Here is a 72089-nt window from a genome sequence, read left to right as displayed (position 1 = left end):
CCTACCTTGACCTTGTACTGAATGACCTTAAGTTCCTTGACCTTATGTCCAACTTTTTGTAAAGAAGGATGCCTCCTTCTTAAAAAACTCTGCAGGATGTATCTGCGCTTTCTGCCAGGTCTGCCGTGATCTCTCTGGTTCCCTCATCTGGTAGCAGGCCCCTGTTGTTCCTAGCAGCACTTCTCTACATTTGAAACTTCAAGTCCTTAGTAACATCCAGTGGAGGCGATTAGAGCAGGCTTGGCAGAAGAGTCTAAGATGACTGTGGGCAATTTTGGTCTAGTAGAAACATCTGAGCAGACTTAGAACTTCCTAGTCTGGTTCCCTTCTAACATTCATGCCAACGGGAACTAGAGAATAAAAATCTTGTTGGTCATCCAGTCTGCAGCAATTGAATAGAATGAATACACATGTGTCCAAATAGACTCACTTGCTCCTCAAACATATATTAATTCTCAAAAATGATAGTGTTTATTAGATCAATGCTAAGCAGAAAAGTGGTTCATGAAGCAAAACCGAATCTGCACGGACTCCTGAATTATGCAGGCAGATTCCTGTTTTTTTTCTTCCTCCATCTTGCTAAAGAAGTGCATGAGAAGTCTGAGTCCATTACACTGAAGGCTACACAAATACCCAGAAGAAAGTTTGAAATGACCAGTTTTTGGTATGTTAGGACAGGTCATATTCCTAGTCAGGACGCCCACCCCCTTCCTCCTCTTTGTTTAAGTTTAAGGGAAGCATCATTCAGGTTGGAGTGGGGAGATGGGAAGACAGTGTTGCCTCTTTCAGTAGCTTTGTGTTGCTCTTGTAGCGTAGGGAAGCTTAGTCATTGTTTGCTTGTGAAGTATTTGTAGACAGATATTTGAAATATAAATAGCATATGGTCATTTTGATGGCATGAATTAATATATGTATATTTTAAAGTGCAAGCTGATATTTAAAATCAATATAGTAGAGAGAGACTCTTTTTTCCTTTATATATGAGCTTCTCAGTGAAGGCTAGAGGATATTAGTACCATGCAAATCCTTAACAACCTGAATTTCATATTTCATATATATATATAGTTATATGTATAATATATATTTAATAGATTGGAGTGGGTCATTATCTGGCCTAATAGCAACTTAATTTTTTTAATAGCAACTTAGTTTTAAGAGTCATCACTTTGTGCACCTACACTAAAAATAGTACAATTCTGTTAGTGTTGAGTTTCTTAAACATTGTATGTGTCTTTGAAATAAGAGACAGGGAAGAAGACTTGAACTTCAAGAATATATTAGACAAAAATCAGACATTCACTTTTAGAAGTAAACTCTGAAAATGTTCATAAACTGCAGATGAAACTGAGGGCCAGAAAGTTTAGATTCAGTGACTCCACTGTACATCGTTAAAAAACAGTTCTGGTGGGAAAAGAACAGCCGGGAAACGACAGCCTTTCTGTGCGCCCAGATCAGTCAGTGTAGGAGAGATGAGGGGGAAAAAAACCAAAACAGGGGGAGCAAAAATTCACTGGCTGAAGTCTTACACAGATATGAATGCTTCTAAGGGATGTGACCACAAGTTAAACCATGTCACCCTGAAGGGTAGGTTTGGAGCAGTTGAGTGGCCTGTCCAGTGTCACTCAGTTTTTTGGTGGCAGTCATAGGATTAGAATTCAGGTCTTCAGAATCTTCACCCTAGAATTCAGGTCTTTTAATTGCTGATTTCAAGATTTCTGTGGAGGTGGTTTAGAAGCAATCTTGAGGGTGAGGGAAAGGTTGAGCCTTTAGCAATGGGACCCACTTTAATTAGCACATCTGGAACTTTAATTGCTTTAATTATTAAGCCTCTAAGATTTCACTTAAATGGGCTTTTGTGATTTAAAAAATGCTTGAAAACCTCTGTACTATTGTATGTTTCCATTTATAGACTTCAAACAGTTTATTTGACTTGTATTATTAATATGGCCACTGTCTTTGTAGTTATTCTTGCTTTGTTCAACAATACCCAAAATAATTAGACTTGTAGACTTCAGTGGATGATATGGTGTATTTCTTTATAAATATAAGTTATATTGCCAGGAATTGAGGCAAAAACCAAAACTCCTGATTAATTCACCTCTTTATTCTAACAAAAATCTATTAAAATGTTTAAGACTGAATAGTTTAACTTCTCATTAAACCCATGGATAATTTTCTTTTAGTCTTTTTAGATTTCTTTAGTTTAGACACCAGGTTTTCCGTCTTTTTAAAAGAGCTTTTTAAATTAAGGATGCGGGGTAATTTGTAGACATGAGGCAAAATTCAGATGTTATGAATTGAGCATGAGTGCAAAATCCATAAAGTTTACAAAACGGTCATTGAACACAACGTGCTTGGGATTCCCTACATTTGACAAAGGAGCTATTTGGCTCCTTCAGTATGGTTCCCTGTGGCTCAGCAATTATGAGTGATTTTTCTGTCATCATGCATAGAAGATAGAGCCCTGTAAGAGAACTGGAAACCAGAGGCAGTAGAATATAACATGGGAGTGTATGGGAATTCATGTTCAGCAAAGCCTTGAGCTTCTAGTTTTATTTTTAGGACTCAAGTTCTCATAATCATGCTCCTAGATTATAAAAGACTACAAAAGAAGAGGACAGGGAGAAAAGGGGAAAAAAAAGATATGACTCATTTGTTTTCATTGTGTCTATGAAGGCAGAAGGTCTGCTTTTTATCAGTAAATCTTTTATTAATAAAAGAAGAGCCTCTAGATTTTAAAATGCCATGAGATCTAAAATTAGAACTTTCTAAATAGTGGTTATCAGTGTATTTTCAGCTTTAAAGTGAAAAAGATAATATATTTATCAAATTCCAAAATGTCTAAATAGAGACATGTATCCATTTCTAAGGACATTTGCATAGCCTACTTAAATGATCAGTTTTTTTTTTTTAAGATTTTATTTATTTATTTGACAGAGAGAGATACAGCAAGAGAGGGAACACAAGCAGGGGGGAGTGGGAGAGGGAGAAGCAGGCTTCCTGCGGAGCAGGGAGCCCGATGTGGGGCTCGATCCCAGGACCCTGGGACCATGACCTGAGCCGAAGGCAGACGCTTAACGACTGAGCCACCCAGGCGCCCTAAATGATCAGTTTTATATAATAACACCAAACCTGAAATAGGAAGATCCTAACAACTGATTATAACACCTAGTCACTAGAGTTTGATTTTTTGTGTTATTGAGTAAAATAATGTGTAATTAGTACTACATATAGAATTTCTTATGGAAATACTTATGGAATACTCATGGAATTTTAGGCTTAAGTTTATTCAGCTTAAGAAAAGGTTTTGCAGTTTTACTTGGTGTATGTTTATGTGCCACACATTCTGTTAAAATATTTCTACTTGTTCTTCTTTCTAAGGCAACTTTTTTTGGTAGTGGTGGGGAGAGGGTCAGGAGATTTCTTAATGCAAAATTTACCATGGAAATCTTGTGGGACTTTACATGATTGAAGACAGGATCTTCACTTTGACAGTTTAATGCATTTTACATTATGATGGCATTGCATGCTTCACAGTTCCTGAAAAAGAGCTTACATTAGGTCTCAAAGTGGCCTCTTTTTCTCCTGGTATTTCCTGATCATTTCTTTTGCTCACTTCAGGTCCCAGAGGAGGCCCATTTGTGGAGGAGAGATAATTTTGCCACTTGGGAAGGATTCATATGGTTCTCTGCCTTGAGTAAAATTAGTTACTTAAGAAAGTATCCTTCACTGAAAGTGTTTTGTCCAGCCCTGACTACATCTTGGTTCATGACTTCTTGTGTAAATTCTATGTGTAACTGATTCTGCCATTTTCCTGATGTCACGATTAAGGAAATGGATGCTGACACCAGGTTTCAACCTGCTCATCTCTTCCACCTACGTAGTTCCCCTTCGTGTCAAAGAACAAAGAGATATACTATGTATGCATGGTACACATCTCTTTTTACTAAGGTCCCCAGACAATCTAAATTCTAGCCTGGACTCCTCTATTTATTTGTTGTAAAATTTTGGATAAATAGTCCAATATCTGAGTTCAGTGTCCTTATCCTATAAGAGAGAAATCACAGTATCACTTACTAAGTTCTTGCTGTGTATCTTGATTTATTTCAGTTCTTCAGTTGAGTAGTATTTACCTGGGAAGTAAATATTATTAGTCCCTTAGTACCAATGAGGAAATAAGGCCTAGAGAAGTTAGTTGAATTGCCCACTGTCTTATAGCTGGTGAAGGACTTAGGTTACTTTTGAGCGCAGTTAATGTCTGATTTCAAGAGTAATGTTCTTTCCACTATGCTAGAAGCTGCTAGAAAATGCAACTGCTATGCCAGGTATTATTATGTAAAGTGCAGTGGGGGTAATCTAAATTGCAGAGAGCTATAAAAATTTTATTATTATTTGCTAATTGACTCATAGTGTTGTTATTAATAATACCACTCTGACAGGACTAAGCCTCCAGCATATTTTGGTGTCAGGTTCCAGCCTCCTTGAATAGCACAGATAGCCTTGTCTGAGAGGAACTCTGTGTAATGTTACTAAATTTATTCAGGATTTTGGCAAATGTAACAGGATGGAGAACAGCAGACATTGATGTATTTGACTTTGGCTGATAACCTCTTCTGGGACAGATTAGGGTAAACAGCGCTTTTTGGGTCCAAGTCAAATTATCTGTTTGATAACTCGTGAGGAGAGGTGAACATAGTCTGAGGCAGTCCTTTAACATTCTGGAGAAATTACTTTAAACTGATGGATAAATGTTCCCAGGAAGTTGGGGAATCCTAGTTATGATGTGAAAAGAAAAGCTATGCAGTAACAACCTTCACGTACTGCCAAAATGCTAAGTCCATTTAGGAGAGCTGAAGGCCAAACCGATTATATTTTAAAGGTTATTATAATAGAGTATGATAGAATTAGAATATTTGGCTATTGATCATCTCACTGCTGCTCCAAATCCTGCATATTTCACATGTTATTCCTTACTGCTCAATAGCACGTGGAGCGGGAATTAAGTTGGTTGTGATAACTTCTGATTTTTTGACCCGGGATAGCAAAGTCCATCATAATTTGCCTGGATTGCCTCTGCAGCTGTCTGTGTCAGAACCCTGAAGAATTTGCACTGGTGTGATAAGAGGAGGTTGGAACATAGTGACCCAGCAGCTGCTTCCTCCCCTGGGATTTAGGATGCTGGGCTCTAACCAGACTCCCTACTTGGGGAGGAGGAGCTGATGGACAGGGGTTCAGAAAGACAGAACATGATTGCCAAGCTCAAATTTCTGCTCTTTTAGTATACATACCCTGGTAGTGGCAGTCCTTTCTTCTGAACTCCAGAAGTACAGTTGTACACAACCCAGGAGAGTGACTGTTATTTTGTGTTTCTTATCTTTGTTCTCCCAATGAGATTTCAACTAACAGGGGGGTCATTTATTTCCCTCTTCTTTGTTTCTCACGATGCTTAGTGCTGCGAGTATGTAATGCATGTTTTAAAATCTTGATAGTTTAATTAGTTACATAACACTTTTTTTCATAAATTATGTTTGGTCACATTTGGAGATATATTTTCAGTTCTGTATATGATGCCAGCAATATTTGAAAAACCTGAAAAAATATTGGGGAAAGAGATTTCCTTGTAAAAACCTTTACAAATATAATTTATAACTTGAAAGTGCCCATCTTAAATCAAACTCAGCCAAACAATGACAGCTAGTTGATTTCCCTATTTAAACTAATAGATAAGAACACAATTTATATTATATGAATGAGGGATTCTGAAGAAAATTGAGTATACTTGAAAATAGATGATTGTTTAAATATTTTTAAAGGTGGCTTTCAAAACTACAAAACTAATAAATTCCTTGTAATAAGGAAAAAAATGTCCAAGCAATAGAGAAGTGCAATTACAAAGAGGAAATCCTTCTCCATACTCTTCCCCCATGTGGTAGACAGTTATGGCCCCAAGACCTTCACTCTCTGGTGTCACGCCAGTGATTACGTTACCCTACTTGGCAAAAGAGACTGCAGATGCAGTCGAAGTCCCTAATCATTTAAGATATGGGGAGTACCCTGGATTATCCATGAGGGCCCAGTTTAATCATATGAGCCCTTAATAGCAGAGCTTTCTTCTGGTTGAAGGCAGAAGAAGTCAGGTGGCTTCACAATGAGGAAGGTCATGTACAAGGAGGACCAGAAAGAGATCTCTAGGATCTAAGGCTAGTCCCCAGCTATCAGCCAGCAAAGAAACAGGAGCCTCAATCTTAACAAGTGCAAGGGACTGAACCTGCCAATAATTTGAATGAGATTGGAAGTGGACTCATCTCTGGAGTCTCCAGAAAAGAGCACAGCCATGCCAACACCTTGATTAGAGCCTTGTGGTATTCTAAGCTGCAGAACCAGGGGACTTACACAGTAATTGGACCTTTGATCTACAGAACTGTGAGATAATAAAGTGGGTGTTGTTTTAAGCTATTTTAAATATATAGTAATTTGTCACTGCAGCAATGGGAAATGAATACACCGCATGTCCATTTGCAGTGAGTTAATCATTTGATGTGATCCTTAAGACTGTTGAATGTATTGAAACATTTCTGACTGAAAGTTTTACTAGCACAATTAACCTTTATCATTATGAAGAAAGTCTTGCCTAGCAAAGCTAGCCGCCTTCTATGATAATGTTGAATGTGACAATTTCCAATTCTGGATTCATGACTCCACATTTTTAACTAGTTCCATCAATGAGAGGTTATACTATTGCAAAACTTTTAACAGTCAGATGAGAACCTGTCTCATTTATGATTGTCTGCCTTGGATGTCTAGTATACAGTGTACTCCTGTTTTTATAAATGAGCATCTTGAGTTATTTTATTTGTATTTGTGGATGTTTTCTGGCTTCCACAGTGATAGAAACTTTCACTTAAGGACATGAGTTCTTGATCAGGGACAGAGGGACCAACATTGGACTCTTTCTGTTGAGGACTCCAGTGGCAGTGTAAAATTTCATACAGTTGACTCCAGCTTTATGCTCAAATGCAGGCTTTATTGAGTAATACCAAAGTCGATGACTAACAATAAAGGTTTTTTTTTTTTTTTATGAGGTTGGGGGTAGGGAATAAAAATAAAGGTGAGCTTACTACACAGTAATTCTTGAAGTTTGCTTTCAGCCTTCCCTTTGATTCGAGTGTACAGAGCAAGCTTCTGTGTTAAATTTAGGCAGCATTTCTGTAGTCCTTTAACTAAAGTGGCTGTTGACCTGTTTGTTCATCCACCCATGTTTTGCTACAGGGTTTATCACTACGGGTTAGCACCCAGTGACTGATGGCCTGGACTCCGGACTCCATTTGACTTAATTGCAAGAGTAGCTGTAGCGGAAATTTAGTTAGCGGAAAGATACTGTCTAGGGCTGAGATTCAGCAAATATATCAAAATACTCCTCTATCTTAACAGCATTTTTAACTTTTTATTTTATCCTTGTAAATATATCTGAGCATAGGGGCGCCTGAGTGGCTCAGTTGGTTAAGCGACTGCCTTTGGCTCAGGTCATGATCCTGGAGTCACGGGATCGAGTCCCACGTTGGGCTCCCTGCTCAGCAGGGAGTCTGCTTCTCCCCCTGACCCTCTTCCCTCTCGTGCTATCTCTCATTCTCTCTCTCTCAAATAAATAAATAAAATCTTAAAAAAAAAATATATATATATATATCTGAGCATAAAGGGCAGAGTAGGGTAGAAATGCCAAGTTCTAAGGGTAACACAGAGATATCTGGGCCAATCTAGTGAACTGATGAGACAAGGTTGTTCGTATGCGGGTTCAGGAGCTTCTGGAAGAGAACGCATGCTGGGGGAGGAAGGACTAAAGAGTTATGACTTTGACCCAATAAAGGGTTTTGCACCCAATTCCAATATTGGTGGTGGTATTTTCCACCAACAACAAACAATTCTTTGACACCAGCTGAGTGTCCTCCAATTCAACTCAATTCTAATGCTGTCTGCCCAGAGGTATCATCAGATTCCACAAGTTAAGGGCTCAGCCTTATGAGTTTGCCACCGACCCTTTCAGAGGCTGAAAGGTTATTATTACCTGTCCTCTGACCAACTGACTATAGATCAGAGGTTCCAATATCCCTCTCTTTATGTTCAATTAATTTGCTAGGGTTGCTCACAACACTTAGAGAAACGTTCTACTTACTAGATTACTGGTTCATAATAAAAAGATATAACTCAGGAACAGCCAGATGGGAGAGATGAATAGGGCAAGGTATAGGGAAGGTCACTGAGCTCCTACATCCTCCCCAAGTGTACCATTCCCACAACACTTCCATGTGTTCATCAACCTGGAAGCTCTCCAAGACCTCTTCATTTGGGTTTTTATGGATGCTTCGTTATATAGGCATGATTGATGCAATCATTGGCCATTGGGTATTGGACTCAATCTCTAGCCCTTCTGCCTCTGCAGAGGTCGGGGGTGGGAGTGAAAGTTCTAACTTTCTCATGGTTGGCTTCTCCAGCAACTGGTCCCTAGCCTTAGGTGGGGTTCACAAATCAGCTCATAACATAAGAAAAGACACCTTTATAGCTCTCAATAACTTAGGAAATGTCAATGGTTTTAGGAATTCTGGGCCAGAAACAGGAATGAAGACCAAATATATATATTTCTTACTATAAATCACAATATCATGCCCAACAAAAAAAACCCTAGTCACCAGAGGAGAAGGGAGATTTTGAATAGAGAGGAGATCTCTTGCATTTGAAACAGACTCTGACTGGTTTGAAACTGAGGGTTCCATTTCTTCAGTGGCAATGCCTGGTGGAGCAATGCAGCCACTATTCTAGGCAGGAGGATGTGCCATGTGGCAGTGTGGCAGCCTCTCTAGGAACTCTCAGAAATGCTGGGGAAGAAAGGAGACTTTTAAGAGGTGGAATGTTTAGTTAGTGATCAGGGCAAGAGCTGGTGAAGTTTAATATATCTGTGTGACTTTGACCTGCATGTAGGTAAAACCTGGAGAGACTTCATCATATATTGGGGTAGCCAACTTCCAGGAGGTTCCCAATCATTCCTGCCTGCTGCTATCCTTGCTCTTATGTAGCCCCTCCCTTCATTAAATAGAGCTGACAGGATATTCTGGAAATGGTGGTTGTGACTTTGGAGGGGTGGCCATAAAGAACATTCCAGATTCCACCTTTCCTCTCTCTCAGATCCCCTGCTTTGGGGAGAGTAGCTTCCATGTTGTGAGGATGCTCAAGCAGCTCAATGGAGAGGCCCATCTGGCAAGGTGTTGAGACTTCTTGCCATCAGCCATGTGAGTGAACCATTGCTGAAGCAGATCTTGCCACCCCAGTCAAGACTTCAGATGACTATAGCTCCAGCTGATATCCTGACTTCAATCTCATGAGAGACCCTGGGTCAGAATTACCTAGCTAATGTACTCGCAAATTCTTAGCCCCCAGAAACTGTGAGATAGTAAAGCTTTTTGTTCTAAGCTACTAAGTTTTGGGGTAGTTTGTTGTGTGGATAGACAGACACATATATTGTTATAGATGTTTAAATTTTGTTCTCCAATACATTCTCAAATACTAGTTCTTTAGGGGCAGCATCTATATTATTCATCTTTTTATTCTCCATAGCTCCAAGCACAGTACCTAAAGACATTATTTATATCTATATCTATATTTATATCTATATATATCTATCTAATTTTTTAAAGAAAAAAATGCCTTGGATAAATCTCAAATTTATTAACACTGGGGGATGATAAAATATCCGAATGAGAATTATTATTATTTGTTAAGAACTTCTTTGTTCTTGCAGTTGAATATCTACAAAATGTTTCTCGAAACAACCTGCATTCCCATCATTTTATTAATAAGGAACCTGAAGTCGGGAGTGGTTCTGAGGTTTTCCACAGTGAATTAAAGGGTGAGGTGTGATTAGAACGCAGACCTTTCAACTCCTAAGCTAAATATCTAATACAGAGACCATTTGAAGTTTCTTTTCTTCTTACTCTTCCAATATGCAACATCAACTATATGCATATGTGAAAAGAAAAAGCCAGTACTAGGCTTCTTAAACATACCTTTCTCTAGGATGTACCATCAATTATGTTTATTTTAAAGAAGAAAAATACAATATTAGGCTTATTAAATATTGGAGGTCTTTTAGAAAGGTTTTTATATTGGAAAAATGAGATGGAGGAAGCGAGTGCGTCTGATTTTCTCCGATGTGGTCTGATATATCGTGAGTGTCACTAATAGACCCCAGTTCATCATCATCATCATTATGTTAATGATGATGATGATGGGATAATAGCAATAATGATAATAGATACCATAGAAAGAATCCCATTCTGAGCCTAATCAGTGTTTACCCATGTATTCAGACATGTCTGGAATGTCTAATGGAGGGGGGGGCGTCTATTTACATGAGAGACCTTGAGTCTCCAGGGAAAGAACACACCGTGAGGAAAGACAAACGGAGTGAACAAAACTGGCTCAAGAGAGAAAAGGAAGGTAACTTTTGACGCTACCTGGGAGGTTATTCTGAGGCTGAGGTGGCTGCAAAGGAGGAAGTCACTAGTCCGAGAGGCCCGTGAACGTATGCTGTCTGGGGGCCAGTGAATGTGCTTGGGACAGTGGTTCTGGAGCTGGCAGGTCCTGCAGGAACAGGAAATGACATTCTCCTCAGGAGCCTTTGAGTTGAGAGAGCAGGCACTGATGGCTTCTGCTCAGATTTGGTGAGGATTAGCTGTGTCACAGGCACCTTGAGTTGGTGTCCATAGCAGCACTGGACATCAGCAGGACAGTTGATACCAAGGTAATGGGCACAGCGAGCTGGAGGAGTAGAGAATGTGGCTGGTGGGTGGTGGGGGAGAGGAACCACAGCCTGGGATTCCCAGACTCTTTGGGAGGAATTTGAGGGGAAGTAGAGACTTTAAAATTGGAGAGGGGTGGTACGATTAGAGAAGTATTGGCTTTCTGACTCTTAGTGTGATGCTGTTTTTAATCAAGCCAGTGTGGACCCATTGCAGGAAGTCATTATTAGAGAAATTATCACAATCCACTCTATGCCTGTATAGTTTCTATCCAAGAATGTCAAGTGGGCCACTGAAAATGCAATCACCTCAGAAGACCTCAATCATTAAAATAATTGTAGTACAAGTTGTGCAGGTTAAAACAACAATCTGATACTTATTCCCCATCAATTCAATAAGTGTGTTTTAAACCTGATAATATTACTGCTTATAATTGTGAAGGATGATCTGTTTCTTGCCCCTTGACATGATGATGTCTCTCTGGCTCTCTTCCAAGCTCTTGCTTTCCAGGTGAAGCCTGAATGGATCTCTTGATATAATAATCATAATACCCCAACCTCAAGGTCTAAATCACGGCCCTTCCTGGATCCATGAGGGTAAATATTATAAGATTTCAGGTAAAAGCAACCACATTCAACCTCTATTTAGGCATGAGTAGAGGGAGAACATGATTTGTGTGATGGAGCAGGCTGAGCCTTCCATTCCAGATGATGTTCCTCAGGTGGCCATCCACTGAATCTGTTGAGCAGCCACCCCAAAGCCAGTTTGCTAATCTCTGGGGGCACAACTAGCCTTGCATTAGCAGGATCTATGTATGTACTGCCCACACCAGTGTGTGGCAACAACATGGTCATCTGGTGTGGTGCCACAAGGTTTCCATGACTTACTGAGGAATGGTGGCCACTCCATTGCATAAGTAAGGACATGGGCTTCGCAACCAAACTATTCTGGCTCAGAATCACAACCCTGCCATGCACGAGTGACCTGACTTTGGGCAAAGGGGCAAATCACTTACCTACTTTTTTGCTTCAATTTCCTATATCTAAAATCAAGACATTTATATTACCTACCTCACAACATTGTTATAAAGATTGAGTGAATTAATAAAGATAAAGCTCTTACAACATTGCCTCTTCCATTGTAAGCATCTAATAAATATTAGTTATTTTAATCATTACTCATTGGCCAGTTTAGCCTGACTTGGTATTGATGAAAATTATGTCTCAGGAAGTGGAGGGTCATTGCAGCTCTTAGGAATTTGTGAATATTGTCATGGGGGGCCTTCAATTAATGGGTCAGTTCCAACAATTTACAGTTTTTGTGTCTCTTCTTTTCTTCATGAAATTTCCAAGAGAAAGAGTAAAATGGCCTAGCTTGGATCAAATGTCCACTCTTAACCTAAACAGATTTAGCCAGGATAATTGAACAGAGACATAGAAACCGGGGCCCATCGTTGTGGGGCTCATCCCTGTGGGGCCAGTCTCAGAAAAGTCATGGTAAGCTGATAGTGACCTCATGGTATCTGTTAAAATAAGCCCAGCAACAGACACAGATAATCTGTGTTTCTGCAAATGTGTGGTGTGTGTGGTGTATGCACACATGTGTTGAATTATCAAACAATATGTTTATAGCTGACATAAGGTCATTTAATAAAACTGCTGGTCGGACCAAAAACTAGCAGTCTTTCTGAAGAGCAAATTCTTAATTTCTAGTAATACCTTATAATATTGCATAATTTTGACCCAGTCATGTTTACTTTTAGAAGTTTATCCACAAGAAAATAATAAAAGATTATTGTAAAGATACTGTTATGAAGAATTCCATCAAAACATATTTATAACTTTAACATGGAAAGAGCATAAATATTCAACTACAAAGGAGTGGTTGAATAGGTGTTGGTACATTTATGGAATGTTTATCCTCAATGGTCATTGAAAATGTTGTAGAAGAACATTTAATAATATGTAAATTTTCTTCACAATATATTAAGTGAGAGCAAGTTACAAAGCTGTATGTAGAATGATTCTATTTTTGTTAAAAATAAAAAGGATGTTTGCATAGAAGTAAGACTTTAAGAAATGTAACAAACCATTAATAGTGACCATCTTGGAATAGTGAGAGCACAAATAATCTTTATGTTTTTTTTTTAAATCAGAATTTCAATTTTTCTTCAATATTTATATTTTCCTTTTGTAATAAGAAAAAATGCATGGAGTAATTTAATGTGAATCTGTGAACCACCAATTTGGCTATAAACTTTCTAGCAGACAACACAGACAGGAACGTTACCAGGTCCTTGATTCACTATGCCAATAAAAGGAAAACGAATTTAATTACCTGGGGGGAAACACAGCTCTTTCCGGCACTGAGACCTATGAGAAATATATCCTATGGGTCCTCTTAAAGAGGTCACTGGGTAATGGAAGAAACAACGTATTTGATGGCATCCTTAAAGTAAATGTGGTCCTGAGTTTTATAGGACTCTCTTTCATAGTGTTCCTTTTTTCCCTCAGCATATGCTGATGAGAGATTGCTAAAGCACATTCAGAAAAAAGCAGTTTAACTAGGAAACCAAAATGACACCATCCAATTACATAATTAGTTTATCAGGTTTAACCCAGTAAAGATTTTTGAGTAGTTAAAGGAATAGATGGATTGCATATCCTTCAATCTTCTCCTGAGGAACAAAGAATTCAAGGTTATTTTCCCTGACATGTAGCTGGGGTTTACGATTTAATCTTGTCTGTAACTATGTGTAGCTTTTTTCTCTGTCAGTACGCTGAACAAAATCTGTGAAAAGAAGGACAACTGTTACCTCTTTGTGAAAGTTAGGAGCCTGACAGGGAGACATGCCTAACTGGAGGCCCTGGTCAAGATAACTCACATGGTCAAGATAATCTACAGAATGTAGATGTTGAACCACTTTAGCTCAGAGACAAACAGGAAGGCAAATCACTCCTTAATATTTTTCATAGAACAGTGCCACAATACATGTGGCCTAGATGTTTTTTTAAAATTTTACTTTATTTTATTATGTTCTGTTAGTTATCATACAGGACATCATTAGTTTTTGATGTGGTGTTCCATGATTCATTGTTTGTGTATAACACCCAGTGCTCCATGCAATACGTGCCCTCCTTAATACCCATCACTGGGCTAACCCATCCCCCCACCCCCCTCCCCTCTAAAACCCTCAGTTTGTTTCTCGGAGTCCATAGTCTCTCATGGTTCGTCTCCCCCTCCGATTCCCCCCCCTTCATTTTTCCCTTCCTTCTCCTAATGTCCTCCATGCTCTTCCTTATGTTCCACAAATAAGTGAAACCGTATGATAATTGACTTTCTCTGCTTGACTTATTTCACTTAGCATACTCTCTTCCAGTCCCATCCATGTTGATGTAAAATTTGGGTATTCATCCTTTCTGATGGCTGAGTAATATTCCATTGTATATATGGACCTCATCTTCTTTATCCATTCGTCTGTTAAAGGGCATCTTGGCCCTTTCCACAGTTTGGCTATTGCGGACATTGCTGCTATGAACACTGGGGTGCATATGGCCCTTCTTTTCACAACATCTGTGTCTTTAGTGTAAATACCCAGGAGTGCAATTGCTGGGACATAGGGTAGCTCTATTTTTAATCTTTTGAGTTACCTCCACACTGTTTTCCAAAGTGCTGTACCAACTTGCATTCCCACCAACAGTGTAAGAGGGTTCCCCTTTCTCCACGACCTCTCCAACATTTGTTGTTTCTTGCCGAGAAGTTCTTTATAGATCTTGGATATCAGTCCTTTGTCTGTAGTGTCATTTGCAAATATCTTCTCCCATTCTGTCAGTTGCCTCTTTGTTTGGTTGACTGTTTCCTTTGCTGTGCAGAAACTTTTTATCTTGATGAAGTCCTAAAAGTTCATTTTCCCTTTTGTTTCACTTGCCTTTGGAGATGTATCTTGAAAGAAGTTGCTGTGGCCGATGTCAAAGAGGTTATTGCCTATGTTCTCCTCTAGGATTTTGATGGATTCCTGTCTCACACTGAGGTCTTTCATCCATTTTGAGTTTATCTTCGTGTATGGTGTTAAGAGAATGGTCGAGTTTCGTTCTTCTGTATATAGCTGTCCAATTTTCCCAGCACCATTTATTGAAGAGACTGTTTTTTTTTTCCATTGCATATTTTTTCCTGCTTTGTCGAAGATTAGTTGACCATAGAGTTGAGGGTCCATATCTGGGCTCTCTGTTCTGTTCCATTGGTCTATATGTCTGTTTTTGTGCCAGTACCATGCTGTCTTGGTGATCACGGCTTTGTAATATAGCTTGAAATCAGGCAACGTGATGCCCCCAGCTTTTTTTTCTTTTTCAACATTTCCCTGGCGATTCTGGGTCTTTTCTGATTCCGTACAAATTTTAGGATTGTTTGTTCCAGCACTTTGAAAAATGTCATTGGAATTTTGGTTGGGGTGGCGTTGAAAGTATAGATTGCTCTGGGTAGCATAGACATTTTAACAATGTTTATTCTTCTGATCCATGAGCATGGAATGTTTTTCCATCTTTTTGTGGCTTCTTCAATTTCTTTCACGAGTGTTCTGTAGTTCCTAGAGTATAGATCCTTTACCTCTTTGGTTAGGTTTATTCCGAGGTATCTTATGGTTTTTGGTGCTATTGTAAATGGAGTCGATTCTCTAATTTCTCTTTCTATAGTTGCATTGTTAGTGTATAAGAAAGCAACTGATTTCTGTGCATTGATGTTGTATTCTCCACATTACTAAATTGCTGTATGAGTTCTAGTAACTTGGGGGTGGAGTCTTTTGGATTTTCCACATAACATATCATGTTATCTGTGAAGAGAGAGAGTTTGACTTCTTCTTTGCCAATTTGAATACATTTTATTTCTTTTTGTTGTCTGTTTGCTGTTGCTAGGACTTCTAGTACTATGTTGAACAATAGTAGTGAGAATGGGCATCCTTGTCGTGTTCCTGAGCTTAAGGGAAAGGCTATCAGCTTCTCCCCATTGTGGATGATATTCGCTGTGAGTTTTTCATAGATAGATTTCATGAAGTTAAGGAACGTTCCCTCTATCCCTATAGTCTGAAGAGTTTTAATCAGGAAGGGATGCTGTATTTTGTCAAATGCTTTTTCTGCATCAATCGAGAGGACCATATGGTTCTTGTCTCTCCTATTAATGTGTTCTATCACATTGATTGATTTGCAAATGTTGAACACCCTTGCATCCCGAGGATAAATCCCACTTGGTTGTAGTGGATGATCCTTTTAATGTATTGTTGGATCCTATTAGCTAGGATTTTGTTGAGAATTTTGGAATCCATATTCATGAGGGATATCAGTCTGAAATTCTCCTTTTTGATGGGGTCTTTGCCTGGTTTGGGGATTAAGGTAATGCTGGCCTCATAGGATGAGTCTGGAAGCTTTCCTTCTGTTTCTGTTTTTTTTTTGAAACAGCTTCAGGAGAATAGGTATTATTTCTTCCTTGAATGTTTGATAGAATTCCCCAGGGAATCCATCAGGTCCTGGACTCTTGTTTTTTGGGAGGTTTTTGATCACTGCATCAATCTCGTTACTGGTTATTGGCCTATTCAGGTTGTCAGTTTCTTCCTGTTTCAGTCTTGGGAGTTTATAGGTTTCCGGGAAGGCATCCATTTCATCCAGATTGCTCAATTTATTGGCATAAAGTTGTTAATAATTTCTAATAATTGTTTCTATTTCCTTGGTGTTAGTCGTGATCTCTCCCCTTTCATTCATACTTTTATTAACTTGGGTCCTTTCTCTTTTCTTTTGGATAAGTCTGCCCATTGGTTTATTGATCTTATTAATTCTTTCGAAGAACCAGCTTCTAGTTTCATTGATCTGCTCTACTGTGTTTCTGGTTTCTAAGTCATTGATCTCTGCTCTAATCTTAATTATTTCTCTTCTATTGCGTGGCTTAGGCAGTGTTTGTTGCTTTTTCTCTAGTTCTTTAAGGTGTAAAGTTAGTTGGTGAATTTGGGATTTTTCTATTTTTTTGAGTGAGGCTTGGATGGCTATGTATTTCCCCCTTGGGACCACCTTTGCAATATCCCATAGGTTTTAGACCGATGTGTTTTCATTCTCATTGGTTTCCGCTAATTGTTTAAGTTCTTCTTTGATTTCCTGGTTGACCCAAACATTCTTGAGCAGAGTGGTCTTTAGCTTCCAAGTGTTTGAATTTCTGCCAAACTTTTTCTTGTGATTGAGTTCCAGTTTTAAAGCATTATGGTCTGAGAATATGCAGAGAATTATCTCAATCTTTTGGTATTGGTTGAGACCTGATTTGTGACCCAGTATGTGGTTTATTTTGGAGAAAGTTCCATGTGCGCTCGAGAAGAATGAGTATTCTGTTATTTTAGGGTGGAATGTTCTGTATATATCTATGCGGTCCATCTGGTCCAGTATGTCATTCAAAGCTGTTGTTTCTATGTTGATTTTCTGCTTAGATGATCTGTCTGTTGCAGAGAGTAGAGTATTAAGGTCTTCTACAATTAACGAATTATTATCAATATGACTCTTTATTTTGGTTAACAGTTGGCTTATGTAGTTGGCTGCTCCCATGTTGGGGGCATAGATATTTACAATTGTTAGATCTTCTTGTTGGATAGACCCTTTAAGAATGATATAGTGTCCTTCTGTGTCTCTAACTACAGTCTTTAGCTTAAAATCTAATTTGTCTGATAAAAGGATTGCTACCCCAGCTTTCTTTTGAGGTCCGCTGGCATGGAAGATGGATCTCCATCCCTTCACTTTCAGTCTGAATGTATCTTTAGGTTCAAAATGAGTCTCTTGTAGACAGCATATGGATGGATCCTGTCTTTTTATCCAGTCTGCAACCCTGTGCCATTTTATGGGAGCATTTAGGCCATTCATGTTGAGAGTGAATTAGTGGTCATATATCTTTTCAGTTTCTGCTGGTCTTGGAAGCTCTGCATCTCTCCATCCATTCTAAATGACAGTCTTGCCAGATAAAGTATTCTTGGCTGCATGTTCTTCTCGTTTAGTACCCTGAATATGTCTTGCCAGGCCTTTCTGGCTTGGCAGGTCTCTGTGCATAGGTCTGACGTTATTCTGATGTTCCTTCCTCTGTATGTAAGGAATCTCTTCCCCCTAACTGCCCTTAAGATGGTTTCCTTGATTCTAAGATTTGCGAGTTTTACTATTACATGCCGGGGCGTTGGTCTATTTTCCTTGATCTTGGGTTGGGTCCTCTCTGCCTCTAGGACATGAATGTTTGTTTCATTCCCCCAGATTAGGGAAGTTCTCAGCTACTATTTGCTCAAATATATCTTCTAGTCCTCTCTCTCTCTCTCTCCACCCCCTCAGGGATCCCAATAATTCTGACATTGGAACGTTTCATGGCATCACTTATTTCTCTAATTCTGTTTTCATGGATTTTGAGCTGTTTTTCTCATGCCTCCTCTTTTTCCTTTTTTTGTGTCATTGTGTCTTCTAGATCACTAATTCATTCTTCTGCCTCACTTACCCTAGCTGTTAAAGTATCTAGATTAGATTGGATCTCATTGATAGCATTTTAAGTTCTGCCAGTTCAGCTTTCATTTCTGCCTGTAGAGACTCTATGTTGCCGTTAATCGATTTCTCCATTCTAGCTATCGTCTTCATAACTGTTACTTGATTTCCATTCCCAACATCTTGGTTATATCTGTATACATTTGTAAATCTGTGACAGAAGTCACAGTCTCTGAGTCTTTCCTATTTTGGGGGTTCCTCCTCCTAGTCATTCTGTTGAGGGGTGGTTGAGGGAATGTACAGAGTCCAAATTATTGACCACAACGCAAGCAAGATGCACCTGTTTTGTAGGGACCTTAGCGTTGTCGGCCTCTTGTTCTCCTAGCCTGTCTTCTGCGGCAGGGGCCTGCTGCACTCTTACTCAGGCAACCCTGTTTGGGCAGAGTTGCCCTGCCCCCTTTGGTGGGGGATGGGCTCAGTGAAAACCGGGTTTTGGGGGCTTTTGTTCTCTGTCGACTTTCCCTGGTGGCTTTCTGCATCTCTTCTGAAAGTCAGAGCAGAAGAGACCATTTCCAACCCTCTGCCTCAGAATAGAGAGATCACAGTCTGTTCTTCAGTGAGCTCTCCAGGCCACACTATTTCTGTTTATGTCTGTGCTGCTAAAAACTGCAGTGTCCTGGATTGTGGCCCCTCAGCAGGCTCCCAGTCCTTGCCTCCAGGTCAGGGCATGGGGGCATGTCTCTGCCCTTTGTGCTCCTAAAACTGCCAGCTGCCCCCTGTTTGCATGTGCCGCCCTGCCACTCTGGGTTTCCATCCGGGGGGCTGCCCTAAAGTCTTTTCCCTGCTGCTTCCGGTCTGCGAGTCTGTGTCTGGTCCCCAGCTTGGGTGGCTTTTGCTCATTGGTGGTGCAGGATCCCGAAGGCTCCTTCCTCCTTCTGTTTATCTTTGATATGTGCTGGTGGAATCATGGCTCCCTGCTTCATACCTCAAAACCAACCGCCTGCAATATTCTGTTTGCAGAGATCCAGTTCTATCTTCTTACATTTCAAGCTGATTTCGTGGGTGTTCAGAGTGGGCTGGTCGATATCCAGCTCAATTCCAGGGACCGGTTGGAATAGGGCCCCCTACTCCTCCGCCATCTTTTTTCAGTTTCCTAGATATTTTTATAAGAAGTACAACCAAATACTCACCTCGTCTATTAAGACTGAACAGAACCAAATGGTAATAGCTTCATTAGGAATCCATAGGACATTGACATGAGTAATATAATTTCTTGGCACATAGTTCAGGATGAACTGAATGAGTTGAATTATTTAATTTTGAGTCCATCAGATAACAGAAGACATTTATCAAAAAAGATTACCTGTTTCAAAATGCTCTTTTTTATAGTTCTTTTTGTTATTTGTTAGTTGTCATGGTAGCTATTAAGATAACTTACAGTTCAGGGGTGCCTGGGTGGCTCAGTCGGTTAAGCGTCTGCCTTCGGCTCACGTCATGATCCCAGGATCCTGGGATCGAGCCCTGCATCGGGCTCCCTGCTCTGCGGGAAGCCTGCTTCTCCCTCTCCCACTCCCCCTGCTTGTGATCCCTCTCTCTCTGTGTCTCTCTCCATCAAATAAATAAATAAAATCTTTAAAAAAAAGATAACTCCCAGTTCCTTACCATAACGTTGCGTTATCTACAGCAAAGAGAACAATTATCTCTCCATGACTTGGGAGTGATGGTGGAGGAGATATATATTACAACTGTGAGGGAAATATCACATGGTGTATTTCCCCATATTCCTTTTTCTGCCATTCAGAAACAGATTTATATTACACAGGGAGTTCCATGCTATATCCTGACCAAAAAGGTACATTCCCAATGTAGTGGCTTTAGACTGTTTCTCATCTCCAGATCAGCTTTAAACAAAGGCAGAGCAAATGTGCCTGCTGATTTTTTGCCCATGGTCAAAGAAACATAATGAGAATGTGGCATCATTCCTCAGTAGTGGGTTTTCTTGCTCATATTCTCTGTCTGTCCTCACTGCTTATCAACTAAGTATTGTAATTGTTTCTGTTACAAAAATAAAAATGCTTGCAATATTGATTGATTGAGCATATGAACCATGAACTACAGCAGTGCTTGGAAACTCAGTGAATTTCTCCATGATAAATATGGTTAAAATACTTAAGTGTTACCAGGTGTATTAAAAATCCAGATGTTGGACAAGGCAGTCTGGCACAGGACAATCAGAGTCCCCTTGATCATATGGGGAGTTTCATATTTTCTGTCAGTTTCACTTAAAATTTCTTCACGGAGAGGGTGAGAGCTGGTATGTACATATTTGAGTTGGAGTTTGGCAAATTATGCTTATTTAAATATATGGGTATAAATCTCCCATCATATCACCTACTGAGACTTGCCTGGATTATTGCAAATAGCTACTAATTGGCCTCCTTGTTCCCTATCCTGCTCTCTTGCAACCTAGTCTATGCACTAAAACCAGAGGGATTGTTTGAAAATGCAGATTATGGTTAATCTTTCAGGGGCTTGTCATTGTTCTTAGGCTAATATTGGAACTCTTCAATGTAAAAGGCCTGTCATGACCTGGGTTCTGCTTACATGTCAGCCTCACCTCTGAGTTTATGTGCTATGCCACCTATCCTCATACCCCTCTCATGATGCTTTGAAACTATTTACCCATTGGTGTTTTCATGACCTATTTCTGTACCTGTGGCAATCACCACCACCCAGCCTCTTCTCTTGGCTAAATGCTTGCATATTAGTCTTCATCAGAGTTCCCTGATCCTGAAGTCTAGGTTAGGAGCCCTTCTTATGTTTCCTACACCAGCCTAGGAGACCTCTTCCTGTTGTGGAACTATGGTTATTGCCTTTTCGGTAGTTCTTTCTGCCTAGTTGAGGTTCCTTGAGGATAGATACTAAGTTAATTTTATTGGATCAGTATTCCAGTACCTACTTCAGTGCCTGGCATATATTTGTGGCCAATTCAATGACTTACTGGATGGATATTTGGCACAAAGCCTTTAGAAGCACAAAGAGAAACAAGACGCTTTTCCTGGCCACAGAAACTTGATGTAAGGCACGTACACATGTCAGATAGTATAGTGTAGAATGGGATTGTGCAACAGAGTGCTCTGGGAATTCAGAGAAGGGAGAAGGTGCAACCATGGGCATTAGAAAGGGCTTCCAGGCAAAGGAGATTTTCAAATTGGGCTTTGGATGGCTTAACCTATTTTGAATGGGGAAGGAATACACTTGAGGACATAGGAAATGAGCATAAGGCAGAGGACTAGGGAAAATAGCAGTGTTTGGAGAGAAATGGCATATAGTTTAGTCTAACTGGAATTTAGAGTGGATAAAGGGATTATTGGAGAATATGCTAGAAAAGCAGGTCATGCCAGATTCTGCGGGCCAAGAAAGCCAGCTTACAGAAAACACAGACTGCAAGCAGACTTGGTGACTTTTATTTTAAAAGATTAAGAGGAAAATAACAGAATGTGGTCCTTTATTGTGTTGTACCCTTTACCATCACTTTTTGGTATGTGTGTAGGTATAAGCACCATTCTTGTTAATTTAAGAGGAAGATTTTAAAAATGTTTATTATGGGGGGCGCCTGGGTGGTTCAGTTGGTTAAACATCTGCCTTCGGCTCATGTCATGATCCTAGGGGCCTGGGATCGAGTCCCATATCGGGCTCCCTGCTCGGTGAGGAGTCTGCTTCTCCCTCTCCCTCTGCCCTTCCCTCCCTTTGCTCGTGCTCTCTTTCTTTCTCTCTCAAATAAATAAAATCTTAAAAAAAGTTTATTATGGAACTTATTGCAAAGATGAAGTTTTGTGTTTCTGCTGGGGCCATGCCTTGTATATTGCTGACCTGTGGTGCATTTTAAGTAAGACCATCCAAAATGCTCTCTAGATTGAGGTGGGATACAAACAAAATATTTCAGCTGTGTGATTACTGAATAATAAAGGGAAGCGTAACTAGAAAGTTTGTGTGGCCGTTTTTTTCAGAGTTAGTCCTTTTCATTGATGTTCTGGCTGTTGAGCTTCTCTGTCTCACTCTACTATAGCCAGCTTCTTACTAGAGACCTGCTATGAGTTTGAAACTCTTCACTGAAAGACAGCTGCAGGGTGGAGAGTTTGGATAACATCCAGAGAAAAGCAATAAAAATGATGAATAGCTTGGAAAGTAAGACCTCAGAGGGATGTCTAAAGAGGTTGAGAATCTTGATCAATAGCAAAAGCACAGCTCACATGTCTTGAAATCACTGTAGGTGTTTTTTCTTCTTCTTCACAGTAAATACATGGAGAAGACAGCCTAGGTTGCAGCAAGCAAATTCATATTGGACCAAACAGGCAAAAATACCCACAAATGCTAACATTGGCTTAAGACTCAAAGGTAAGACTGAAGGTATGGATTGTTAATTTATAATAGATTCATGGTTGCCACGGGCTGGGGGAAGGGGAGATGGGGAGATGAATGTCAAAGTGTACAAACTTCCAGCTATACCATGAATAAGTTCTGAAGATGGAGTGCCCAGCATAGTGATTACAGTCAACAATACTAACTTCAAGGTTGCTAAGAGAGTAGATCCTGAATATTCTCACCACAAAAAAGAAGTGGTAATTATGTCATGGGAGGCAGATGTTAGCAAGCCATGGTGGCAGTCATTTTGCCATATGTAAGTATGTCAAATCAATAGGTTGTAGACCTTAAACTTCTACATGTTACCTGTCAGTCAAATCAGTAGGTTGTACACCTTAAACTTCTACATGCTACATGTCAGTTATATCTCCGTGAAGCTGGGGGGACAAAAAAGCGCAGAGTAGACACCTGTCTGGGTGTTTTGCTTTAGACAAAGTAATAAAGAACTTCTCCATTGCCACTGATTCTTCTATCAGGATTTGTTGAGGTGATGGTTGTTACCATTATTTAGTAACATAGGTCTCTTACACATTTGCTCTGTGTCACAGTTTGGTTTCTTTGGGAGCAGATGCCAAGGCAGTTAGAAGTGCAAGATATTTACTCGGGAGTAAGCCTGTGAATGGGAATGTGAGGGAGCACGACCAGGCAGGGGGTGATGTCAGTCTGCCGTGCCCACCTGGCCAAGCCTCTGTCTGCCCAGGGGGAGCTCAGGAGCACACCTTGCCCATTGGAGGGATGCCGCTTTGGGTGGCCGGGTCCTTGTATTTATGCTTTGTTCTGTCATTGACTGGAGGTTGCCGTGGGAAGAACATATTCGTGGTCACCACTGTCTGGCTCACTCATTGGCCCGGGCCACCCCACAAATGGTGTGACCTCAGCTGGAAAGCTGAAGCAGACCCTGAAGGACTAACAGCTGAGGGCCATGCGCGAACCACGCTCCTCACAGCTGAGCAGCGAGGCCTTTTTGGAAGGGGGATCGGAGTGGCACATCTCTGTTTCTGCCACATCATGAATAGCACACTTTGCTTGGATTGCAATTAAATAAATATGAGGTAGCCAGCTTTCTATGTGTAAATGCAATCTGCAAATTACTACTGAAATTTTCATTTTTGGGGGGGGCACACAGAGTTACTTGTAGCCAAACACCTAAGTATGGTTTGTCACATTTACCTAATGAAAGATCACAGCCTAAGAGTAGCAATAGGTATTCAAAATCAGAAATTTTACTCATATTATTTATAACTTTCACAACAACCTTGCAAGATAGGCACTGTGATTCAATTTTCAGTTGAGAAAACTGTAGGTCGCATTGTTTAGGAGGTTTTTTTGTCTAGGTTCTGTGACTAGGACATTCTTCCATGCGACTAGGAGCTGAGATGTTTGTATTATTCTAAAGGCACTTTGCATTATACCAGGGTGACTGATGTGATAAATTGTAGAAAAGAATATGACTACCCAGCTTGCATTTTGTCAAAATAGTTCAGCTCTTAGGTTCTCCGGTCCAGACTCCAGGGATGTTTGGTATAGTCTTTATTGTATTAAAATAAAATATTATGGCTTTTGGCCACAGGCAACAGGGTGGAATTAACTTTTGACTTGATAATGTTTGGGTAGTTGTTTCCTATACATGTATGGATGTTAACTCATCACATTTGCGGAGAAAGTTCTAATTCCATTCCATAGGAACTTGGGGTTTATAGATTCCCTTTTTATTTCTAGCTTTACATATAATTTACCTAATCTATTTTAAAAATAAAATGTCATAGTCAAAACATAAAGGTCAGTAGACTATGATATCAACTATAAGGAATTTTTGAATATAAAAAAATAATCCCCCTACCTGTATCATTTTCAGTATTTTATACACAACATGTGGTAAGCATCTCAATAATTGTTCTCTAATTTTTTAACTGTTGACGCTGATTTATCTCTTTTATTTAGAGATCATTAAAATCAGCTGTGTGACCAGATACCTACTTCTAAGGCTAGAAAAGTGATATTATAACTTGTTTAGATATTTACTGAGGAGAAAATTCAGCATCAGGGTACTTCATTGGCTTACACTTAAGTCATTCTAAATTGAGTATATTAGGTCAGAGAGACCATCAGATATGAGGGCCAACAATCACTTATGAGGTCATCTTCCATATGTTTCTCTTTGCCCCATATACTTCCAAAATTTTGGTACTAAAAATATAAGAAGTGGAAAATAGGATGTCTTTTGCCTGGAAGGAAGCATTTTGAGAACTCTCTTTTGTAAAGGGAGTTCAACTGTGTGTTTAACATTGCTTTCTGATATTCATGCATCCGTCCGTCCATCCATTCACAGTGAACTACCAAATCTCAGTAGTTATCCGTGAAGTTCAGAAGGCAGACAGTCACCATGACATAGAAATGGGCCAGCACAGGAGTTACTAAAACTGGGAGTCCTGTTGTGCCTCATCTGCCATGCTTTGGAGACACCTTGACCTTGGGCAGCCCAAGAATCTCCAGCTGCTGCCATAGAAATGGCAGTGAAACCAGTGATACTTAGTCTGGGAGGATCTTTTCATAAAAGAGAATGTTCTACATACTATGATGTGGCTGTGCTCTGACAAATAGTGTCGAATAATTTGAGAAAAAACTAGTGTTGATGCTGGATCTGCTGGAAAACAAAAAACAAAAAACAAAAACAAGAATACCACCTGAAGTTTAAAATACAAGTTTTACAGTGGCTTCAGGTACTTTCATGGAAATGCTTGAGGAACTACAGGTTAAAGATCAGTAGACCCCAGGGTCTGGTGGAATCCATTAATGTTTGGATGAGCATGATCAGCATATTTGCAATCTGGAATATTTACCTGCAACCACATGAGGTGTAGCTATGGAAAAAAATATGCCAGGAGATTTGTCATGATCTGATGGGGACTTGAAGGAAAGAGAAGGGTGATTTCCAGGTGATCCTGTGACCTTGAGACCATGTAGCTATGCTGAGGAGTGTTGATAGTGCCCATTTCCAAAATCATACAGCCCACTGGACAAGGGACACTTGCAAAAACTGTGGTGAAAAGTTGGCACAAGGATAAATTTTCCACAGGTTCTCTTCCCGTTCTACCTAGTTTGCCTACAGGTGACTAATGAATTGGCTATGGGAATGGTGGGCTCTCCTCTCTCCTGGACAGTATGGCTGTCTTGGAGAGGGACCCTTTCACTCTGTAATCAGAGAGGGATGGTATACTTTCTCCTTTCCCTGTCTGTGACTACAAACTGTCCTCTTTTTAACAAACTCACTATTTGACTTTCTTTCTCTCTTTCCTCCAGGCACAGTCTTTTCTAGGCTCTTCATGGGAAAAAGCCAACTGTGCATCTTTGCCTCCCACAGGTATTGCAGTAACTTCCTAATTTCCTCTCCTGCCTCTCCCGTACTCTCTTTTGTGTAGATAAAATTTCGGACCTTGGTGAGGCAAGGCTCTGGTGAAGTTTTTTCATTGGAGAGTAGGTCTTTGTTATGGAGAATCTTCTGGGTGTGTTTCAGAACAGTTATGTTTCTGCTCCCCTTGCCAGAGCCATGAGGGGATTTTTCTTGGTTCTTTCCTGTGAGAATCTGGGGGATTTTGGAGGGAAAAGTCAAGATAGTCTTAGAGTCTCGCTAAGTCACCAAGAGCTATTCACTGTCATGCTAGTCTATATTCTGTTTCTATCAAATTGTTAAAATTACCGTTCAGGTGTTCCTACCAGGTTATGGCTCTAAAGCAGCTTCTGCTCCAGGTAAGTAGATCTGGGCTATGATCTCTATATTCTCCTGTGTCTCCAAATTTCAGGGTGGCTCTTTGCCTTGTAACTTCAGTTCTCTGACAGGTCCAGGAAAATTACTGATTTTCAGTTTGTTTCACTTTTTTCTTGTGGTAAGGATAGGGGTGATAACTTCTCTTTACATGTTAATACTGAGACCAGAAGTCTATCCATAGCCTATTTTGAACACAGCAGCCTGTGAAATTCCCGTAATGTGTAAGACAGGTCAAATTGTTCCTCTGCTTCCGACCTGTCTTGGAGTAAAAGACAAAGCGCTTTCATTGGCCCACAGGGCTTCCATGATCTGCAGGAGTAAAAGCCAAAGCTCTTTCATTGGCCCACAAGGCTTCCATGATCTGCACACTCTCTTATGTACTCATTGGCCACTTCTCTTATTTTCTTCTTCCTATCTCTCCTCCAGCCACCTTGGTCTCCTAGCTGTCCCTTAAACATACCAGCAGGCTCCCACCCCAGGGCCTTTGCACTTGCCTGGAATGATTTTTTCCCCTAGAGGTCCACTGTCCCTGAACAAAAGTCACAGATGCCTTGTGATGACTTCCCTGACCACCCTATTTAATATAACAACCCCATAGTCTTCTCTTACATCCCCATTTCCTCATCCCTTTCCAGCCTTATTTCCATAGCACTTTGCACCACATGACATACTTCATACAGTATTTTTCTAATTTTTTATGTTTATCGTCTCTCTATGTTAGCAGATAGTAACTTCCACGCAAGCAGGGATTTTTGCTTGTTTTATTCCTTGCTTTATAGGCCAGTGATATAATGAAATTGTTAATTCAGGATTATCAGTTGATGTTAAAACCATTAAGTGAATGGATGATGGTGAATGAAACACTTGTACAATGCCAAAGCAACACTACACAAATTAGTTTCAGGTTGCAAAGGGAAAAATGTTAACTATTAAATAGAGAAATCAAACTGTCGCCACCCTAATTCAGTGGTTAAGCTTAGTATCGTTAATGGTGGGTCAACCAGATGTTCTGTGTTTTCTTAGGTGTTGCAAAATGAAGTTGGTAACATCACTTATGCATTATCTAGCCAAATATGCTTAACTTGAATCCATAGAGCCTTTAGATGTAGCTCTTAGTTTATGAAGTAAGGAACAAGCTAAAATTCATCATGAAGAAACTGAACAAATTTAGAATGTGGTGCATCCTGTAAGATAACAGCTCAGGATCGTTAAAATAAAGGATCTGTTCTAAATGAAAAGAAACATAAAGAATAAAATAGGTGCAATGTATGGGCTTGGAATGGCTATGATTTGTGCAAATCAATCATAAAAGGCGCATTTGGTCCATGAGGACCATGAGGAGAATCTAAATTCTAGTATTAGGTGAGAGGAACATTTTCTGAATTAAAGATGATGAATGTGAACTGGAAAATTACCTTTCAAGGGGATAGGTAGATTATGATCTAATTTTGGTAAAAAAATGTTTTACAGGTAAGTATATTAAAAAGTATACACATGCAGATTTAAAAAATCGGATTTCTTCGGATTTTTGTTTCTGGATGGGAGGAAGGAAAATTGCCATAGGGTACAAGTAAGACAAGAGAGGGGATACACAGGGACCAAACTGCTTGGTATTTCAAGGTATATATCTGCCACACACATAAAGGTAAAGTGTTTGTTACGGTCGGTTTGAATAGCTGTAGGCACAGAATTGTAAAACAACATTCTGTGCCTTTAAATACTGAAAATTTCTGGATTTGTTTAATTCAAATTGACCTTCCTCTACTTAATATAAATTCATGAATTTTATTAAGTTATATCAAACCTCACCCCATTTGCTCATTATGTAAGTGTTTCAGAAAGTCTGGAAATTTCTCCTTTAATTGGTTTTTAATTTATAGACTCTGCCTTGAAAGACAGAATCTCAGTTATTATTGGTCTTGAGTTTCAGACTAGAGAATTTTCTTTCTTGCCTCCTCCATGCTGCCTTCTTCCCTCTCTGTTTTCCCCCTTACTTTCCTTCCTCCTTTCTCTCCCTTCTGCCTTCATCTTTTCTTTCTTTCCACCATCCACTAACACCATATTCATTTCAGATTGTTTTTAAGAAAAAATTTAAGGGTCTTTCCTGACAAAACTCTCTGATTTCATTTTTGTTTGTCCCTTTGCAGAGAAAGCCACTGTTTTGTTTTGTTACTTTTCTTATGTGCATGATTTTGTACTTTTTATATAAATACAAACTGAATGTTTCACCGTTCAGTAAAGCATAAATTACCATAAATTGTCTCTATAAACAATATGTCATATTTCGCATATTTTTGGACCTTATATCATGCTGTTCTAGGGCTTTGCAACTTTCTGTTTTGTCAACATTGTGTTTTTGAGATATATCCATGTTTCTACAAGTAGGTAGATTTAGTCTGTTTTTTTTTTTAGCTGCTGCAGTGTCACATTTTATGAATATATCAAACTATATCCTTTTAAAATTTAAATATATTTGAGTTCCTATTGTTTGTCTTAGAAATAATGCTGATATTAGATTTTTTTAATGTCTCACTTGGATGTATGCATGTTAGAGAGCATGCTAGGTGTTAGGTAATGTGCATCTTCAACTTTACTAGACAGTACTAAATTGTGTTCCAAAGTGATTGTTCCAATTCCATCAGCAATAAAGGGGAATTCCTGTTGTATCACATCTGATCAACAATAGGTATTTTCAGACTTTAAAAATTAGTTAATTTTGGGGTGCCTGGGTGACTCAATTGGTTGAGCATCTGACTTTTGATTTCAGCTCAGGTCATGGTCTCAGGGTCGTAAGACGGACCTTTGGGCTCCCCATCCAGCATGAAATCTGCTTCAGGTTCTTTCTCCCTCCTCCACTTGTGTTCTCTCTCTCTCTTTCTCTAAAATAAATAAAATCTTTAAAAAATAAAAATTAGTCGATTTGATAAATGTGAAATGATACCTCATTGCTTTCATCTTGTTTTCCTTATTACTAGTAAGATTAAAAGTCTTTTCATATATTGAATGGACATTGAGTTTCCTATTTTGTGAATTGCCCATTTTTCCGTTGGGTTATTGATTTTTATTTCTTCTTTATATGTTCTGGATCCTAATTCTTTTGTTAGTTATATGTGTTGCAAATATTTTTTCCAGTCTATGGCTTGTTTTTTCACTATTTGTGTTGTGTTTATTGTAAAAAAAAAAGCCTGTTTTAATATAGTGAATTCGTTAATATTTCTTGTGCCATTTGTGCTTTTCTGTGTTTTATTTAAGAACTCCTTCCATGCTTTAACATCATTTAGTCTCTGTTCTTTCCTTTTCCTTTTTTTAAAGATTTTATTTATTTATTTGAGAGAGGAGAGGGAGAGAGCACACGAACAGGGGAGTGGCAGGCAGAGGGAGAAGCTGGCTCCCCCTGAGCAAGGAGTCTGATGCGGGACTTGATCCCAGGACCCTGGAATCATGATCTGAGCTGAAGGCAGACGCTTAACCGACTGAGCCACCCAGGTGCCCATAGGATTTTATTTTTAAGTAATCTCTACACCCAACATGGGGCTTGAGCCCACAGTCTGGAAATTAGAGTCACACACTCCGTCCGCTGAGCCAGCCAGGTGCCCCTCCTTTATTTCCTTCTAAAACGTTTACGGTTTTGCTTTTTCTGGAATATTTTTTTAATCTTCCTGGAATATTTTTAATGTTTGTATAATATAAAGTAAGGCATTGCATGGATATCTTGTTTTCCAATCACCACTAATTTATTAGTCCTTCCTTAGTCCACTGAAATTACATGTCTGTCATATCAAGTATCCACACATACGGTTGTGTTCCACTTTTACAGAGCTATTTGCCTATCACACTTTCTCATTTCTCTGACTTATGAATGGGATCATTTTTCTGTATTACACTGTATAATTAGTTATTCCTGGTACAGAGACCAGTTTTTGAATGATGAGCTCATATTTGCCAATCTTGCTGAATCTTCCATTAATGGTTTATTACTGACTTGAATCAAAGAGACCTAGCTCCTACTCTCGACTTTATCATTAACAAGTTCTGTGACCTTGAGAAAGCTACTAGGTCACTAAATTTCAGTGTTCTCTTTGGAAAGGGGCAGGTCATAATATTTAACTCATGAGATTGAGTTGTTGCGAAGGGTAAATAAGAAAACAGATATAAATAGCCTAACACTAAGTAGAGACCCCAAAATGCTAGGTTCTTGTAAAAATCTTATTGTCTGACAGAGTCTAATAATTAGACTGTGTAATAATTAGATGTGTAATAACGCTAATTAAATTTCACACACATATACCACACACACACACACACACACACACACACACACTGAAGACCCTTCTTGCCATCCAAGGCTCCAGGTTACACAGGTTACTAGGGCACTTCTTTGGTTAGGATGTCACAAGCTTCATTTGTTTTTTCTTCTTGAATAAGACCATCCTACCCCTTTTATTACAGAAATCCCGAACATTAGGCTGGGGGAAACTGTTCTGGGGGAGATAACTGCTGGGAGGACAAAATGATCTCTTCGTTTCAGGTAAGATGCATATGCTTTACATGATTCATTATAGATCTTAAAGCTGTCAGAGGAAAAATGGCCATTACAATTATGTGACTTTAAAGTATTTTCCAAAAGAGCCATATCTGTCATCAGTTATGAAAGCTGACCAAATGTGCATGATGACAGACAGACAGCTGGTTCTCATTCATATTAAGTTCCTCTCAAGCAAAAGGAATGTTAAGGCAATCTGGCCTCATATTATGTTGATTCCAAAGTAATTACATTTGTTATTTCCTGGTGATGCAGTAAATCAAGCTGTGGCAAGTAGGTGGATATTTCACAGAAGTAATGCGGAGACCATTAAATATGATCACGTGGTGTGTTGAACCCTCTTCTGCCTCAAGACAAATAATGTCCAGTCAAGGTATGGGGGAAGGGAGAGAGTGGGAAGCAAAATAATTTCCTTGAAAAGATGGGAAATGCATAGTTTTCTACATGCAGATGCACAATTTGTCAGAAACAAAGGAGTTCAGTTAAGGCATGTGTGGGTCAAAGGAATGGACAAACTGCCCCTGTGCAAGAGATTTGCTGTCTCTCTGTTCTCACTCCAAAAGCTGCCAAGTCCATCTGCTTCCCAGGCAATCATGTACCTCCCCCAAACACACCTGCTATCCCAGCACTTTACTCTGGGGTAGGCTGGCCATTAATTAATGTCTACAGCACAAGGGTTTATGACCCTTCTGATTTCATTATAGTTAGAAACTCTGTAGAGCTTACTCCCATTCACATAAAGGCCAAATGCTTTTAGAATCCTTTAATAAACCGATGGCCTAAAGGCTAAGTTCAGGAAGGAATCTAATATAAGCACTAAATGATCATTTTGTTGTCTAGAAGTATCTTCAAAATGGACATAATTCTTCTTTTAGCCTGTGATCTGGCCTCACTTTAATACCAGTTTCCTAAAGTGTTATCACAATGCAAGAATAAAGAAAGCAAAACTAAATTTGACTTAGGCATCCTAGCCTTACAGATTTGCCTAGGAGTAAAACAAAAGACTTGTTGACTCTAACATTTCTTTTTGTAGGCATCAGAGATTTAGCTATCAGTGCTCAATGCATTTTAAAGAATTGGGGAATAAAAAATCTGGAATGCTTTAGAGGAACACTGCCTGGAGGCCTTAGGAAAAGATGACCTCTGGAAGACCTACCCAGCTCTGCACCATTCCTTGGGAGAGCACAGAAAATGGATCCGTGTGTATAGTGGGAAAGGGAGGCATGGCTCTTGACCTGTTAAGGGTAGGTTAGTTTCAGCTGCCATGAAATAATTCAATCCAGTGGTGAAGATTTTTCACTTTGAAACTCTTCAGAGAAATCGGGTCCTTCTCTTTGTTCCCATCTTTGTTTAACTTGGCCAGTGTTTGTCAGTCATTTAGCTTATAGCCCATTGAATATCATTCAGGGAATCTGAAATCAGAAGTGACATTAACATATGGGGGCATGGAGAGGAGGGAGAGAGGGAGAGAGGGAATGAGAATTACCAGTCAAATGGGAAAAAAAAGTCTTTTTTTGCTTAGTTTTGTTTCTTTCTCCCCAGGTTCAGTTACTTCATCTACACATATATTTCAAAAATGACCAGAGATAGCTTATTAAGTGAAGTGGGTTTTGATTACTTATTTTGGGAACAGTTTGCAATTCTAGAATATTCACTTAGTAAAATTAGTTTTTTAAAAAAGATTTTATTTATTTATTTGAGAGAGTGAGAGAACGCACCTGCGTGCACATAAGCAGGGAGGAGGGGCGGAGGGAGAAGCAGATTCCCCACTGAGCAGGGAGCCCGATGAGGGACTCAGTCCCAGGACCCTGGGATCATGACCTGAGCTGAAGGCAGACACTTAACCGACTGAGCCACCCAGACACCCAAAATTAGTTTTTTTTAAAGGTAAGATTGATTATGTAAATAGAGAGAAAAATAAATATATAAATATCTACGTACAATACATAAAATATAGTGTGTATATATACGTAAGACAGTATTTATATCACCTTTAGCAGATCCAGAATACAGATAATTTGGAAAGTTCTGAGAAAAGCAGAATAGAGGAGCCTGCACAAATTGGCACAGAATGGGGGGTGATAAATAGTCACTATATGTTTATTTTCTCTTTCCTTTCCTCTACTTCATATGAAGATGTCACAAACATCTCAATGTACAGTGAGGGTGCTAACATTCTGCTATGTGGAGCCCACAATACCAGCCCTGCCTGGGCTGCGTTCTGTGTGATCATTTCTGCCCGTCTGGGGTGCATCACACTCACTGTGCCAGGAGCCTCGGTTGCTTGGGGGTTCAGACTCTCATGCTAGTTTTCTCAGTAACCATCTGTGTGACCTTGGACACCTCACTTCATCTCTTAGCCCCTAGTTTCTGCACTCACTTGGTACAAAGTGGATTTGCAGTACAGTTCCATTCATTCATTAATGAGTGTGGGTTTGACCAGGGACTTGGAGACTTAAGGCTCCCCCTGCTCCATTCAGTAGTTCTGGTCACCATTTTTCACTCAAATATCAATGAATTTTTACTGTCTTGGCTAACAAGATGGCATATCAGTTGGCACACTTAGCTTTTCTAGATATGTCAAGAAAGATGCACGTGAACATTAGTATGAAATTCCTGAAATTATTTGTTTCAGCCTTGGGGTTTTCAACTATGATGATTTTGCACACTTTTCAAAATGATTTAAATAATTGCACCCCTTTGTCTAGAATGATGTAACTTTCCTCCAAATCGCATGGCCCGGGGAGCACAGCACAAGTTAGATTTCAGAGCCATTCACCCTCCTCAGCCAGGAAACACCACTGTGTAGCACACTTGTAAAACAATATGTGGGGGCCCAAGAGGTATCATGTACATGACAGTTCCAAGGCATGCATAAACCTTACACGATCTGGGAGGTGATCGCGTCCCCTTCTGATCACTGATAAGTACAGTTTGACTTAAAATCAGAGGTCTCCAGAGTAAGGAACTATATAGGGAGCATAAGTGACCTATGATTATACCAAAAGAATATAATAACATTTTAATTTACATTAACCTTAAAAAAATTAAGCTTCACTAATTTTCTGGTGATTTTTTTGTGTGGTAAAATATGTAAAATAGAACATTTACATTTTAACCATTTTTAAATACAATCCAGTGGCAATAAGTATGTTCACAGTATTATGCAACCATCACCACTGTCTATTTCCAAAACTTCTTCAACATCCCAAACAGAAACTCGGTACCCATTAAACGATAATTCCCCATTCCCTCCTACCCTCGGCTCATGGTAACCTCTATTCTACCTTCTGTCACTATGAATTTGTCTATTCTGGGTACCTCATATAAATGGAATCATGTGATGTTTATCTGTCGTGTCTAGCTTATTTCCTTTAGCTTAGTGTTTTCATAGTTTCATTCATGTATCAGAATTTCATTCATTTTGGGGGCTGAATAATACTTCATTGTATGGGCATACCACATTTGCTCCTTTATTCATCCATTGAAGGACATTTGGGTTGTTTCCACCTTTCGGCTATTGTGAATAATGCTGCTGTGAACATTGGCTTTCAAGTATGTGTTTTAGTCCCTATTTTCAATTCACTTGGGTATACACCTAGAATCAGAATTGCTGGATCATATGGTAATTTTATGTTTAACTCTTCAAGGAACCACCAAACTGTCTCCACAGTGACTGCACCATTTTACATAACCAGTAACAGTATGAATTTCCAGTACCTCCACAGTATCTCTACACTGTCAACTTGTTATTTATTTTTTTACAATAGGCAGCCTAATGGGTGTGAAGTATTATCTCACTGACTTTTGGTTTGCATTTTCCTAATGATTAGTGATGTTGAGAATTTTTTTCCTGTGCTCATTGGCCCTTTGTATATCTTATTTAGAGAAATGTCCATCTAAGTCCTTTGCCCACTTTTTAATTGGGCTGCTCATTTTTTTGTTGTGGAATGATAAGAATTTTATGTATTCTGGACATTAATTCCTTATCAGATGTATGATATGAAAATATTTACTCCTATTTCGTGAATTGTCCTTTCACTCTGTTGATAGTGTACTTTGATGTACAGAGGTTTTAAAACTTTGATAAAGTTCAATTTATTTTTTGTTATTGTTTATACAAATAAATATATGCATTACTAGTGATGTTTCACCCACCACATGCCCATTTGTCAGCTGATATAGAAAGTATTTTTTGGGTAGGATAGGAATTCCACATCATGAAGAGCTGGCCCTGGTAGTTACATGTGATTGACTACAACCAATCTGTTGTAATGCTGTATAATTGAAGTGTTTCCATAAGTGGATTGTGGGTTCATATTTTTATGCTATTTATGTAGTTTGTATAATACATGTATTATACATATAATTATATATGTATATATACCTATGTATAAATATATTATATATAAATATATATTTTATATATTATTTATTTATATATTTACTAAATTAACAGTCACAATTGTGGAACCAAATGATAGATAAAGATAAAATATCTTGCACAGAAAATTCAAATGCAAAATCAAACTAATAATGCAAGCTGAAAGCAATAATAAGACCACGGCAGAGTTGACACTTCTACTCTTATTAGGAGCTTTTTGTCAGTCACATTAAGAGGATCTAACAAGAAGTCAGTAAAAATTCACAAATATCAATGCAACTATTTCAAAATATGGATTTAACTCAACTACAGTGAACAGCATATCAAATTAAGTATATGCTGTGTGTTAGGATATTAGTCAATGATAGTATGGAGGTATGAAAGTTTGCAAGACATTTATAAGTAAGTTTATTGTATCATTTTGAATGCTTTTAAAAAATTATTGCATCTAGAACATCTTTTTAGAGTTGGTTCATACCACATACATACATAAATTAATATTTAAAGAACCAACATTTACTGGGAATGCATCCTCCAATTTTTCTTATTGATGGGGGTAGTTTAAAAAGTTTAGAGACCACTGGAAACCATAAAAAGAAATAAACTTACAGATATATTTATCTATCAAGTTTGTCAGATGGAAAACTGGCACACTTTTATGCCTAGAATTTCTTCTCATTTAAAAAATGTAACATTGACTCGATTCCAGTCTGTTTGGCAAAAGTTCCCTGGTGGATCACTGCAAAGGCAGCAAAGCATTAGCACGTTTGGCTTTATTATTTATGTGACAGCAAGTGTGCTTTTTTTGTTTGTTGATACAGAGTCTGTGTGTATAGTTGAGTAACCCGTGGGACAAAACAGTTGCAACCCCAGGAGACTGATTTGATGCCCGAAGAAAATACCGTAGCTGAGTTGTGTGATGAAAGCCATTCTGGACCTAAGTTGTGTTAATAGAGAAGATAATTTTTCTCAAGAGCAGACTGTGGATAATCAATCACATTGAATCTGGGTTTCTCACTGTACCATTCTATTATCCAAGCTTATAGATTTGCCAGGGTCCTTATTTACCCAGACATTCTCCCACTGGTTACCCTTCTGCCCATTTCACTGCTCATTAACACATCATCGACCAATGAACCAGGGCAGGGATGAGCTTTATTCCCTTGTTTACACTGGCAGGAAATTTTTGAGTTATACGTGAATTTTCTGTATCCACGTGGATTTTGACTTCACAGTCATGGGTAATCAACCACCAATCAAACCTACTTTCAAAACAACATCTTAAAACTTAAGCTTTTCTGTTTACGCTTTAGATGGTCATAGCTGTAAAGCCATTTATGAGAAAACCTGGAATTTTGATATAACTTTATAATAAACTCATGCACTTCTTTGAAACTGGAAGGGCAGCAAAGCCAAGCTAGATACTGAAAATTTTTCTACTGAAGTTAATTAGAAGATAACATTAAGCTTGTATTTATGCCCCTCCCCTAAAATCTGCAGGTTGGGAGGCACCTGGGTGGCTCAGTCAGTTAAGCATCTGACTCTTGGTTTTGTCTTAGGTCATGATCTCAGGGTCATGAGATCAAGCCCCACATCGGGCTCTGTGCTGGGCATGGAGTCTGCTTCAGATTCTCTCTCTCTTTCTGTTCCCCAGCCCCCCAGCTCATGCTTTCTGTCTCTCTCAAAAAACAAAAAAGGAATCATAGAGTTAGAAGGGAACTTAAAGAATACCATATCATCTTTCCTCCTCTCTGAAATTGTGGTTATCTGAAATCTGTAGTAAAAGCTTCCTTTTTCAAAGGGAGTGTTAACTCTCTTAACAGAGAATTGCCCTGTACAACATCCCTAAAAGACTTCTTTTTTGCCCATTCTAGATGACCATGTCTTCTGGACTGTTTCAGGTGATGGGGAGCTTTCTGCAACCTAAAGTGGATCATCAGCACCTTAAATTGTTCAAGTCCAGATTTGATCTTCAGCTGGCTGACCCCTTCCCTTATCACATCCATCTCTGGCTCTCTTATTCTTTAGTCCCAAGGAATCTGTTCTTTGGCTTTGCTAAACCTCTAGGTTTATCATCTTTTCATTTTTCTCTCAGTCTGTGAGTCATCTTTGGCTTCATATACTTATCTGCTTAGTCAGGATCCCATAGTCCATCACCTTAGTTTCTCTCTTAACAACTAGGTCAACTTCCCTGGTTTCCTTTCTGAGCGTATCCTGCAATTGGCATGTTCAGTTCCATTGAGTAATCAGACCTTTGCTATCAGAGAAACTGTTCACTCATAGGCCCAAATAAGACAGGGCTCTTCTGTCCAACGTGCAACACAGCACTTTGCCTCCATGCCCCTGGAGACCCTTAGCACATCTCTAAGACCTTTGTCAACGTGTGACATTTTTCTAAGGTGCATCCTGTCTCCAAGAACCATCAACAGATATTACTCACTGCAATCTGTTGATGGTTCTTGGGAGAGGATGCAGTACCTGCTCAAACTGGGTAGTAGGAAAGGAGCAGTGGAGTTTTGGGTGGACCAGTGAAGCCAGTAGCACATTTAAAGAAAATATATAACTGAGTCATCCTGAGACTCTTTACAGAATAGCTTGCTTAAATGTAGGTCTCCTAACAGGCTGTATTTCTTATCTATCTAAATTCTAAAAAAGATGACCTAGACTCTGATCAAGAGTGGTAACATGTCAGAAATAGTGATAGAAAGTGCAAGGAGATTCAGGATAAATAGCCACCCATGACATTGGACCCGCAGCCTGCATCAAATCAAAAAGAGAGACAAGAGAATGCTCGCACAGGACGCTGGAGCTAGGAAGTAAATCTTCCATAGTCCTAACCAAGTTGGGTTTCTCAGTTTCCTGCTCAGAAAGTAGGTGCTGAGTCAGGAATCTGGGCTTCCTGTGGCAGAGGCATCCTTAGTGAATGTTTAGTGTATCTTTGACATAGACCAGACTCCAGAGCTGGTTTTGCTTTCCCAGTGGAGGGCTAAGCCTGTTCTGTTGTTGACAAGAATGTCTTTCAAATGGCTCGTGAACAGGGATAACCCAGACTCTGGACCAAGCCAACAGTCTACTCCCTCTGACCCCAGGGCATCTGCACCCTGCATGATACTGCCTGAACAGTATACAATCTTGACCCCAGCCAGAACCATAACATTGTTGGATACTGTTTTACTTGTTATTGTTCATCTCTCGTTCAGGTTTCCCACAGCAGCTGTTCTAATCCTCAATATTAAGCAATTTTATTACTCAGCTACATTCACTTTACTCTTAACAGGTAATCATGCTTCCTATAAGTCATATATGTATTGCATCTCTTAGATACAGTAGTCCCCCCTTATCTGCAGAGGATATGTTTCAAGACCCCCAGTGGATGGTCCCTGGAACCACAAATAGTATTAAGCCCTATGTTTCTTTCTATATATACATACCTGCGGTAAAATTTATAAATTTGGCACAGTAAAAAATTAACAACCATAACCAATAATAAAATAGAAAAATTACAACAATATACTCTAATAAAAGTAATGCTAATGTGGCCTATTTCCTATCTCATAATATCTTATTGGACTGTACTCATCCTTCTTCTGATGATGTGAGATGATAAAATGCCTACGTGGGGAGAAGAAGTGAGGTGAATGGTGTGGACGCTGTGACGTAGCATTAAGCTCCTATTGACCTTCTGACAATACGTGGATTATTTGCTTTCAGATGCAGTCGACACTGGTAACTGAAACCATGGAAAGTGAAACCAGACATGAGAGGCCTGCTGTACAAGGTAGCCCTTTTATTGTTTTTATAAATGGTCTCCTTAATATTAACATCACCTTTGTGTAGACTTACTATTCCCTCCTTTCAAGACAGTATGAAGCCTTAGAGAGTTCAAAACTAGGTCTGAGGAGCCGCTAAGCCTCTGCTTTTTTTTTTTTTTTAAGATTTATTTGTTTATTTTAGAGAGAGCAAGTGGGTGAGGGGCAGAGGGAGAGGGAGAGAAGCAGACTCCCCGCTGAGCGCAGAGCCTGACCTGGGCCTTGATCCCATGACCCTGAGATCAGCACCTGAGCTGAAATCAAGAGTCGGATGCTCAACCGACTGAGCCACCTAGACGCCCTGCCTCTGCTCTTTTTATTACTTCATGCTTTCTCTAGAAAATAGAATATATCAAAACAAAAACTAATCCAAACCCAACCTTTTTTCTGAACTGCTCTAGATATCTGTTAATAAGGAGAAAGAACTTAAAGTTTAGAAATCTTTGACAAGGTAAAAGCTGAATAGAAATTGCATTCAAATGTGAGTAGCTGATAGGAATGTATTTCTCCACACATATTGTAATGAGGGTGAGAATGTGAGGGTGAGGGACTGGTTGAGGAGAGAGTGGGTTGAGGGTGAGCTTGTGGGAGGGCCTCAACATTTGAAAAGAGGAAGCTTGGAAAGACCAAAGGCAAGCATTAAGTGGTTCTCAGTTTTACCCAGTATTGGCCCTTTCAGTGTGCAAGACAACTTAGGGAAGAAGAAAGAACCAAGGCATTGCCTCTAAAAAAAGAGCAATAGCTGAAAAGTTAAGAGAATGACTTAGGTTAAAGGTAATATATTAGAGATTATGTTAGTTTCTCTGAATGTAGTCTCAATCAGTATTTCCCCAAGGATTAGCCAAGATTTCATTACGGCAAAAAAGAACAACCTATATGTTCGTTTGTGGAGTATGGTGATAACCCATGGGGAGAAGCCTTCAGCTTGTGGATGGCAGCTTGGCCACATTTAAGGACAACATTGTTTGGTTTCCAGAGGAGACATTCCACTCACTTCCCCCTTTTTTTTAACTTGATGAATTGTGGAACCACTCATTCTCTAGAGGTTCAAGTAATAAAAACAAATTATATTTAAATGAACACTTGGTATTTGGTTCAGCAAACTAATGTGACCTGGAGTCATTTTAAAGACCTCCCATGTTTTTAGCAGAAGGAGTCATCTTTCTGCAGACCAGACTCAAGTCCAATTTCTTATTTGGCTCTTGACTTAAATTGAGTAAGTCCTTATTGAAAGTAGACTGCTTGGCTATGTGTCTCCTGGAAATAATCTCCTCTAGGACCTAAATGCTCTAGTTAATGAGATACCTCCTTGTTATTGCTTATAAAGTCACTAATAATTTTCTGAGAGTCTGTGTATAAAATTTATGTTAAGTGTGTATTCACCCATTCAGTAACTTGAGTAGCTATTTTCCCATTAAGGCAAACTCTTGGCTAATGTATTTCAGTAGAAGTTTTATTCTGAAGGGCTACTTCTGGCCTTTGGAAATATTTTTTTCCTATTTAATTTTATATAAGCCCCTTGGTTATTTATAGGCTTGTTTATAGATTATTTATTCCACTGTTTATAGCTCTAATTAGGAAATGTATAAAATCAATTGTTAAGGAATTGTGAGTCAGTAACACAGCTCTTTGAGATGTATGAACATGAGATCTGGAGATCTTACAGAGAGATGACTCTCCTGCAGTTCTGTCACTAAGCGTCTGTTCTGCTTTGTGTGACTATTTATCCTGGCCTTTTTGAAGGGTAGAACCAAAGTCAAGGGGAAGAGAAGGGGCTTGGAGTTAACCCTATGTCCAGGGAACAAACTTAAGCTAATTGTTCCACCAGGGGTTTGAATCCATGACCTTGACCTCATTATATCAAACTCTAACCCACTGAGTTAACTAATAAAGAAGAAACCCATGAGAGAAACCTGATGTCAGGTCTAAAGCAATACACGGTATCACATCACCCGAGAATCACTGCTTCAGTTGTCACCATTAACTCAAGGAATTTTGGAAACCATCTTCTTAGGAAAAATTTTTCACATGCCTTACAAAGTTAGACAATTCTTAAGGCCTCAACAGTGTGGATTTGGTGCCATGACCAACTCATAGGGAATGATAATAGTCTCTGGACATAATGAGATAACGACTTGTATTTTCAAAACAGAAGGAAAGATTTCTTTTCTACTAAATGTGTCACAATGAGAAAAAGCCACAAGGTACTAGAACTATTACCATCCTCATTCACTTGCCGAGGGAAAGTGAGATGGACTTCCTTGGCTCATAATCCTGGGCACGTGGGGAAAAGTGTCATTCATTCATTCTTTTAATCAAAAGTATTTATTGAGCTGCTTCTTGATGGCAAGAATTGTCAAAGGCGTTGGAAATGCAGAGATGACCAAGATGGACAAGGCCTGGTTCCCATGGAGCCTGTATTACAGCAGGGAACATAGTCAATAAATAAGGAAGCAAGTACATGAGCAAGAATTGATCATTACATGCTGATAGTAGCTGACCAAGTTTGCATGATGAGGTTTTTCTCAAACTTCAAAAATATATTCTCCTGGAGGCACAAATTGTTGAAAACTATAGATAAGTTGCAGTGGATGTGGTCTGTTGAATGGAATGAGATGAAAGATCTCTAAAATCCCACAATCAAATATGAAGTATTTTTGCAGTTTCCATTAAATAGTTTGGCTTTGAAATCACACACACTTACATTCAGATCTTACCTCCTCCACTTGTTAGTGTTAGGAACTTGGGAAAGTTTTTTAATCTTTCTCATTGTCAGCTTGCTCGTCTGTAAAAATGATGCAGGTTTGCCATATGAAATAGTATAATATAAGTAAAACACATGGCACTTAGCAGGTACTCAAGAAATATTAGTTCTTCTTTCCAGTGAAAAAGAACAATACAGTGTTCCCTCTTACAATAACCAGGTGTAACTTATTTTGACCACTAGGTATAAAAATGTAGGAATACAGTAAAGAATTTGAGCTATGTTACTTTGCAGAATGATTTTATTAAAATACATATAATTCCCTCAAGAGCATTGTTGGCCTTAACTGTAAAGGCAGTTCCATTATAACCCTGCTTTTCAAGATAAAATGAACATTTGCTAAATCATATTTAACTTTTCACTAGTGATTTACAACAGTCTTTATCTGAAGATATTTTTCTTCCAACTTTCCAGAGTTGAGGAACAGAGCAGACAATAGGTTAAGGGGAGAACTGCATGTTTAACTTAAAACTTTTCATCTCTGTGCTCTGATCTAAGCATTCCTTTTTCAGGTAGACGTTTGGTATTTGAAAGGCTAAAGAATCAAGTTTCTTGGCACTCTGTGGCCTGAAACATTTATCAAAATAAACCCCAGGAGCTGGGCCTTTGGAGATTAGAAGAATGCAGTGCATGTGGCCAGGGGTGTGAGAGAGGGGAGATGATTGCCCCTGAGGGAACTGCTTTCTGGAGGCTTCTGTGCTCCAGCCCCGCTGTCTCTCTATTAGTAACAAAAGACTTGCCTTCCTCAGCCCTAGGCATCTGGCTTCATTCCCAGATGCTGCTCTGAGGCCAGAGTCAAATACACAGAAAATATCTGGGTGTTTTAGATTCAATAATATTTGGTGTAGTGATAATGATAATAGTAATAAAAATTATATTAGTTATATTTACAAGTATATATAAATTTATAAAGACAAATAGTATAAGTGATAATTGTATTAAATAAAATAATTACATAACAATAAACATTATCATTACAGAAATAATGTTTTGGTATACTTACTAAGAATTTCACACACATCACTTTGAAACTCCAACCCAAATATTTCGATTTATTTTTTAAAAATTTCTTTAAAGATTTATTATTTTAGAGAGAGTGAGAGAGAGAGAGAGAGCACGTGGGGGTGGGAGGGGCAGAGAGAGAGTCTTAAGCGGACTCTGCATTGATCACGGAGCCTGACCTGTGCTGGATCCCACGACCCTGAGATCATGACCTGAGTCTAAATCAAGAGTCGAATGCTTAATCCACTGAGCCATCCAGGTGCCCCCCAACCCAAATATTTTGTTTCAGGTGCTATTATTTCCCCATTTCACAGAAGGGGAAACCGAGATGTGGTTAAGTGAAGTAACTTCTCCCAAGTCACCTAGCAGGTAAATGAAGATGGGAACTGAGGCTATAAAACTCTGAAGTTTCAGTTCTCTCTCATACACATTGACAAGTCTACATTCAGCTTCATTCTCTATTAATGATCCGATGACTTGAAGTATCAGCAACATACGAAATGTGAAATATCAGCAACATATTCAGCTGTGATTAGTGGTACTAAAACAGCAATGTGTGCTTTCCCCAGAAGAAATATAGAGAATACACATTTCCTCTCCATCCTAGCTAATGGCGCATGCTTGGGATGGGGCTCTAATTTAATTAGCAAAGACAGTAAATCAATTGAGGAAAAAGGAGGAAGCATTTGTGATTTAGAGAGAGAATTTATATCTTTGGTTTGTAAAAGTCAAAAGAGCTATGTTTTCTTTTCCTTTCTGGATGTCAATTCGTATTTTAGTCCTTGTTTTTGCATTTTCAAGTAAATGACCCCTTGACTATTTTCCTTTTGTGCTCATGGACCTAAAGCCCAGATGTTTTCAGACATAACCTTCCCACCTTTTGGATGTTTTTTTAGCCAATCACTGAGCTCAATTCTGAAGAAGTCTTTCAGGCTCATTTGCTACCAGACCAGGAGGTGAGAGTTTACACTTTCTGGTTTTTGTTTACAAAGGTTATTTTCATCCAAAATAATGTCCTGTGTTCCAGAAAAACTAAGATGGGGTCATTGTTCACTTTGAAGGACCCATACATATTAGGCTGACATTTTCTCCTGAGGTCACATGCAGTGGAAGAATTGTCAAAAGCTAACATTGCAGATCACCAACTTGACAGCCTCTTTCAAAGAGGTCACCTGAAGCACAAAAGACTTAGTCCAATTTTTGAAAAAAGCAGGAGCATGAGTTGACCACAAGGATAACACCCACTAAGCATCCTTTTTTGGTTTAATGTTATTTTCTGGTGGTTTTATTTTATTTTTATTTTTATTTTTTTATTCTTAAAAAGATTTCATTTATTTGACAGAGAGAGACACAGCGAGAAAGGGAACACAAGCAGGGGGAGTGGGAGGGCGAGAAGCAGGTTTCCCGTGGAGCAGGGAGCCCAATGCGGGGCTCGATTCCAGGACCCTGGGACCATGACCTGAGCCGAAGGCAGACGCTTAACAACTGAGCCACCCAGGCGCCCCTTCTGGTGGTTTTAATATATTTCCACACTTGTTGTGAATCAGAACTCTGACTGGGAATCCAAAGCCCAGACTGACTTACTGGCTTAATATTTTGAAGTACTCAAGTTAATTCAGAGCTTTCCAGCCAGCCCCATTGACCAGTACATCTGTAACTTTGTTTTAATTTGATATTAGTCTGGGAAAGGAGACTAAAGGATGGTGTAAAGAATGAAAAGGAGAAATTAGCTTGAGTTCTACCTTCTTGCCTCAATTTTTAGCTCAAAGAGCCAAAATAATTCATTTATTCACCTAACAAATATTGTGAGCACTTATTATGGTCTAAGCACCATGCGGGGAGATGCTGCTATAAATAAAAGTGATGTGGTCCTGCCCACCCCACATAGCTTAACACTAGTGGTGGACATAAGCCAACAATTATGGTGAATGGCACAATAAGGGTATGAGGCTTTCTTCTAATACTTGAAGGATTTAATTTGGTCACAGAATTCAATTTATTACCTATGTTTTCAAAGGGAAGAATTAAAAATAATGGTTAGAGCTATGAAATCCTGACTTCTGCTGGGTTAGAATAACAATACAATAGCGTACTCTGCAAAGTAGTGAACTTCTTGTCACTGGTAGTAATCAAATAGCGGCCTATCATTCAAGACATTTCTGCTTGGGAAAACCACTGGAGCTGATGTGAAGCTTCCAAGCTAGAAATGGGGCAGTTTTGTGAGCTAAGTGTTTCCTCTGAGTAGTTCCTGGTCTCATGAGAAGACCATGGCATGAAGACCATGGCATGAAGCCCACGCATATTTATTGGCAGTGTATAAGCAGAACTAAAGGGGGGGTAAAACAGGTGTGAAGACCTTTTACTTTTTACACTTAGTATGCCCTGTATTACCTTAGTTTTGAGCATTTGAGTCAGTGGTTGCTTACTGTAATTGAAATTTCCCTAGAGAAAACAAGCCAAGGCCTTTCCCATTGTAATAAAGAGAAGGTAATATGTTTTATTTTCAAATACTAGTGTTTTAAAAAAGAGCTGTATTTTTCAAACTTTCTCTAGCATTATTTCTTCTTTTTTTAAAAAAAGATTTTATTTGTTTATTTGATAGAGAGACAGCAAAAGAGGGAACACAAGCAGGGGGAGTGGGAGAGGGAAAAGCAGGCTCCCCACAGAGCAGGGAGTCCAATGCGGGGCTTGATCCCAGGACCCTGCGATCATGACCTGAGCCAAAGGCAGATACTTAACGACTGAGCCACGCAGGCTCCCCTAGCATTATTTCTTTAAACGATATTTTTCTTTTCTTATTTTACTAGTAGACCTGAAAGTAGTCATGGTCTTTCCCAGTCACAAAATCTCAGCTTCTCTGAGATTGAATAAAGTTTTATAAAAAATCCATATGTGCTTATTCACATAGATTTACTAATATATGCATGTATGAAATACATGTACATATCTAAATATGCTTGCAACAGATATAGGAATAGTCTTTGATGTTACTTCAAGTAATTACTAAGTTCTTTATATTAAAATGGTTTTCCTACTGTTAAAGCACCTTGGCTTTTAATCAGAGTTTCAGTCCCACAGAGCAACTAAGATGTATCTGACATACATTCTGGAAAACTAAGGTTCTGAGAATCATGAACCTTTCCTGTATTGATTATTTTTGTTATTATTATTTTCTTAATAATAGAGAGATTTCCGGTTATTTTTTCTAATAACTTTTCTTTGTCTTCCTGCTTTTTTATTAATAGATTTTAATTATTGATAATGGCAGAAGTAGTTAATTCTGACATTCATTGAGCTGGTTTTATATGCTAAGTATTAGTCACTGTAATGTATAGTTGTGAGAAACCTAGATATTCTTCAGTAACTGAGCTGATTGCTGTGAAAGCCAGCTACCTCAATCCATAAGGAAGGAGGCTGTTTACCCAGGCCCTAAAAGCTCTAAGTAGTCATGGTAACACAAGAAGGAATTTTCCCAAGAGAGAACTGCACCAAAAAATGTAAAGGGGACTCTTCCTTATGCACTATTAAGAACTTCCCATTTAATGAGTAACTATTACCTCCTTTTACATATTTGAACTTTATTTATTTTCTACATAAGCCTCTGGCTTTGGGAGTTAACCTTTGCTGCAGTTGCAGGGACACCTGTCCTCATTATACAAGTCAGGCTGGGAAGGTTGAGGAGGGTTGATTGTCAACCCCAAAGGAAAAATGCAAATGCTCAAATAGAATGTTTGGCAGCACTAACTAAACCCACGTTAACTTTAAGAACTTTTTGTGAATCATTCACAGTTAATTTCTGAATCATTTGCAGAAGAATCTTTTTGGAAGAAATATGTAGCATGAATGGCAGTTTCATCCTTCCTGATGTTCATAGTACTCCCACAGAAATAACATTATATCCTGCTGCACCCTGGGGAATCAGAACAGAGCCCCCTTTCTCATGTTGTGTATGCACTTAGAAATAGTTTGCTCTGAAAGGAAATTTGCATGGAGTTGCCCTGGTTGTGTCAAAAACCTTTTCAGTCAACAAATATTTATGGAGTATTGTTCTAGGCTTTGTGAGGAAGGCAGAGTTTCTGTCTTCAAGAAACTTACGATGTATTTGAGTAGAAAAATTCAAATTAAAGATAGTTTCGTATCGCCAATGAGTGCAGTAAGACTTGGGAGGAATTTCCCAGCTCCTGTGGATGCATGTAAATGCGTTATCGGTGTTGTTCCACAGATACCATTTTAATTGTTTTGTAATTAGTCCATGAATTCCTTAAGGACGGGAAAAGTGTTTTGTAACTCTCTGGGTCCTCTACAGCTTTTAGTACACATTTGTTGATTGATGTTTAAGATCTTGGAAAAATTACTTTCTCTTCTTTGTGAATTGTTTTCTCCTATTTTCCAATGTCTCAGAATTTTTCTAAGAAGACATCTGGGTTTTCCCATGCTGTGGCATAGTCCTTCAAAAGGTGAGATACCATCTTTTTTTACCATAAATGGAAGATATGGCATTATCTAATCAGAGACTCGTAGGAAGGCAATTAACATTGGATAGCTATTAATTCATCCCTTGTCCCAAAGCAGAAATGTGACATATTCCCACCTGTAACCTACTCCAAAGGCTGGTGATATTTTAGTCATGTCTTCAATAAAAGCTGCATATGAGGGTGGTCCCAGACTGTATTATTCACTGTTGGTAGAGCTGAAAGAAGAACTCAGTTTGTCAGGGCTAAGTAAAAAATAACCAGAGCCATTTAAGACTGAATCAGCACTAGTGAAACACTGCGACAAAGCAGTTTAAGTCCATAGTCTTCAGTGTTTCAGAGTGTCAGCAGATAGTAGTAAGTCCTTCCAGGATGACAGAAAGTTGGAGAGAGGCACTGAAGAGATAGGTAGGCTTGGAAACAAGATGGAAACAGCTTAGAACCAGGGACCAAGTGTCTTCTTGAAAATGATTACATTACCCCCTAAGTCCTCCTACCCTTCATTTTTATCCTTTCTCATGCCTGTTCAGAAAGGAATGTCAGTAAGCTTTTCAGTGCCATTACCACCAAGCTAATGTTTTCCTGTTGTGGAATTAAGGAAAACAGAGGCTCAGAATTAATTTTTAAAATTAAAAAATACTTTTATTGTAGATTAGGCAACCTTGTCTCCATGTCGTTCTTGGGTACAGTGCCAGAATAGTATTTCAGTCAATAGGTATTTAACATAAGCTATGGCTTAATAAGGTTTTTATAAGAGAAATCAGAAAATAAATTGCCCAGAGTATCCTCTTGACTCTACTGTAAATTTCTGACTGTATGTGGTCAGTATTAATAGGACATGGGTTGGGGCCCATGTGGAAGAAATCTATGCTATCAACATTTCTTAAAACATGTGACTGTTAAAGTTACAGGTAATGAATCAATCATAGGTTATATAAGCTGTTACTCAGGTGGTAGATTCATATTTTGGATTTATGAGTTAATATTTTATCCTTCCTCTATATAGGAGAAAATAATAGCTGTTTGGACAGAACATAAAAAACAAACTTGACAATCATATGATATCTCCTGTTTTAGTATCAACTGGGCAAAATTAAGAAATCCAGTTTGGGTAAAATTATGCCCCACAATAGCCCTGTAAATATTACTATAAAAATCTGCTGTCTGGAGGCAATATGAATGGACAAGATGACTTCCAGTCATAGAACAATGACAGGACCCAGGAAAGTGAGATAGTCTTTCGTCCTGTCCCTGGCCGGGGCACAAATTCCTGGACTCAGCAAAAGGGCAGTTTGTTTCCAGATGTGCAACGATGGAGTGAGAGGTGATACTGAAGGTCACCTATTTTAGAGCTCTACTGAGGGGCTTCTGCTTCTAGCTGTGATCGAGTACCTCTTACCAGACTACTCTTTTTGATATCAATTATAAAAGATGGGTAAAATTCAAGGTAAACAAAAACAAAAGTCTTCATGGAGTTTTTAGAGTATAATCTAGACAGCCAGTACTTGACAGGCTAAGATCCCATAGAGAAGGAAAACATATTGAGGTGAGTCATATTCATTGTTTCTTTTATCCCTCAGGACACAGTCCGTAGGCTGAAAAGAAAGCATCTTTTGAGTTCTGGCAGCCTCACTAGGAGTAGGTTAAAAATGGGAATGTAAAGCTAAGACAACTAGGACTTGAAAGCCCTTTGTACTAAGAAGAGAAATCTGCAGAGAATCGAACCCAGCATTCTGTGTGCAGTTTCCCCTTGAGTCATCTGGTTACTTCTAAGCTGTATGTGCACAAGATGAGACCCGTAGAAATTCAGTAGAATACGCTTGTGAAGAGACTACAAAGCCAACTTTAGATATTTTGGCAAATTGATGGTACTGAGAAAAAACTGGAATTCAGGCATGCTAAGATGGGTCCCTCACATACACCCAGACTTTCATTTGAGAGTCATAAAGGGCCATCCCCTAGGAACACAGACAAAGAGTGGAAAAAGAAGAAATATCTTTCAATTCATTTTATCAAGCCAGTATAACCTTGAAATTAGACCTAGTAAGGATATTAAAAAAGGAAAATTTTATTTTTTTTTAAGATTTTTATTTATTTATTTATTTGAGAGAGAGAGAATGAGAAATAGAGAGCACGAGAGGGAAGAGGGTCAGAGGGAGAAGCAGACTGCCTGCCGAGCAGGGAGCCCGATGCGGGACTCAATCCAGGGACTCCAGCATCATGAGCTGAGCCGAAGGCAGTTGCTTAACCAACTGAGCCACCCAGGCGCCCAAAAAAGGAAAATTTTAAAAACAATTTCATATATTAGTATAGATTTAAAAATCTTAAATAAAATATTAGCAAACCAAACACATCATGACCAAGATGAGTTTATTCTAGAAATACATTGTTAATTTAATATTTAAAATTCAGTCATCATTAATAAACCACAGTAAGAATACAAGAATGATGTTATTGTGTTTATAGAAAATCCAAAAGAATCTATAAACAAAATATTAGGCTTGATAAATGAATTAGCAAGGTAGCTAAACACAAGGTAACTATACAAAAACTTGTTTTTTATATAGTAGTAATAAGCATGCAGGTAAATTCATTTAAAAATGATACTCTTTACATTGGCATAAAAACATTAAATACCTAGAAATAAATGAAACTATAAGATATTTTTGAGGTAAATGAAGGAAGAACTAAGTAAAAAAAAATGATACACAATTTCCAAGGATTAGAAAATGCAATGCAAAGATGTCTGTTCTTCCTAAATTGATTTATAGATTTAATGCAATCCCAATCAAAATTCCACTAGCACTTCTTTAAATGAAAATTGATAAGCTAATTCTAAAATGTTTATGGAAAAGCAAAGGATCTAGAATAATCATGATAATGTGAAGAAGGTCAAAATTTGAGGACTTCTGTCACCAAATATTAATAGTTATCATAAAAGTCTATAATTAAAGCATTATTATACTGGCACAAAGATAAATAGGCCATTGAGCAGAATAGTGAGTCCAGAAATAGATCTACACATATACAGTCACTTGACTTTCAACAAAGATGTAATTTTAATACAGTTAGAGGAAAGGATTTTGAAAAGTAAATTTAACTCAATTATCCACATGGAAAAAATATAAACCTTGGCTCCTATCTCATACCATACACAATAATTAATTCCAGATTGATTTAATGTATGTACTTAGTTAAATATAGAACACTTAAATGTAATATGCTTTAAGGTGAAAGTAAAACTAAGTTTTTTAAAGATCATCGTACAATAAGATTTCCATGACCATGGGTTGAAGAAAGATTTTGAAAAACGACACAAAGCACTAAGTATAAAGAAAAACCTTGATACAATTGGTCTTATTAAAAATTAAGAAATTAAGAAATTCTGTTAATCAAAAGATACCATGAAGAGAGTTGAAACTCAAGCCATAGAGGGGAAAAGATGTTTGAATTGCATATATCTAGCAAAGGTTACTATTAAGAAATAGTAATAAATAAAAAGAAAATCCAAATAAACTGGGCAAAAGACTTGCATTGGCACTTATATATACAAATTTTTCATTTCAAGGACATTTAACATCATTAATTAACAGAGTGATGCATGTTATATCCACAGTGACATAGCACTACCCACCCATCAGAGTGACTACAATGAAAGAAACAAAGACCAGATAACGCTAATTGTTAGTAAGAATGTAGAACAACTAACTCTTCCACACTGGGAGTGTAAATTGGTACCACTATTATAGAAAACAACTTGAAATATCTACTAAAGTTAAACACACATAAACCTTATGTCACAGAAATTCCAATCTTAGATATACACCTGAAAGAATTGCATGCATATTCACATGTACAAAATGTTTATATTAGCATTATTTGCAAGAGTTCCCAACCGGAAATAACCCAAATGTCCATCAATAAGTTGTGATATATTTTACAATAGACTATTTTACAGCAGTGAAGCAGGTTCAGACTATGCCCACAAGTAAAAATTTGGATGAATCTCACAGATAAAATGTTGAGCAAAGATGCCAGACTCAAAAAAGTATGTATATGAGATAATGTATGATTCCATTTATATGAAGTTCAACAACAAGCAAAATTAATCTCTTATAAAATGGATGTTAGGATTAGTTGCTTCTGGAGGAATAATTGAGGATCATTGAGAGAGGTCAGGAGGAGGTTTCTGGGGTACTGGTAATAGTTTTGATCTTAATCTACATGGTAACCTGGGTGTGTTGAATTCAGAAAAATTTTTTGAGCTGTGCTTTTTACTGTATACACAGTTATCTTTGATGTATGTATATTCTATTTCAGTACAAAAGTTTGCCAACCCCTCCCCCCATGCATATTCAGTGATAAATTCACACCATTTCAAAATATCAGGCTTTTGAGCCTACTTTGAAAGAATACTTCTAGTGATATGTTTTTGTAGTTAGGCAGTTACAAGAGTATACTTACTGTATACCAGTTGTAAGATTATATAAGTTGTACGATTATAGCTATTACTTGGAAAACAGGCCACAATTCTTGGTGTCATCTTTATTACAACCCATCAATTTAAAAAGATCCAACTAGTTATTTTATTTCTATATATAATGGTGAATCATTCTACAGTGATATATTCTACAGTTAACATGAAACAACATAAGATTTGTCATTAGTTTGGGTCTCAGCAAACTTGTGGTGATTCTGAACTGGTCTTGGTAGCTTAAGGAAAGCTCCATGTTGGTAAGGAAGTGGTTCTGGCTTAACTTCAAGGAGTTGAGTGAATTTATCTTGGCTTTGAGGCATCAAAAGCAATTTGGTTGAATTTGGCTGTGTGCATGTGTATTTTGCCTGCTCCTATTCATTTTGGGTAACTGGGAAACAAAATTCTACTTAATTTTAGGATCTTTAAAAAACATGGCTACTTTAATGGCCATAACGCTGGATTATATCTTTGAAATAACATGATTAAGGGCTTATAGGAAAAATATTAAATTCTTCCAACCATGACCTTCATTACTAGCTAGTGTGTCAGTGTGCAATCCACAGAACTAACCACACCAGGTCCTTAGAAGTTCAATGTAGTTTGAGTGAGTAAATAGTAAATGAAGGACTTATGACGCTTTCTGATATTGTTGATTTATTTTTTACCTGACCCTTTTATTCATATAATAAATAATAAAGTAATATGTAATACTAAATAATAAAATAAACATTATAATTTCTTGATATTCAGTATTAAGTCAGTCATCTTAAGAAGATTAAGTTGTGATAATAGCACAAATGCCTTAAGGAGTTGTCTCTATTGTAGCTGAAAAAGTGAATCAGTTACCAAATTATCAGTCCATGTCAAAATCTGAAGGGACAAAAACAGCATTTCCAGAACAGTGATACTTGTCATTTGGTCACCACCTCCTAAGCTAGTGTTATTAACAAAGAAATTGGAGATTAAAAAAAGAATTTTCAGGAATTTCAGGGAAAATGAAAACTCTAATTCCTATTTTGGTGTTATAGCTAATAGAGAGTTTTCACATATTCTATAAATGTGGGCTTTTTAAAATTATTAAATTAAGAAAATAATAAAAGTAATAGTGGTTAACTTGGATTTCTCTCAAAGCAGAGCCTGAGTGAAGGCCTGGTATGAAGGAAGTTTATTTGGAAAGTGATTTCAGGGTGCTGGGGTGAAGAGTGAGAGAAATTAATCAGGAAATTGGAAACAGCCAAAACATGGTTGTGCTCTTGAATTGGCCTCACAGTGGGTGACAGCTGCTTGATTCTGCAGATCTTCTGATGAGCCTCATGAATGAGCATCAGAGCCCATCCACTCAGGAGACAAAGGAAGAAAGCATTTACGCTTTGGTTCTTATGTCTAGTTAGTCAAGGATAACCTCAAGGATAATTTCCCTGTAGTTCCAGATTGAATGTACACGGACACCAAGTAGATTTTCATGGATGTTCTATGCTGTAACACCAGGAGCAGGTGTGAGAGGTACTTGGGGCAGGTTCAAGTGAGAGGCTATTGGATGACATCTGCCTGAAGCCCTTCGAAAGGAAGTAGGACTGGTTGCTGCAGTGGTCGCTAGAGTAAGGAGTGGGCATGAGAAGATTCAGAATGGCAGACGGGAGGTGTCTAATAAAATTTCCATCAAGACTGTATTAACCTGGACTTTTAAAAAATACAAATAATTGAAATACAATTCAAACCACTTTACTTTTTTTTTAAGATTTTATTTATTTATTTGACAGAGAGAGACACAGCGAGAGAGGGAACACAAGCAGGGGGAGTGGGGGAGGGAGAAGCAGGCTTCCCGCTGAGCAGGGAGCCCAATGCGGGGCTGGATCCCAGGACCCTGGGATCATGACCTGAGCTGAAGGCAGATGCTTAATGACTGAACCACCCAGGTGCCCCAACAATTCAAACCACTTTAATTAAAAAGGAAGTTGAATCTCATAAAAATGAAAAGTTTAGTCATGGAAAGGCAGTCTTTCAGACTTTCTTTCCACTTACTAACGATATAACACTGGGTGAATTACTTAAACCATTCTGTACTTGTTTCCTCATCTGTAAAATCAGGATAGTAGGATTTTCCTCATTGCTTTTTTGTGAAGATTAAATGAGTTTATATTTGTAAAGTACTTAGCAGAGTACCTGGCTCATAGTATTAATCATCATCAGTATTGCAGTTAAATATTCATCATTGTATTTTCATGATTGCTACATCATCATCATCATCATCATCATCATCATCATCATCACTGTCATCATCCAGGGGTATAATGTTGCCAAGGCTCTGTTTTCCCTCACCAGGGATGGGTGGCAGACTAACAGGCAACCCAGTAGCTTGAAATCCAAGCAAAAAGAAAGCAACATTTCTGGTAGATCGTCACTGAGGAGGACACTAATTGGTCTGCCAAACGGCACATGCTCATGGCTGTAGCAGTCAGGGTGATGGGCTCTCTCTTGACTCGATCTGAATTATGAATCCATCCCTGTGGCTGGGACCTGGAGTTGGAGGAGGGAAAGGTCAATACACTCCAGCCACAGAGCAGATAAGAAAAGCTCTCTCCACAGATAAGAAAAGGTCCATAACTAGATGATGGTAGTAAGTTTACTGGGAAGCCAAAACAGAAAATACCAACCAGCAGCAGTATTTTAAATGTATTTTAATTGTTTTTTGGGTATTATTGCAGAAGTTTGTAACACTACAAGTTCCTCGGCAGACTGTGACCTACTTGAAAGAAGGGAATGAATATATTTTATGTCTCTTCCATGTCTCCATAATACACATACATTAGCTGCTTGCTTATTGTATCATTGAGAATCTCAGTGGCCGTGGATGAGTATTAGTGAAAAAAAATTTCAGTTGATAGACTATCAAATAATAGAAAACATTTCATATTTCATCATAAAATTTATGATAACTCCATGAGATGATTTTTTATTTAGACTTCTTAGCAGCTCACCTTACCCCCTACACAAAGAGGACAAGTCTTCCCACATTTTTTTTTCTCTTTTTCAACACAATCATAACACAGACTCATTATTTTGAATAAAAAAAAACTATAAAAAGCGTAAGTCCCCTTTTTACTCCCTTTTCATAAGGAATTGCTAATAATGATTTGGTGGCAAGTACCCAAACCAGTATTTTCCCCATCAGTTAAAAAGTATGTATCACATCAAATGTGGGATAAGATGTTTATGAAAATGGTACCAGAAGCTGAATTAATACTATGTATATTGTTATTATCAAATAGTTTTAATGGAGATGAATTTCAGCTCTCATACATTGACATATATTTCTCTCTTTTCAGATCCCATAAGGTCATGACGTGAGTCTGGCCATAATTTTTTCCAGGTCCCATTCATTCAGCTGTTGGTCAGTCCTCCTGGGCTGAAATAATGTTTATGAAAACCTTCATAATCAAGAATTTCTATCAATTCTTACTGGGATATTTTTTTCAGCAAAATGAGAGAGAGAGAAAGAAAGAATGGGGTCCAGGGAACAGGGATTAAACATAAGAGAAAGGAGGAAGTAATTATCAGGATGGTGTTGAAGAGAATTCTCAAGACAACAGCTGTACAGCAGCAGCCCTGTGGAACAAGCAGACAAGAGGGGAACAGGAAGATTGAAGTTTTCAGTAGGAAGCCTTAAAGAGAAAACAAAACAAAAAATATTTGTGTTTTATATAAGTTGTAGAATTTACTGGCATTACATTATTCATAATAGTTCTCTTATTTTCCTTTTAATATTTGTAGACTAGTGATACCACCTCTCTCATTCCTAATATTGGTAATTCGTGTCTCTCTGTTTTTTTTCCTGATCAGTGTGGCAAGAGGTTAATCGATTTTATTGATTTCAAAGAACCAGCTTTTGGGTTTTTTGTTTTTTTTCTTCAAATTTTTATTTAAATTCTAGTTAGATAACATATAGTATAATATTGGTTTCACAAGTAGAATTTAGTGATTCATCACTTATGTATAACACCCAGTGCTCAACCCAACAAGTGCCCTCCTTAATATCCTTCACCCATTTAGCCCATCCCCCACTACACCCCCTCCATCAGCCCGCAGTTTGTTCTCTGTAATTAAGAGTCTCTTAGGGTTTACTTCCCTCTCTTTTTTTTCCCCTTCCCCTAGGTTCATCTGTTCTGTTTCTTAAATTCCACATATGAGTGAAATCATATGGTATTTTTCTTTCTCTGACTTATTTCACTTAGCATAATACACTCTAGCTCCATCCACTTGTTGCAAATGGCAAGATTTCATTCTTTTTGATGGCTGAGTAATACTCCATTGGGGGTGTGTGTGTGTGTGTGTGTGTGTGTGTGTGTGTGTGTGTGTGTATACACACACATATATATATACACTACATCTTCTTTATCCATTCATCTGTCGTTGAACACTTGCACTCTTTCCATAGTTTGGCTATTGTTGATAATGCTGCCATGAATATTAGGGTGCATATGCCCCTTTGAATCTGTATTTTTGTATCCTTTGGGTAAATACCCAGTAGTGCAATTGCTGGGTCGTAGGGTAGCTCTATTTTCAACTGTTTGAGGAACCTCCATACTGTTTTCCATAGGGGTTGCACCAGCTTGCATTCCCACCAGCAGTGTAGGAGGGTTCCCCTTTCTCCACATTCCCACCAACATCTGTCATTTCCTGACTTATTAATTTTAGCCATTCTGACTGATGTGAGGTGGTATCTCATTGAGGTTTTGATTTGGATTTCTCTGATGATGAGTGATGTTGAGCATCTTTTCATGTGTCTGTTGGCCATCTGGATGTCTTCTTTGGAAAAATATCTATTCATGTCTTCTGCCCACTTCTTAATTGGATTATTTGGTTTTTGGGTGTTGAGTTTAATAAGTTCTTTGTAGATTTTGGATACTAGCCCTTTATCAGATATATCATTTGCAAATATCTTCTCCCATTTCGTAGGCTGCCTTTTAGTTTTGTTGATTGTTTCCTTTGTGTGCACTGATCTTCTCTACTGTTTTCCAAAATTTTGTTTCATTGGTTTCTGTCTGGCCTTTGTTATTTCCTTTCTTTTGCTTCTTTTGGGTTTCTATTGCCCTTTTTCCTTGGGTTTATTAAGGTGGAAACTGATTTTAGGCCTTTCTTCTTTTCAAATGTAAACATTTAGTGCTGAAATTTTCCTGCAGTTTCTCCTTGAGCAGCATCCCACAAATTTTGGTATGTGTTGCTTTTATTTTGACTCAGTTCAAAGTACTTACTACATTCTGTTTTGAATTCTTTGATACACAGATTATGTAGACATGTGTTACTTAAATTCTATGTATTGGGGAATTTTCTAGGTATATTTTTGTTAATTGATTTCTGTCTTGGTCCATTGTGATCAGAGAGCACATCTTTTTAAATTTACTGAGACTTATTTTGGGACGAGAATATAGTCTATTTTGATAATGTTTCATGTGCACATGAATAAAGTGTATATTCTGCTGTTGTTGAGTGTTCTACAGATGTGAATTAGGGCAAATGGCTGATAGTGTTGTTCACGTATTCTGTATCTTTACTGATTTTCCATCTACTTGTTAGACCAACATTTGAGGAAAGGGTATTGAATCATTGATTATAATTATAGATTTTTCTGTTTCTCCTTTAAATTCTCTTAATTTTGTTTCACGTATTTGGAAGTTCTGTTATTAAGTACACACACATTTAAGATAATGTCTTCTTGATAAATTGATCTGTTTATCATCATAAAAAACACTCTTTTTCTCTGATAATATTCTTTGTTTTGAATTTTGAAATTAATATAGCTAACTCCCGCTTTCTTTTGATTCGTGTTATCATGGTGTATCTTTTCCCATCTTTATACCTTTAACCTATTCTTGTTTTTATACTTAAAGTGAATTTCTTGTCGGCAGCATACAGTTGGGTCTTACATTCTTAGCCAATGTGACAATCTTTATTTTAAATGGGGGTGTTTGGGTGCTTTAGATTTTAAATTTGGGATAATTAGATTTTATGTGATTATTCCTTTGTTGGGTTTAACTCTACTGTATTGCTATTTGATTTTTCTTTGTTCTATCTGTTCTTTATTTTTGTTTTCCTCTTTTCCTGCCTTCTTTTGGGTTTTTAAGAAAATGATTTTATTTTATTTCCTTTGTCAGCTTAATAGAGCCAATTTTTTGGCATTATTTTAGTATTACTTAAAGCCTTATAGTGTACATCTTCAGCTCACTACAGTTTACTTTTAAGTGATATTATATTGCTTCATGTATAGTATAATAAGCTTACAAAAGTATATTTCTATTTCTTTCCTCCAGGCCTTTATGCACTGTTGTCATATGTTTTATTTTTATTTATTTATTTTTTGTCATATGTTTTATGTATATATATGTTAAAAATCTCATACTCTTTGATTATTATTTTTGCATTAAACAGTTGGTTATATTTTAGAGTTTTATGTAAATAAAATAAATATATATAAAAATAGTCTTTATATTTACCTGTATAGTTGCATTTGTGGTGCTCTTCATTTTTTGTGTGGGTCTAGGTGTTTTCCTGGCATTATTTTTCATCTGCTTAAAGGACTTCCTTTCATATATCTTTAGTATAAGTTTAATGTTATTGATTTTTTAAAAATTTTTTGTAAGTCTGAAAAATCTTTATTTTGTCCTCTTTGTTGAAAAAAAATTTTTTTTCTGAATAAAAAACTCTAGGTTGCCAATTTTTCCTTCAGTATTTTAATGATGGTTCATCACTGTCTTCCAGCTGCATTGTTTCCAAAAAGAGATCTGTTGTCATCTTGGTCTTTATTCTTTTGTAGATAATGGGTCTTTTTCCTTTGGCTGCTTTTAAAATGTCCTCTTTATCGTTGATTTAAGGAATTGATTATGATGAGTCTTAGAATAGTTTTCTTCATCTTTCTGATGCATGGAATTTATTGAACTTCTTGGATCTGTGGATTTATAGTTTTCATCGAATATAGAAATTTTTCAGCAAGTATTTCAATATTTGTATGTTTCCTTCCCAATACTCCAGAGATTCAAAGTACACATATGTTAGGCTATGGTAGTGGTTTTATTCTTTGTGTTTAATTTTGGAGAGTTTATATTGCTGTGTATTGGTGATCATCTTAATATCTAGAATGTCAGTCTTTAAAGATATCCTTTTTTTGCAAACAAAACATAAGACTCAAACAACCCGAATCAAAATCTGAATTTTGTTTTATTTTATTTTGATGAAATAAAAATGCAAAGGGTCAAGGATAACTAAGGCAACTTAAAGGATACAAATGATAGGGAACATAATTTGTTAAATATCGAAACTTACAAATACATAATCATTAAGTGAGCATGGTATTGGTAGAAGTATCCTAAACAGGATAATAAAACAGATTACTGGGACTAAATATAGGCCCAAGGATATATGCGCTTTTATCTTTTAAAAAAGGATGGCATGCAAAGCTAAATAGAAAGGATAGCTTTTTCAACAAAAGGTCCTGGGACAGTTGGACATCTATATTGGAAAATGAAACTAGACATCTACAAATCATCATACATAAAAATCAATTATAAAATTATATTTTAATATATGAAAGGCAAAACAAGTTAATCTTCTGGGAAATAAAATAGGAGAGTATCTTCAAAATTTCAAAGTAGGAAAGATTTTTTTAAGACCAAAACTGTAAAACAAAACAAAAGAAAGAAAAAAAATGACTTAAAAAAGAGAAACCAATCATAAAGTATTGGAATTAACACTGAATAAATAATTGAGTTTACTAAAGACATCCCAAATAAAGTGAAATGCAACCCACACAGTAGGATAAGCCATAAAAAATACAACTAAGAATACAAAAAGGAGGGGCACCTGGGTGGCTCAGTGGTTAAGCGTCTGCCTCCGGCTCAGGTCATGATCCCAGGGTCCTGGGATGGAGTCCAGCATCGGGCTCCCTGCTCAGCAGGAGGCCTGCTTCTCCCTCTCCCACTCCCTCTGCTTTTGTTCCTTCTCTCGCTGTCTCTCTCTCTGTCAAATAAATAAATAAAGTCTTTAAAAAAAATACAAAAAGGACTTCTACAGAAAAGTAATGAGAATAAAACAGGCAAAAGATATAAACTATCAATCCACAAAAGAGAAAGAGGTGGGTCAGGGAAGATACTGCCTTCTGTTTCTGGGGGGTGGGGAGAGGTTAGCCTTACAGTTTAAATGAACCTATTAAACTATGTATGTGTTATTTGATACAAATAAGAATAAAAATAATACGCAAAGCCAATGGTAGCATAAACAGATGGTGAGCAAACACTTTTCCGAGAACAGCACAATACAACCTCTTTGCTCATTGACTGAGAGTATTCAGTCTATAAAAATGGATGGCCAGTCACAAGTGAAAACAAATAATAACTCCTTTTCAGTAATGCAAATATGTATACTTTTAGAACATAAAACTGTTTCCAAAGTTTAAAGTGCTCTAACACTAATAAAAAATCATGCTAAATTCTGTAGGTATATATACACAGATATACACAAACACATGCATAGTATCTTTCTTATTTTTTCTTATTTATTATTTTTAATTTTAATACTAGAGATTTCCTGCCTGTAAGAGATGGGTTCAACTTGGACCAAACTCCAATCCCAGAGTTTGTGGCAGTTAAAAGCTACCCCATGAATTCGCCCTTTACTTCTTTTACAATGCTTTAATTGTATTTGAAGTTTATTCCCCTTTCAGTGTTTTCTTCCAAAAAAGCCAATCATACTCCAAATTCCTGAGCTTTGAAACCTCCTTGAAGTAAAGAGAAGTCATAATAAATGATATCATCACCCCCCACTTCTTACTTGGTCTTCTGCCCTCTCCCTGGCTCCCCTTCTGCTTCAGTGCTTGCCAAAAGCCGGCTGCCTTTTGCCTGACCTTCTTCCTGGTCTGGAAGTCCCTTTAAAAGTGTTGTGCAAACTGCATTTCTTGGGTGGCGGATGAGTGTGGTGCATGGGTCTTGCCAGTTTGGCCTGCCTTCTTAACCTCCTTGGAATTCTGGTACATAAATTTTCTCTATCTAAATGAATATGTGTATATATTATTTATTTATTTCTACTTCCAAGGTATGAGGCTAAAGATTTCCTCTATTACTGATACTCGATATTCATCTCATTAATTTTTTTTTACCAATCTAAAGGGTAAGCAATTTGTATCTTGTTGGTTTAATGTACATTTTTTGATACCTAGTAAGGCTGAGCATCTCTTTATATTCACTGTCCATTTGTTTTTTCTTTTTCTGTGAATTGCTTCCTTATAACCTGTGCTCATATTTCCATTGGGTTCTTTTCTTTTTCTCACATAAATATTGAAATAAGAACTCCTTATAGATTTTGATTATTAGCACTTTGCCTATTGTACCTGTTGCAAATATATATATTTTTCCTTTCTGCCATTTAACTTTTGTTAGAGTCTTTTCTTGAATAGAAGTTTTAAACTTTTAAGTAGTTTTGGTGGTCTTTCCTTCTATGTTTCTTGGCTTGTTTTCAATATTCTTGCTAACCCCAGGGTGATGATAAAAGTTATACTATGTTTAGTGCTACTAATGTTATGGTTTTAGGGTTTATATCTTTAATTCACCTGGAATATATTTATTTGTTCGCTTTCTATGCTGTAAAATAAGAATAACTTTTCCCCCAGATGTTTAGCCAGTTGACTCAATGATTTTTACTGAATAGTCTGTCCTTGCCCCTGATTTGAAAAGTCCTCTAGGTCATGTATTAAATTCCTATATGTGTGTATGTGTGAGTTGATACATGTACATCTGTTTCTGTACTTTCCATTTTACCCATTAACCTCACAGGATTTCCCTGGAACTAGAGGAGAAATGGAAATCACCCAGAGATCCTGAGAAGATGGGAAAAGACAGTGTAGTCTCAGTGTAGACATTTAAATTAAAATATATTAATATATATAAACATATATATATACAACATATATATATATGTTGAACTATGTGAATGTGTTACAAATTTAAAAGTTAAACTAAAGGGGCGCCTGGGTGGCTCAGTCATTAAGCGTCTGCCTTCGGCTCAGGTCATGATCCCAGGGTCCTGGGATCGAGCCCCGCATCAGGCTCCCTGCTCCGCGGGAAGCCTGCTTCTCCCTCTCCCACTCCCCGCTGCTTGTGTTCCCTCTCTCGCTGTGTCTCTCTCTGTCAAATAAATAAAATCTTCAAAAAAAAAGTAAAAAATAAAGGTTAAACTAAAAATATAAACTGCGCAAAGTTCTGGTGTTGCTTTGGTTATTATTTTTTTTGTTTCCCCAATGTTTTTTTTTTTATTTTAAATTTCTTCTTGATTACTTTAGAATTATTCCTTTAATGCTGTGTGTGTGGTGGAGGGTGTGGGCGTGCCTCAGAGTGTGTTACTACATTGCATTTGAAAGTAGAAAGTTAAATCAAATATATATTTTCAAAAGTCATTGTTTAGATTTCCAGTGTTTCATCCATTAATAACCCACTAATTTTGAAGGAATGGGATATTTTTATGGTAGTTTGTCTGGCATAGTTGAGAAAAAATGTTGCTAGAATCCTTCACTATGGCTTTGGCTTGCATATATGCTCTGTTTCATTTGCATATTGCCTCAAGGGAATTAAGATTTGACTACATGAAGTTTGACCCAGCCCACATGGGCCATCTGGGAGAGGAGTTTCACTAGTCAGTCACTCAGTGACTGAAATGTGAGAAAAGATTGAGAGCCAAGGTTTGCTTTCCTCTGAGTCTCTTACAAGGATGTGACCCAGACTGAAGAATCATTACATATTTGAAGTGGATTCTGCAATTATAAATAATAGTGGGTTTCCTAGTTTCAGAATCACCTTTGTATTTTGCCTATAGCTCAAAATATTCCATTTTATCAAGTTTTGTTTGTATTTAATAAAAATTTTGAGAATAAGAAATTATGTAGTTATGTTACAAGTTCACACCACTTGTCTATATGCTGCTTGTCATATAGTAAATATTAGTTTTAGGTAAGCAGATGATCTGTACTGTGACTCTTCACAGAAAATAACACTTTTCAAACCAAAAGTTACTTTTTCACTCTAGTAAAATTGAACTAGAAAATGCTATTTGGAGAAGGGTTTTAAAAGAGGAAAAAGGGATGTTAATAATACCAAAAAGAGCAGGAATTTCTGTAAAAATTTAAGAAAGAATTTTGACGTCAATGATGAGCGTTATCACTACACCTATTAGTATGTGTGGGTGTGACTCCTAAAATTCTTTTTGTCATTTGTCCAACTAAGAATCTGCAAGTTTTAGGCTGCAATCTCTTTATGGCTGGTACATATTTAGAGGAATCTTTTCTCTCCCTACTTCACTTAATCAATATCTAGCTATTCTGTTGATAATGGATGTGGCAGACAATTAATAGTCTATTATATAGGGCAAGAGCAGGTCTCAGATAGCTACCTCAACATTTATGTAGTATCCATTTAGTGGTAAAAGTACTAAATGTTTGACATAATTTTCTGATATTTTTACTAACCCTTTTCCACATTAGTTTTTGCTTGTTTGCTTGCTTCCCTATACTAAACACTGTTTTCTAGAACCGGGTGACTTCTTGCTCCACTCCTTACCCTAGATGGGCCTCTCTTCCCAGGAAATGGGAAGAGCAGTCCACTTCCTAGAGGGCACTCTGAGTGCTCTTCTGCCTTTTCCCAGTCTCGGGCAGTGATGTTGAGGCGTTGACCAGGTGGAGTGAATGTGCAGCTATATGATTTATGACTCAACTGGCTAGTCAATCGTTATGGGAGAACTTGTGTATTAGTAGGACCCAGACAGCCTCTTAAGTGTGCAGGTTCATGGCAAGCCTTTGATACATCACTGGAATTATTTCTGTCAGTACCTCTTGATCTGCCTAACAAAACCCTCCCAGACTCGTCCTATCTTCTCTCCAAGTTGCGGATAACTAGACTCAAGACCACTTGAGATTCTATCTCTAATTACCATTTGCTTTATTTGTATGTGGATTATTTACTTTTATTAGCATCAGTGGGAATCCCACTGCCGGGAGTTCTGGGAGTAGAACTTGAACAGTTCCGTCTCTGCTTTGACTTTCTGTTTGGGAAAACTCCAACTAAAGTTGGTTCATTGGTTCACCTCACTTTTGGAAATGTAGCTTGGTGCAGTTCCCTCATTCTTGTGTTAGCTGTCTCCCCATAATTCTAGGTGAACTCCCTGCCCACATTCCTCTGAAGCCACGGCTTCTCCCACGCTATTTATGCTGGACCCTGACGAGGTCACTTCCTCTGGGTGTGTACCTGGCCCCTGAGTGATGCTGCCTTCCAGTGCCACCACCGTGGGCTAGATCTCAGCTTCTCCCTCCAGAACTATTGCCACCGCCTTCAGAGTGCTCTCCCCTTCTCTCTGCTTTCTTCTTTCCTGCATCTTCCTAACAAATTATTTTTCCTAAAATATTTTTTTCCTTATGTCACTTTCCAAGGACTTAGATTGTTGGTAACTCATCAAATAAAAAACAAGTTCTTGTGTGTGAAGCCTTGCCGTGACTTCTGTGCTCTGGTCAGTCCAAGCTATGTAGTGCTCCCCAGCCTCTCCCCAGTCACCTGTATCTTTAAGCCATCGTACATTTTATTAAGATAAATCCCACTCTGCTCAAGTTTTATTTATTTATTTATTTATTTATTTAATAGTTTTTTTGTTTTGTTTTTTTAAAGATTTTATTTATTTATTTGAGAGAGAGAATGAGGGAGAGAGAGAGTACATGAGAGGGGGGAAGGTCAGAGGGAGAAGCAGACTCTCCGCTGAGCAGGGAGCCCGATGCGGGACTCGATCCCGGGACTCCAGGATCATGACCTGAGCTGAAGGCAGTCGCTTAACCAACTGAGCCACCCAGGCGCCCCTCTGCTCAAGTTTTAGCCTACTCATAGCTCCTCTGTGAAATCTTCTTTAATAGTTAAGTCTTCATTCCATAGCCTTTCCCATCTCGATTCTAAGAGCATTGAGAGTCTGTAACACATAATTTAGCACTTTTATCTTCCTAGGGTTATTTTGTTCTGTATCTGTTAGGAAGTACACTTGGTCACTTAGAAGAGACCTGAATGTGACAACTATTTATTTGTTTCTCATGTAGTGAGGTGTCAGGAGGTAGGGAGTTCACAGTTGCCACGGTGGCTCCTTATGGCTCTCTGTTCTTCAGTCCCCTTAGGTCTGGTCCACAACTTCAAGATACAAAATGCTGCCTTAGCTCTGGCAAGAAGAAAGAAGTGGAATACGTGGTCAGCCTATTTTAAAAAGCTTTTCTGGAAGTGCTGTCCACTGAAAGGTCACCATCTTCTGCAGGGGAAATGTAATTGTTGAGACGTTCACATCACTGCTCCCCCAAATCTGGGGAGACTGTTGTTAGGGAGTAAGGGAGGATGGTTACCATGGGCCCCTCTCAGTCCACAGGATACACGGACAACTGTGAGGCTCCCCATTCACTGTAGCTGCGGGGACACACAGCAAGTGTCTGCTTTGCTTTCCTGAGCAGTGGTGACACAAGTAAACTATAAATGTTTGGTAAATCAGGATGTCCCCTTTGGTCAAGAAGACTATTTCCTTTTTACTTTGTCTCCTACTCTTTACTCTTTTCCCAGAAATATGTACAAAGAGATAAAAAAAATTTAAACAGCTATAGAAGATAAAAATAAATGTGAAACTTGTTCATTTACGAACACTGTTTTGTTCTGTTGAAGGAAACAATTATATAGGTGTATCTGGATCTTAATGCTTAGACTACTGGATTATAAAATTCCACACATGTCTAATAAATACTCTTCAGCATGGCACACAATTCTGGGACTATGTAACATGCAGATTTTTTTTGACATCCATCTTAAATGTGGAAACTTTGGGGGTAATTAACGCAGTGGTTGTCTCACGCAAGTAAACTGGCTTTGTATTCTCAGAATTTAAACAAAGAATATGCGTGATAAATATTTGCAATATGTGATGCTGTTGTGGGTGGTCATTAGGAGCTTCAACTGGAGGGTGTTTTCCTACCTTTGTCAGACACAAAGCAAGGCTTCTTTTGTCTCCTGATCACAGCTCTAATTTTCCCAGCTGGATGAATTCACCAAGTTGAGACTCTAAGGGGCCTTAACGTTAGCAGAATCTACAAAGCGCCAGAGAGGCATGAAAGCTGCGCCGGAAACATTCGCTCTCCAGGCTTGGCGGTGTGGTTGCCACAGCTACCAGAGCTGCGGCTTTCTCTGCTTTGTGTTCACGTGGGAAGAGAAGCTTTCAAGGTGACAGTGGCTTCATTATATAACTGACATTGCAATTCGTTTGCTTTAATATTCGCATTTTAATCTATGGTGCCTAGTCCTAAATAGGACTTACCTTTGAGAATACTGTTAGGTGGGGGATGGATAGACAAAGTTTTATATGATCAAGAGGACATTTCATAGAGTGCATGAATCTGTAATTATGATTTTTCCCTGGACTTTGCGACCATTCATACCATGGCTTGAACTGACGTTAGGGAGCTAGCTGCGTTGCTGCACCCGCCACAAAGAGAATATGAGAATCATTGATTCAGATACATACACATTATATGTGCCAGTTTTAAAATAGCAGTTAAGATGAAATCACACAGCCTGTCCTTGGTGAAGTTTAAGTAGATATCCATGTGTAATTAACTGGAGAGTCATTCTGAAGCCTTGAAGTTCTACACTTTATTTAATGATCTTTAAGCACTATGTATAAAATATTAATTGCGGGTGAGTGGGCTTCACTTAAAACCAAATCCTATACATAATATAATTGACATATCACCTTCTCCAGGTGAAATTGTGTAGTGACAGATATATAAGAATGTGTTAACAGTGGGTTTACAGTTTATCTATTTCCATTTCTTTTCATAAATGTATATTATTAATGATAAAGAGGTCTCGAAATTCCCTCTGCTATCTTGTCTGCAATCTCAGTTTTGAAGAGAATGTGAGTTTTGTCCCTTCTATTTGATGGAATGGCATTATCAACAGCAAAATACTGTGTGGTTTTTTGTTTGTTTTGTTTAGGTTTGTTGTTTGTTTAGGTTAAGAAGGAGCAGCTGAAGCACTCCTTATGAAATTTAACTAATTTTTCTTTGTTAAAAGAAGGCTCCCTTGACCACTGTTTGCAGTTTGTTAGCAGCTTCTATCAGGCCATTGGTGGGAAGGAAACAATGTTTTGGAGCACCTGTTGTGTTTTTCTCTCACTTTGTGTATATTGTCTCATTCAATATAATAGTATTAAGTATTATTATTATGTTGTATTGTATGTATGAAGTATTACATATGTATATGTATGTATTAAGTCTTACTAATTTATTTTACAGATGAGACTAAGGAGAGGATTTTTACATCCACAATCACAAAGCCAATAAAAGAGATATAGTGGTCTTTCTAACAGAAACACAAGTCTTTCTAATCCCCAAACCCGTATTTTTTCACCAACTTGGGGAGACACACCCTGCCAAGATGACTTCAAATTTGGAGAGATGGTATGCTGTAATTTTTTTTTTGTTTTAATTTTTAGCAGTCATTAAATTACCTACAAGAAATGTGATGTAAACATTGTTAAGTATAATCTATGTACTGGATGCCAGGTTTCATCCCCTGCAACCATTTCCCCTGTCTCGCCACAAAGACCTCCAGTTTTCTTTTCTTTTTTTTTTAAATTGAGTTAGAGTGTTTTATTTTATTTATTTATTTATTTTTAAAAAGATTTTTATTTATTTATTTGACAGAGACACAGCGAGAGAGGGAACACAAGCAGGTGGAGTGGGGGAGGGAGAAGCAGGCTTCCCGCGGAGCAGGGAGACCCATGCGGGGCTTGATCCCAGGACCCCGGGATCATGACCCGAGCCAAAGGCAGAGGCTTAACGACGGAGCCACCCAGGCGGCCCAAGACCTCCAGTTTTCTTTGGGGGATGATTTTCGGTCCAGGGAAGCCAAATTTAACTCTTGTTTCAATGGTGTGTGTGTTGTGACCCACGCTAAGCCAATCAGATTTTTGTTCCTCTGGTACTATGATTAGTTTAACAGCTCAGCATGGAACCTTAGTTTGTCTAATCAGTATGAGTCTTAAGACTTACTTTGGAATGCTGGGGCAAATGTAATTCGGTTCAGTGAATTAACATACAGTTATATTTCCCAGCCCCACTGACTTCAGACTAGGGCATGAAACTTACTTTGGTTAATGACATATAAGAAGAAGTAGTGTGTGCCACACAGTTGGAGTTGGAACGTTAAGAGCCGACATCGTGTTTCCACTATGTGCCCCCCCACCACCATAATACTGGCAGTGTCCAACGCAGGGTCTACTCCAGCAGCCTGGGTCCTGGAATAAGGACTATGTGAAACAGAGCCACAGTTGACCTACAATGAAAATGTATAGTGAATGAAAAATAATTTTGGGGTGTCTGGGTGACTCAGTCAGTTAAGCATCCGACTCTTGATTTTGGCTCAGGTCATGATCTCGGCTTCCTGGGATCAAGACCCATGTTGGGCTTCCATCTCAGTGGGGAGTCTGCTTTAGGATTCTCTTTCCCTCTGCATCTCCCTTTGTGCATCTTCTCTCTCTCTCTCAAGTAAATAAATAAATCTTTAAAAAAAGAAAAAACGTTTTGTTGATGTGAGCCATTGGAATGTGGGAGGTTTTTTTGTTGTTTTTGTTTGCCATATAACTTAGTGTAAATGGTAGGGTGTGGAGGTGAGCCTCGGAAGAACTGCAGCCATTTTTGCCTCATGAAGTTAGCCTAATGGGAAAACTGTCATAAGAAGGAAGCAGAGTTAGGGAAATTCATAGAGAAAGAGCGAATTCTAATGATGTCACAAACCCTTAGCTCATGGTTGTAGTCATCCCTACAGCTGAAATTTTTATTTAAGTGAATCTTTTTTTCTTTAAGATTTTATTTATTTATTTGAGATAGAGATCGCCAGCAGGGGAAGGGAGGGGCAGAGGGAGAGGGAGAAGCAGGCTCCCCACTGAGCAGGGAGCCCCATGCAGGGCTGGGTCCCAGGACCCCAAGATCATGACCTGAGCTGAAGGTAGACGCTTAACCAAGTAAGTCACCCACGTGGTCCTAAGTGAATCAATATATTTGCTTAAGGTAACTTTAGTTCAGTTTTCTGTTACTTGCAACCAAAGCAAACAAATCACTTTATGCATCATACCATAAATTCCACTTCACTTTCCTACAACAGTCATCTGAAATAGCCTTGAAGCCAGCCCAAATAATTTAAGTTATAAGGTCCTCAAAGTCACTAGCCAGATCAACGCTGACAAAAGAAGAAAGCCATTCGGTAGGCAAGTTTAATATAAAAGCAGGTGGATGCCAAATAAGAACTATGTAAGATTACTATGCTTAGTAACAAGATTCAAATGATTTCTTCAAGGATAAGTGAAGATAAGTGAAGAATTTACACTTTTCAAAACAATGCCTATTTACAAATGTATAAACAAAGATTTCTAAAGAGAAGGGTTGGGGGGAGGCATAGGGGTCATGGAGCAATGTTGTGAAAGACCCCTCCCATGTTACAATAAAGGGTGTCATACATTGGAATTTTTTCCCTGATTAATCACTGAGGGGGGCACCTGGGTGGCTCACTTGGTTAAGTGTCTGCCTTCGGCTCAGGTCATGATCCCAGGGTCCTGGGATGGAGCCCCACATTGGGCTCCCTGCTCAGCAGGGAGCCTGCTTCTCCCTCTCCTCCCTACTCGTGCTCTCTCTTGCTATCTCTGTCTGTCTCTCTCTCAAATAAATAAAATCCTTTAAAAAAAATCATTCAAGTTTTTTCATTAAAAAAACTGAAATTAAGCAAACTATGACAAATAGGTTATAGATAACAACAAATGGAACGTATAACACTTACAGAATTGTGAGATTTCCCTTAGAAGAGTGAGCACATTGTTCTCAAATGCTGCTACTGGAGAGGAAACTTCCCACTGAATTCCCTGAAATGGCAGAATGGACGTAAAATTGGGCCTCACCATGGCCAATTTTTCTATTCCAGTGGAGGTAGTTACTAAGGTCAGAACATTTTCTTTCTTTGAAACAGTCATCAGCTTATAAATTTTCAGTGTCTACCCCCAAAATGTGAGTAGACATTTGAAAGCAGAGAACTAAAACCAAAAAGTAAAAAGTAATATTCTTAGTTAAGGGTAATGTGCTAGGAAAACAATCACCACAAAATTTTAAAATATAATACCTTTGAATAGTCTCTGTGCACTGAAGTTTGTATTTAATTTTTCATTTTGTTTCATTTCATATTATTTAAAAAAATTGAATAGGGAATACTTTTACATGATTAATACACAATACAAAGTGGTATACAGTAAAAAGTTTAGTTTGCACCTCTACTCTCATCATCCCCATTTTTCTCTGTCACCAGCTGGTCACCATATTATTAATCATTGAGTATTCGTCCAGAATTTCTTTATGCAAGACCAAGGAAATGCAGATATGTATTGTTATGTCCTCTCTTTCTTCCATAAAATATAGCACAGTATAAACTGTTCTGTGTTTTGCTATTTTCACCCAGTGATACTTCTTGGAGATCTTTCTTTACCAGTAGCTCAAGGGCTTTGCTTTTTTTTTCTTATATTTTCATAGTCGGTTCTCATGGCATGCATGTACAGTAACCTATTTAACCAGTTCCCTAATAATGGAAGCCTGGATTATTTCCAATTTTTACTAGTGCACATAGTGCTTTTGATAAATAACCTTTACATATGTTGCTTCATACATGTTCATTGCTTATTTTCAGGGAATGAAAATAAAGCCAAGTCCTAAAAATAGAGTTATCCTCAGTTTTGGCAAGCTTCTAAATCTGAGGGCTCACTTGGGTTATTTTTTGCTACCTAAACTTACTAGTTTAGTTTTTCACTCTCTAGCACATTTAGCCAAGAAAAGTGGCTTTCATTTGTAAATCAATACAAGCTACCTAGAAGGAAGGGGCCATGTGTCCTATATATCCATCCGGCTATCCTAGGACCTATGCAGAAATGTTGCTTCCCCCAAAAAATGAGAGAAGAAAGGGTGATTTCCATAAGAGCCACCAAATAACACATCAGAGCCCTGAAAAATCTTGCCTTCCTTGTATCTTGACTTCCATATTTAATCCTTAGGATTTGTCCTTCGAATTGATTCTCATGAGCATCCCCTTCCCTTGCATTCCTTTTCCCACCAGCTACATTCTCCAAAAATGGTTGCTCTATACCAGTGCTCTTTTTATTCCTGCCTGTGTGCATTCTGTTGCTGATGTATCACTTTAAAATAGCCCACTTGTTATATAATATCTACATCAATTCTTTTTTGTTGTTGCTGTTGTTTTCTCAAGGAATTCTTTGGGTAATTACTTTAATGGAATCTGGTTTTTGATGATTTATTCTCCCCCCCCCCCCCGGCCCCCAACACTCCTCCCAAGCACCCAGTAGTAAATTTAAGACACGGGTAAGATTTTGTGGGGTTTTTGTTTGTTTGTTTCCTTTTCTTCCTTCTTAATCACAAGCTGTTGGAATATTAATTAAGCCAACATTTTCAATTAATATGTTTTTATAGGTTAGTATCTCTACAACACACCAATATTTCCAACTCTACCCAGTCTGATCTCTACATCTCCCCCTTACAGAACAACGACTTCCGTGAGTCACCTTTTCTGGTTTCAGTCGTTGGCACCATTACCAGCTCTTCTCAGTGACTCTAGCATCCACACCATGCTCGCTACTGGTCACACAGATCCCTGGAGTCTTTTTTTTAGAATCTGCAGCTCATGCCTTCAGGACTGCTTTGAAGAGAAAAGTATGAATGGAGAATGGGAGGTACATTCTTACTTTCTTTTCTCAGTAATGCTGTTTATTTCACTGCGTGACTCATTACCATCTTCTTTTTTTTCCTCTCTTACTGCCCACGTTTTTGCTCCCTAATGCATAAATTCCTGTCCTTCATGGGTCTCTGTGTAAGTAGTTTTTCTTCCACTGCCTTTATGTGCCTTCTAGAATTCTGGAAAGCAAAGTTCTCCGAAATGTAAAAGACCTACTAGTACACTGGGAATAGTTTATTGGTTTGGTTTGTTTAATTATAGTCAGAGGTAAGTCAACATTCCTACAATTCCTTTTATAAAAAAAATGATACTTAAGTTGGTTTAGGATGGTTTTAAATAATTCTTAGCCA

The sequence above is a fragment of the Zalophus californianus genome, chromosome 3, assembly GCF_009762305.2.
Source record: "Zalophus californianus isolate mZalCal1 chromosome 3, mZalCal1.pri.v2, whole genome shotgun sequence".
Lineage (NCBI taxonomy): Eukaryota > Metazoa > Chordata > Mammalia > Carnivora > Otariidae > Zalophus > Zalophus californianus.
This window is presented reverse-complemented; position numbering follows the sequence as displayed.